Source organism: Anopheles moucheti, chromosome X (genome assembly GCF_943734755.1).
Source record: "Anopheles moucheti chromosome X, idAnoMoucSN_F20_07, whole genome shotgun sequence".
In the NCBI taxonomy this organism is placed as follows: Eukaryota; Metazoa; Arthropoda; class Insecta; order Diptera; family Culicidae; genus Anopheles; species Anopheles moucheti.
In genome coordinates this window covers 14,643,805-14,704,752 of record NC_069142.1, presented here as the reverse complement: position 1 = coordinate 14,704,752, position 60,948 = coordinate 14,643,805, and the positions used below count along the sequence as shown (strand labels likewise).

Genomic DNA, 60,948 nt, shown 5'->3' with positions numbered 1-60,948 from the left:
TACGATCACACGAAAACAAGACGAGACAAACTCATGACGGTTTGATGACGGTAATGATGATGCTGTTCCATTGGAATCAGTGTCCGAAAATGCATGTAAAATAGAGACTATTTATACCTTCATTAAATTCAGGAAACACTTTTTTGCTGAGGCCGAGGCTTCAACGAAACCAAAATACATACCGACCTTTAACTGCACCATCAATTTGGTGCATCTAGCGCAAATTCATGACGAAGACATACACAGCAGTGCATATTTCGCTTGACTCCATCATGGGTGCTTTTATAGCCCTATATTAGCCCCCAATTCAACACAGACGTAAAAGACAAATACATAACACATTAGAGATTCAAACACATACAATACGAGTTCGATTCTAAATATAGACAGTAAAATGATTGGGGGATGCATAGAAGAAAAAAAGAACTGGTAGGGAATGGTGGGAGAGGGGCAGGATGGAACCGAAAATTTTGTTTTTGGCAGCGTTGCCAATTTTTTGGCTACTGCAAATGTCAAAACCTGCCTTAGCCATCGTTATTCGGGCGCCCGACGGTACCAATTTCGGGCGCCCTGCGGGAGCAATTTCGGGCGCCCTTTCGTGTGACGTTTGGAGCTTGGGTATTTAGACAGACGGCCGGGGATCTGTCACAACATGACAGTACTACCACCTCCCGATGTTTGTGCTGTAGTGATCTTTGATTCCATTCGACAGTTGGACACTGGAGAGTAACAACGTGTTTTTCGCCAACTACTGTTTAAAAAGTCGGTTAAAAAGCGATAGTGAGCAGCGTGGTGGAAGTTTAAAGGGAATAACCCCCCGTAAATAAAACAAACAGGTGATACAAAAGACAGTGATAAAATCGGATAGTGTATAGAAGCAAAGTGGATATGGGGGTCGTGGACCCCGGAGGGGGTGTCCCCCTCAAAAACTATTTCGAGGTACTAGAGGACCTTGGCGAACCGAGGAGAAAAGTGGGAAGAAAAAATCGGAACACGATGGCAATCGTGAGCGAAGCCGCAGACGATTCGCTGTTTCTCGTAATGGAGTCGACAACGGAGGAACGAGACCTAAGCAGGTGCAACCCATTTCTGGTGCAGAAAATCTTCACCAACGCCATTGGTAGCAACCCAGAGTCCGTAAGTAGACTGAGAGGAGGGAAACTCCTTATCAAGGTAAGGAACGAAACCCAGGCCAGAAAGTTGAAAAGCGTGAAAACGATACCAGATAGGGTAGGGGCAATAACGGTAAAAGTGCAAGAACACCCGACGCTGAACATAACTAAGGGGGTCATAAGGAGCCCTGACCTAATGCACCTAACGGAAAGTGAAGTTCTTGCCGGCTTAACTGGTCAAAAAGTTACGGAAGTCGTAATCATGAAAATGAAAAAAGACAAAGAGCTGATAAATACCAAGACAGCCATCATTTCGTTCAAATCGACACACCTGCCCAGATCAATTGATTTTGGATGGTATCCAATCAGAGTAGACCCGTACATCCCAAGACCCATGAGATGCACAACGTGTCTAAAAATTGGTCATACAAAAAAATGGTGCAGAGGAGAAAAAATTTGTGGGAACTGTAGTAAACCGATGCATGAAGAAGAATGCACGGAAACTAAATGTGTATCATGCGAGGGTGATCATCCTACGCTCAATAAAGACTGTCCAGTTTTCAAGGACGAAATGGAGATCCAAAAGATAAAAACTTTAAGCAGAGTATCATACGCAGAAGCTAGAAGAATTAGACGGAGCCAATGCCCTACGATTCCCAGAAACTATACAACAAAAGAAACATCATACGCACGCACGACAAAACCAACGCAACCCGAGACTAGTCTCGCACACAACGAAACACACATAAGTACAGAAAAAAAGACCAAACTAAACGAAATAAACACTAAGCAAACAGACAAGAACACTAAACCAACAGAAATACAAAAAACCAACACACAACAAAATACTACAGAAATCACATTGAACACTAACACAACGAACGAGACAAGCACAGACTCCATCCAAAGCCTCTCCGAACATGATGGCGATACAGCCACTCAGGCGGACAGCGCAGATGAGATGATACTATCAGAAAACGAAAATACAGACAAAGATCCAACCATGACCATAAACGGAAAAAAAATACCAATAAGCAAGCTAACTAAAGAACAACTAACGAACATCATACTATAGTAGTGTTTATTTGTAGCCATGGCTCAGATAAAACTGCTACAGTCAAACATTCAGAGCTTACCAAAGAACAAAGATGAACTAACCTACATTCTCAACCAAAATGGATGTGATATAGCCTGCCTTCAGGAAACTTGGCTGAAGGTGGAAGAATCATTCAAAATAATAGATTTTAATATAATTAGAAAGGACAGACATGACGGGTACGGTGGCAGCGCTATACTCGTAAGAAAAAACATTAAATTTGAAACAATAAAAGTGCACGAGGATAGCAATATGATACAAACAACTGCCATAAAAATACCGTCAACGGGTCTGGTCATCACCAGCACGTACGTTGCTCCCAGAACGGATCACAGCCACTTTGTTAATATATACAAACAACTCCTCACAAACACGTCCAAAGGGAAGTTTAGGATACTAACAGGTGATTTCAACTCGCACCATACATATAATAAACGATGATGGCTTTGCTTAGTGAAAAGTGTATCTGGTTTATTATAAAGCGAACCGGAAAAAGAGTACATGTAACAAAACACGCAGATAGGATTGCCAACCTATCTTTACAAAAGATATCAGTTCCCAATTAACGTTGTGTCAAAGTGACACAAGACTACAGGGGTTGTATACTCTAACACCCCCGCTCAACCGCTGCAACTTGCTAATCCAATGGCTAGACAATTTCTTTTAAATGCTGCGATCGGTAGACCCTTAGTCATCATATCTGCCTGTTGGTTCGTCGTTGGAATATATTTAAGGATGATTTGCTTTTCCTTCACTAAATCTTTTAGGAAGAATAATTTCACGTCAATGTGCTTCAATCTTCCGAACCCTCTGGAGTCTTCGACGATGCTAATCGTTGATTGATTATCTTCAAAATAAGTCACAGGAAAATCCACCTTACATCCAAAATCGCGAAACAAACGCGACATCCACAATCCGTGACGAACAGCAACACACAAAGCAGCTAGTTCAGCTTCCGTCGAAGACAGTGCTACAGTTTGCTGTTTCCTAGTGATCCACGCCACAGTTGATCCAAACGTTTTGAAAACGCTTCCGCTCACTGACCGTCTATCGTTGGGGTCATTAGCCCAGTCTGCATCCGAATATACCTCCAGAGGTTTTCCTCCACCTCGGCGATATATAAGACCCACATTTAATGATCCTTGTACATAGCGTAGAATTCTCTTCAAATGTGACCAATGCTCATCCGTCGGACAACTCTGAAATTGGCTGTAGAAGTTCACTGCAGCAGCCAAATCAGGCCTTGTTGTCTGAGCTGCATACATCAGACAACCTATCAACTCACGATAAGGTTGCGTAGTACGGTTTTCTTCTTTGCCTTTAGACAGTTTCAGCCGATTCTCAATTGGTGTGGAACAGGGCTTGCATGTCTCCATTTTGAACCGGTGCAAGACATCTTGAAGATAATGCTGCTGATGAATCTGCATCACGCCTTCTTCTCTGTTGTAGCTGACATTCATTCCGAGGAAACATTTGATTTCACCAATATCACTCATTTCGAACTCATTCGCCAGACATTTCTTCAAGTCTAGTACAACTTCCAACGTTGAACCAGCAATCACGAGGTCATCTACGTACAAAACGATGATAACGATATCGTTCTTCGTTGTCTGCGTATAAAGACACTGATCATTTAGGCTTCGTCTGAAACCTAAACGCCCACGGATGAAAGTATCGAAACGATCGTTCCATGCTTTAGAAGCCTGCTTTAAACCATATAGAGATTTTCGTAATCGACACACTAGATCTCCATCCTTCTGGAACCCCTCAGGTTGCATCATATAAAGTTCTTCTTGAATTTTACCATTCAAGAAAGCTGTACGAACATCCATTTGATGTATCACCATTTTCTTTTCGTTTGCAATCGCCAAAACCATGCGAAGTGTGTCTAGTCTAGCAACCGGTGAATAAGTTTCATTATAATCGAAACCATACTTTTGGCTAAAACCTCTAGCCACTAAACGGGCTTTGTAACGACAAGGCTTGCCATCAATACCTCTTTTTATAGCAAACACCCATTTGCATGTAATAGGTTTCCGACCTTCGGGTAGTTTCACCAACTCCCAGGTTTCATTCTTCTTCAGAGATTGGATTTCTTCATCCACAGCGATCTTCCATTTGGACCAGTCTTCGCGTTTACGAGCCTCAGCTAATGAATTCGGCAGATTTTCCACATAGTTAGTAGCACTCAACGCGTATGTTGCATACTGCATGTCATAGTCTTTATGCCAGATGGGAGGATTTCGCTTCCGTTTTGAAAATTCACCTTCAGAAACTGCTTCAACTTCAGCATCAGAGTTAGGAGCCGTATCATATTCTCCTTCTGATTCGTTGCCTTGTTCGGAGTCCCCCGTTTTAATTTGCAGTTCTCTCTCAGTTGAGCCTGGTGATGAACTATCGTCAACTACCTCTGATTCATTGCCCAATTCATTCTCAACTGATCCTTGTGCTGAACCGTCGTCAATCACTTTCGTTGAGAAGAAATCATCAGCCCATATCTTTTTCACTGTTGTGGTAGTGATTTGAGAGTCTTCCAAGAATATTACATCACGTGCATGAACTATTTTACATTTTTGCGGATTCCAAACAAGATAACCATTCGCGGTGTAGCCAACAAATATTCCTTTCCAAGCTTTCGCATCCAACTTCATACGTTGCTCCTTTGGAATATGTGTGTATACTTGACATCCAAATGTTCTCAGCTTCGCTACGTTGGGTTTCTTGCCTTCCCATCGTTCGTACGGAGTCTCGTTGCTATCGATAGCACTCGTGGGGCTGCGGTTGAGAAGAAACGCTGCCGTCTGGACGGCTTGCCCCCAAAACCGCTTGTCGATTCCAGAATCCTGCAACATGGTACGAGCTTTATCAGTTAAGGTGCGGTTCATCCTTTCACTTACCCCGTTCTGTTGAGGTGTATGTGGAGTCGTCCATTCTGCCATGATGCCTTTCTGCTTTAGGAAGACGTCGAACTGCTTACTGCGATATTCACCGCCATTGTCACATCGCAAACGGCTGATCCGCTTACCAAATTTTGCAGTGACTGCAGCTTCATAGTCACGAAAATAGTTGTATACCTCATCCTTACTGTTCATCAGAAACACCATGCAAAAATGACTCCAATCATCGATGAAAGTGACGAAGTACCTAGCACCACTCATACCAACAGGAGTTACCGGACCACATACATCCGAATGTATTAGTTCTAACACTCGCGACGACCTTTTCTCTTTACGCGATGGATATGGGTTTCGAGTTTGTTTTCCCACCAAACAAGACTCACAAACAATACTATCTTTGTCCGAATGACTGATATTAATCCCAGTAACCATGTTGTTCCGAACCAATTTTTCAATACTGCGCGTATTCAGATGACCAAGTCTCTTATGCCATATCTCCAAATCTTTGGGCACTCTACCTGTCGTTAACATTGAGTTTTCATTTCGCCGTTGGTAACAAAAATCTAGCTGGTATAATTTTCCGATACGTGTTCCACATGCTACGATTTCATCGCCACGATGAATTTCAACGGTCCCATTTTTGTATACCACTGTCATTCCGGCTTCATCCACTCGCATGACCGAGAACAAGTTGCATCGCAAATCTGGCACGTATAGAACATTATTTACAAAACAGTTAATTTTCTTCCCGTACACATTGCTCACAACGTTGACTGTTCCGGAAAATTCTGCTCTAATCGTTACATCATCTTTGGCGATGGCAATATCTATGGGATGCTTTAAACGTGTCAAATTTAGGAAAAATGTTTTATCGTTTACTAAATGTTCCGAGCAACCAGAATCAATGAACCATTCCATACTGTTAAATGATTCCGCTTTCACACCGACAAAGCTTACGCTTGCTTTGCTCATATGAGCCTTCGATGTGTTAGTGACACTTTTTCTTTTGCTAGGGCACTCATTCAGCTTATGTCCCTCCATTTTGCAGCCAAAACACTTAACCTTATTTTTCTGATTTGGTTTTCGAGGTTGCTTTTCACTGGAAAATGCCGCTTCACTTTTCGGCAAGGACAGGTCCACACATTTCCTTTTCGTTTCCTCATCCAGCAACCTACACTTAACGAATTCCAGATTTAGAATTTCCGATGGTAGCGATTCGATGGTTGTTACTACGGTCGAATATGAGGATTCGACTGAAATCATCAAGTAGCATACTACGTCGAGTTCATCCAACGTGGCACCGGTAGCTCTATAGTCCCGCACTAAACGGTCAAGTTTCAAGAAATGTTCCTGTAGCGTCCCACAATTGAAACGTAGAAACACTAACTGCCGCTTCAGGTGCATTCTGCTTGCAATACTGTGCCTCTCAAAAACACGTTTCAAGGCGTCCCACACGTCCTTCGGTGTGTTTTTATCCTGCACATATTCGAGCTGCGAATCGTGTATCCGTGATATCAATAGCGACTTGCAACGCCGATCCTTTTTGGCACGTGCTTCACGGTTCAGCTTCTTCACCTTCGCTATCGTCTCACTATCTCCTGTCTCGTCCTTCAGCGCCTCCAATCCATCCGCATCAGTGTTAACACACTCCAAGAGCTCATGCTCCTCCAGGAGAATTGTCATCCTATACTTCCATGCGGTATAGTTTGAGCCATCGAACAACGGGAGAAAATGACGATCGTTTTTCTCAGTAAGAAGCTCCATCACGATAATAAGCGATGAGTGATCGATACAAGAAACAATATTCACTAATTTTCACTGCCCTTTGATCGCCAACGTATCTGGGCCCATAACCTAATAAACGATGATGGCTTTGCTTAGTGAAAAGTGTATCTGGTTTATTATAAAGCGAACCGGAAAAAGAGTACATGTAACAAAACACGCAGATAGGATTGCCAACCTATCTTTACAAAAGATATCAGTTCCCAATTAACGTTGTGTCAAAGTGACACAAGACTACAGGGGTTGTATACTCTAACAACATACTGGGGTGACCATCATACGGACAAAAGAGGAAAAATACTGTTGGAAGAAACCAACGAAAGTAACGCGACAATTTTATTCAATACTGAATATACATACATATCGACTGACCCAAACAAAAGAGACTCTGCCATAGACCTAACCATCCCGTCATGCAACCTATTAGGCAAAATTCAAAGAGAAATTTTAGATAAGCATATCGGAAATAGTCAGCACAAAATAATTTTAACGAAGGTCCAGCTCTGCACCCCTCGCACTTTAAAAAAAGTACCAGTCCTCGGAAGAATTTACAAAAGAATTCACGAAATGGATCATAATAATTTAGATATTACCACAGCCACCAAAACCATAAAAAATATCATAAAGAACAACCAAAGGGTGGATAAATATCAGGCAAAAGAATGGTGGACAGAAGAGTTGGAATGCTTATGGAGGAAAAAGAATGAAGCAAGGAAAACATTCAACCAAACTAAAACAATAGAAAGCCAGATAGAGTTCAAAAAACACCTTGCGAAGTTCAAATACACTAAAAAACTGTGCAAAAGAGCTAACTGGGAAAATCACTTGGAGGAAATTGATGCCCAAACGTCTCCACACAAACTGTGGAAACTGGTTAAAAAATGCAACAATTCGGAAAGTCCCAAAGAAGATAACATCGTCCACAAATCCAAAGAGCAGGCAAGTAAGTTCCTCAAATTGAACTTTAGCTCACCAAACAAACATCACGCCATTCAAACGATCAATGCGAGGGTTGACTACGACCTGATAAACAACAGGGATTGGCACCGTATTCTAAAAAAGAAGAAGAACACAGCACCAGGGGTGGACGGAATTGTAGTGTTCTAGATTAACACGGTGTTTCCGCTTGGTGGTCTCAACACGACTAACTCTTTATTCGTCTTTCGTCCTCGTTCCCCAGCTTACAAATTCGGGTAACCATACTGCAGTTCCCAGTTAACAAATCAAGGTTGCTATACTACATTCACTTTTCCCTTTTATATATTTCCTTTTCCTGTTTAGCTCTATCCTATGCAGAAGGCTCATACAAAATCTTTTAAATGTGATGGCTTTTGAACAGTCCTTTTAGGTCTAACTGAATGCTGGTCTTATGCCTCAGGTGTGCAATCGGGTCGTCTCTTGCTTGATGTGCCCGCGGATTCTAATCCCTTATTTATTCCCAATGTATCACTTTCTGATACGGAAGATGAAGAACTGTTCCTGTTAACCGGTATTTTTAATAAATGGGAAACATGTCGCCGGTACTTATTTCCTGATCCTTTGCAAGCCACTATTACGTCACCTCCCTTCCTTTTTATAACCTTAAATACTTTGGGCCCAAAATTTGCAGATAACTTGTTTGCTTTAAAAGTTCTCTTTACTAGTACCTCATCGCCTACCATTTTAGGGTTCATTTTCGCGTTTCTACAATTGTCGGCATATATCTTTCCTTTGATCTTTGCTTGTCTATCTCGGTCCGCCGTTTCTTCATCTGCTATTATCGGTTGCAAAATAGATGGAAGTTTGTCCCGAATATTATAGCCAAACATCATCTCGGATGGGGTTCTCTTTGTTGTTGAGTGTGGCGATGACCGATACATCAACAAGTAACTGTTTAAATCTTCTACCCAATCCGATTTGGTAGATTGGCTAATAATCAGTCTCTTTAATAATGAACGATTTTGTCTTTCGACTTCGCCATTCTGCTGCGGCCAATAGGGCGTTGTGCTGATCAGTGTTATGTTATTAGTAGCACAAAATTGTCGAAATTCTTCGCTGGAAAACTGCGGACCATTATCTGCCGTGATAGATAATGGCAATCCAAAACGTGCAAAAATGGAATTTAACCGCTTTATAGTTTCACTGGAGTCAATAACTTTCATGATATCTACCTCTATATATCGGCTAAAATAGTCAACTACTACAAGCAGCTTCTAACGTATTGTTCGACTTGCATCTCGAGTTTTGGGTCGGCATTATTCATTTTGCCGGGTCGATAAACTACTTTTGCCTTGTAAGATTGTAACCGTACAACCCATCGCTCAATCCTAGCACAAGGCTTTGATTTAGGTCCAAAAATAAATTCCAATGGTTTATGATCAGTTATAAGTTCGAAAGAACGCCCATACAAATAATAATGGAAGCGTTCTACCGCCCATACCAAGGCTAAGGCCTCCTTTTCAATCTGTGCATAGCGCTTTTCCACCTCGGACAAACTTTTACTAGCACACGCTATAATCCTTGGACTAGTCTCATTGATTTGCATTAAAACAGCGCCTAAGCCAATCGGGCTAGCATCTGCCACTAGCTGTATTCGGTCCGAGACATTAAAATATCCTAAAGTCGTTGGGCTCATCATTACTGTTTTCAATTTTGCAAACGCGTTTTGTTGTGCGGCTTTCCACACAAAACCTTGACTCTGGACTTGTCTTAAAGGGTACGTTAAGGTAGCTAAGTCGGGAATAAATTTTCCTACGTATTTTACCAAACCCAAAAAAACTCCTTACTTTTTCTTTTGATTTTGGCTCCCGGAAATTTTGAATGGATTCTAGTTTGTCCGCATCTGGTTTGATCCCGTATTTTGATAAGACATGACCCAAGAATTTCATTTCTGAAACACCGTAAATACATTTTTTCCGCATTTAAATTAACGTTCCACTCCTCAAGTCGCTTCAAAACTTTTCCTAACCGTTTTTCGTGTTCTTCTTGATTCGATCCGTGTACTATAATATTATCGATAAAGTTTAAACAACCCTCGCAGCCGCTCAATATCTGTTCCATGATCTTCTGAAACAGCTCCGGTGCACAGTTTATCCCAAACATCAGTCTGGTATTACCCTAGACCGTTCTGATATCTTCACCTGAAGAAACGCATGTTTTACGTCGAGACGAGAGAAGACCTCCGCTTTGACCAGGTGTGGTAGAAAATCTTCAAATGTTGGCAATGGATAATTCTCTCCCTCTCTCTATTGCATCGTTAGCTCGTCGCATGTCGATACAGAGACGAACGTCATCGATGCCCTTCGGGACCACTACTACCGGTGAAATCCACTTGGCCGATCCATTTACAGGCTCAATAACTCCTTGCTCCATCAACTCATCCAACTTCTTATCCACTAGTTTTCCAGGGCAATTGGTATGCGTCGACAAGGCTGAGCAACGGGTACAGCATCCCGTTTTATCGGAATATCTAACTCCACATCCTTGATCGTGCCTAAAATGGTTTTTCCAGTTCCAAATGCATTTACTGAGATACTAATGTTTAATATACCCATGTGAATAGCAGTGTCGCGTCCTATAAGTACTTTCCCTTTCTCTTTTACCACATAGAAATCCGTTGTTGTACTTGCATTGCCCAGTCTCATTTCAGCGGTAAACACACCAACCACTTCTAGCGGTTGGCCTCCATATGCTTTGAAAGTTAAAGTCGTTTCTCGTCGCTGATTTGTCACCGTAATCTTCTTATTCTTCAAATGTTCCCAGTCGAGTTGGCTCATTAAATTATACTTCGATCCCGAGTCGATAACTGCGGATACAGGAATACCGCCAATCTCACAATGCACCTCACCGTTGCTATCTGGAGTCGTCAAGTGAAAAATATATTCGTTATTAGCCTGGACGTGTTGCACCATATCTCGCATATTTTTCATGTTATCCGTCTTGTTAAAGTTTTGCTTCTGTCGGCCGAACTTTTGAAAAACGTTTGTTTTCCTTTTCTCGTTGTTCTGTTGCTTGGTACGGCATTTGGTCGCGAAATGGTCCCTTCCGCCACACTTGTTGCAAATTTTGCCTTTCGCCGGACACCTATCTTCTTTCGCAAGATGCCCAAAATACCCGCATCGATGGCATTCGAGTTGTTTTGGCTCAATCCATCTGCCCCTCTTGTCAAACTGGGATGAGTCGATTTTATTTATCTCATCCACATGTTGTTTCTTTTCACCGCCGTTAGGAAACGCCTTTTCTTGACGGGCCACCGCTTCATGTATTTTTGAAATCTTGATTATTTCGTCCAGGTTGACATTCCCCTTTTTAAGCAGCTCGCGGCGCAACGAAACTGAATTACAGTTTTCGATAATTTGATCCTTAATGTTTTCGTCCATTTTGTCTCCAAAATCGCAAAGCTCAGCTTGTAGGCGCAATCTCATCGTGAAGGCATCGAAGCTTTCTTCAGCTCCTTGTTTCATTTGTCGCAGCATATGTCGTTCAAACGTGGAATTTTTCTTCGGTAAGAAAAAATCATTTAGTTTAGCTAGCGCTTCTTCATACGGAGACATATTTGGAGTATAACGCTCGATGTTTGCCAGCGGACCACGCATGTCAGATCCCGGTAATTCAGGCAACGTCTCATAAATTTGTTGTACACACGGACCCACAAAATGCAACAGCAGATCCTTCTTCCAGTTGTCATCATCAATACGGCATGCTCGAAACATAATTTCCAACGATTTGGTCCATTTCTGCCATTCTAGCCCACTGTTATCTGCTTTTGTGTCATAATTGAAAGGTTGGGGTGTCAGCCCGGGCAATCGAAACATTTCTGGAATGAAGTTAGTTAAAACTATAATCGTTATTTTCCTATCATCGGATTCAAGAACCATAATTGAATTTCTCCATTTTGTGTTTCATCATCATTTACACTTCACTACACACTAACACTAGTGTATTAATTTTGTCCGTGCCGATATTACTGTCGGAGACTTGTGCCCTTACCGAGAATTTCTTTTCTCTTCTTAGTGACGCTACTTCCCCGTTATACTTCTCACACGATTCTGCATTAAAGCAATCGGCATCACACTCTAACACTATTGTACTCAACGTGTTCATACCGGTCTTACTGTTCGAGGTTTGTTCCCTTTCCGAGAATTTCTTTTTTTTTCTCTTTTTTCAGAGCTACACTACTGTTATCCTTTGCACACAGTCTGCATTTAAGCAATAAGTTCTCCCGCCTTTTCGGCACGTCGCTGTATTGAAACACATTCCTTTTGTCTCAAGCTCCTAAGCAACTCACACGTTCACATTCGATAGCACACACGCTTGGTTTCTTCGGGACATTGTTCCTCGTATTCGTAAACTACTGCGTCAAAGCACAAATGTTAGCGTCGATACGAAAAGACTGTTCTCCAAATTCCTTTTTTCTGCGTTGAAGCAATCGGCTCAGCATTTAAGCTTATATTGTCATCTGCATTTAAGCAAGCCCATTTCCATTGTTTCTTGTATTCACAGCTTTGACGCTAATACGAATAGTTATGAAACTCACTGCGTTGAAGCAATCGGCTCAGCATTTAAGCTTATATTGTCATCTGCATTTAAGCAAGCCCATTTCCATTGTTTCTTGTATTCACAGCTTTGACGCTAATACGAATAGTTATGAAACTCACTGCATTTAAGCAAAAATCACTAGTTTGGCCATTTCCCAAAAAGCCGCCTTTTCTCACTACCAATACTTACAATGCACTACAATGCTTACCCATAGGATTCATTTCCTTTATCTTTTTTTCCGATTTTCTGGTGTTTCTCCTCGTCGCCAAATGTAGTGTTCTAGATTAACACGGTGTTTCCGCTTGGTGGTCTCAACACGACTAACTCTTTATTCGTCTTTCGTCCTCGTTCCCCAGCTTACAAATTCGGGTAACCATACTGCAGTTCCCAGTTAACAAATCAAGGTTGCTATACTACAGGAATAACATTCAACATGTGGAAAAACCTAAATGAAAAATGCACAGATGCGCTAGTAAAAGATATCAACACCATCTGGAAAAAGGGAAAAGTAACGAAAGCAATGAGAAGAACTAAGATTATAGCCATCCCGAAACCTGGTAAAGATCAAGAAGAGATAGGCAATTATAGACCCATTGCACTCCTTCCCACGCCACTAAAAATCATTAATACGGCGGTTCTTGAACAAGTCAACCAAACGGTAGAGAAGTACATGATTCTCCCAGAAACAACCTTTGGTTTCAGGAAGAACAAATCCACAACAAGCGCCATGAATGTGATAACGAACATGATCAAATGCAATAACAATAACAAAAAGATCACTGGGGTTATTTTTATCGATATAAAAAGTGCCTACAATGGGGTCTGCATTAAAAAATTGATTGAATCACTCAGGGCATGCTACCTACCGGAGGAAATAGTTGCCTGGATAGGCAACTACCTCAGAAGAAGAACAATCGAAATCGACACGAGCGAGGGAAAAATGACTAGGGTCATAACAAATGGGCTTCCACAAGGGGATGTATTATCACCCACGCTGTTTAATATTTTTACAAGAAACATTCACGAAATGAATGACACAAAAATTAGAATAATACAATATGCAGACGATATAGTTTTAGTGGAATCGGGGATATCTTGGAGACATGTTGAAGGTAAACTCCGCCGCTCGGTGAAAACACTGACAGAGAAAATTAAAGAACTGGAGTTGGAGATCAATGGGGACAAATGCTCGATGATGTGTTTCCCCAAGCCCGAGCCCAAAATACAGGTACAAATAGGGTCTACCAAAATTCCATTGAAGAACTCACATAAATTTCTCGGGATCACCATCGATCAAAAACTCAAATTTAATGAACACATAAAAAACATGGCACAAAAAGCAAACAACAGGCTGAACATAATGAAAATGATGTGCTCCAAGAGCAAAAATATAAATCCACAAAAGGCCATACAACTTCACAGGGCTCTAATAAGGGGCAGTGCGGAATACGGAATTTCTCTAAGTGGTAATGCGAACAAGGCGTCTTTCCAAGTGACGAAAAAGATACTAAATCAGTCGTTGAGGAAAGCAACAGGGTGCACAAGGACTACCCCATTAAACACCCTAATGGCTATATCCACCGAAGTGCCTTTAGAGATAAGAACACAGTACCTGATTAACAAAGAACTGACAAAAGAGTTTGCACACGCTTCGTTGACCCGTAGTTTAATATACAAACAATTAAGATCAAGATCCCGCACCAAACTAACAGCTCAAACCAAAGCATATATTAAGAATAAAGATATCTTCGACGCCCTAAACCATTACCATTTTAACGACGCAAAATGCAGCGATTTTAAAATGATTATAAATACCAGCATCAAAAACATGGCCATGTCCAAAGAAAACTCCAACTCAGATATGCTAAGACAATTGTCGATACAGACAATTAACGCTGACCATCAGAGTGTAAAAATATATACAGACGGGAGCATAAGAGACGAAAACTGTGGTATCGGAATAGTATTTATAATAAATTCCATAGAGGAGACAGCAGTGTCGTTCAAATTAGAAAAACCGGTATCCATATGCACGACGGAACTGGTAGCTATAGACAAAGCTTTGGAAATGGCACTGGAAAAAGGTTTAAAGAACCCAGTTATCTATACCGATAGTAAAGCGGCATGTATCATATTGGAGAAATCATTAGAAATCTTAACAGTTGATGAACTTGTAGGAAGGATCCTAAACAATGGGGAAAGGTTAGAAGCGAAAATTCAATGGATCCCCAGCCACGTGGGCGTCGAAGGAAACGAAAGAGCAGATGGTCTAGCCAAAGAAGGAACAAGCACGAGTCGAATCATAGACAATAAACTCAGACAAAAAGATGCGCTATGGATACTGAAGAAAAAAGCTGAAGAAGAGGCCAACAATTGGTATAAGGAAACGTGCGCTACCAAAGGAAAAAAATTTTATAAATATCAGGAACAGTTAACAAACAAACCATGGCACAACAACATGGACCTCGCAGCAAAGGATATTAAAACAATAAACAGACTTATAGCTGGACACGATTATGGCAACTATTGGCTCAGTGTAATGAGGATAATCCCGCAAGGCAACTGCGTAAACTGCGGTGTGCCAGACACAGCTACTCATAGAGTATTTTACTGCGCCAAGTTCTGCTTGGAACGAGCCAAACAGCCGACGATAAATGAAGAAAAATTTCGGGAAGGATGGAAAAAAAGAAATACAGGTATCATAAGCAATGTAGTTAGATTTATACAACAAAACAAAATATCCTTTTAAACCTCTAGTCAATTATTTATTTACTCTTTTAAACCGTGTAGTCAGTAACCGCTGGTAGATGAAAACATCGACATCCGGTCCGAGCAGGCCCGGAATAAGGCTAATCGAAAAGAACATACAGGAGGAAATGCCTGTACACCAGAAACCAGCACTGTAAACGTAAAGAACGTCAGATGGTGTTACCAAAAAACACCAAACAAGAGAAACAATCATCAGGAAGGGCATTAGCAAAAGGAAAAAAGGGCATATGGCCATTAGTTGCCGGCTCTTTAGAAAAAAGAGGTAGATTGAGACTACTCAATACTACGGAGTAACTAGGGAAGGCCCAGGAAGCTGGATTCCTCAGTCATACCGGAGAATTACCTCGCAGAGAAGAAGAAGAAGAAGAAGAAGATCTTTGATTCCAGTGGAGAAAGCGTCCTGCTTTTGGGTAAAAATAAATCGCAACTACTATGGATAATGTACATGTTACGGTGCCGAGAGTGATACTTTTGCTGAGTGGAAAGCGGAAATGTGGCAAAGACTTCCTAGCGGATGCGCTGCTAAAGAGGTACGAGAACATCCGATTGATCATCGCATTCATTCCTAGGTTGTGACTTTAGGTATCACTTCATCTTTTAGGCTCGGTACGCAAGAAGCACAAATTATACGGATCTCAGAACCAATCAAACGGCACTGGGCTGACTGGAAGGGTTTGAACTTAAGCGAGTTGCTGGGTGACGGTGCGTACAAAGAGCGATACCGCAAAGAGATGATCGAGTGGAGCGATGCACGTCGGCAGGAAGACTACGGTGTGTTTTGTCGAGCGGCCTGTACCACAATCGACCGCAGCATCTGCATCGTGAGTGACGTACGGCGAAAGACGGATGTGCGCTTCTTCCAGGAAACGTACGGCTCGGAACGGATACGTGCGGTGCGGATCGAGGCGAGCGAAGCGGTGCGTGCTGGACGGGGGTGGCAATTTCAACAGGGAATAGATGACGTACAATCGGAGTGCGATCTGGACAATTACAGTTCGTGGGATCTGCTGTTGACGAATGAGCATGCGAATGATGTTGATGGACTGTTGGCAACTCTGCAGCGCTTGGTGGAGAACAAATAGCAAATGATTCACGGAAAACAGAATATGATTCACGGAAAAAGAGCACTGGCAAAGCAAACCAACAACGTAAAATATGCACAGGGAACACACTTTAAGCGTAAAACTAAGTTTCTATTTATTTCGACATTGATAGCTGTTATTGGGAGTGGTTGGGTTCTTAAGAGTAGAATTTAAAACTAATCTTTAATGGAAATGCTAATATATACGAAATTATTCGCTCGGCAGACCACGGTAAAACAGTTTCATCTTTTTTTACATTAAAATAATCTTAAGGTTTATATTGGTTTAAGCCTTCCCAAAACAGGGACATTATTACATTAACATTTTGAACTTGCAGCAATATTGAACAAAATTGTTTCGCCATATCCACGGTCAAAGATCTCATATAAACCTCATATAAACTTTGGCATCTAAATATTGTGTATATGGAAATGACGCAAATATTCAAACGTGCTGATTTGCCTACATTAGAAGATATACGACTTGGTCGTATATTACATGAACATAGAAACAGAAAAAAAACTATCTTTTTGAGACGGAACATTAAGAACATTAACAATAGCTCATTCGATCTTTAAGTCTGCAGTTATAAACTGTGTTCATATGGTAAACATACAAAGGGTGAACCTCTAGGGGGTGGTAAAGGGGGGTGAAGTTCTAGGACACCTCTAAACAGAAGCACAGAAGAAATAGAAACATATGGGTTCTACTTGCCGAGTGTTTATCTTTCAAGAGTTCACAAGTTTAATCAAAATTAATTCTCAGATTGCCTAGGCTCGGAAACGGAACCGCACTGCAGCTGACTGAAAAAGTTCGATCGAACCACGTAGGAGGTGGAACCATGGAAAACAGTGCTGAACAAAGTGCACAGGTTTGTCAGTCTGGCATGGCCATCGACGAGGATGCTGAGAAAGCGGAACTGGAAGCGTTTGTGGCCAGCCTACAGGAACGATACCAGCTAAAGGTACAAGAGCGCCAACGAAACCAAGCACCGGAACGACCAGCTGAGGAGGATTTCTTCCGCTATGATTCGAGTCTGAAGAAGAACACGGCGTTTGTGAAGCGATTAAAACAGTTCACTGCCCAACAGCTGCCGTCGCTAACGCAGGATGTTTCTGGATTGAATCTGACGAAATATATCTCGGAAGTAAGTGCAGCACTCGTGGAAGCGAAGCTAAAAATGAGCGACATTGGTGCGGTGTTAAAGCTTTGCAATCATCTGCATCGGCACTATGCCGACTTTGCGCCGACGCTGTTCGAAAATTGGCAGAAGCTGCTGCTGATTAAACCTGGCGAGAAAGTGGCCAACCCGAGCAAGATGCGCGTCGATCTGCGGTTCTATGCGGAGTTGATCAGTATGGGCATCTTTTCTAACAAGACGGGTCTGCCACTGCTAGGTGCATGCCTGACTGGGTTAATTACACAGGATAAAGAAGAGCACGTAAATCTATCAATTGTGCTATCTTTCTGTAAGCACTGCGGTGATGAGTACGCTGGTTTGGTACCTACACGGATGACTGAGCTGACAAAGAAGTATGGCGTTACAATGCCAGTGTCACCGCTGCTATCACCGGATCGGCAAAACAATTTACGTAATTTGTTGCGCGATTATTACCAATCGCTAGCCGAACACCTGCGATCGGAACATCGGCAGGTGCAGCTGGCAGAGAAATCGCGGCGCAAGATGCTGCAGTCAAAAGGCGAAGTGACGTCAGAGAAGCGTGAGCAATTGGCTCAGCTGCAGGCATCGTATGAAAAGCTGCACGCATCGACCAGCACGTTGGCAGATCTGCTTGGGGAAGCTATGCCACAGTTGGAGGAACTGCAAGAAACGGGACCATTGGTCGAAGGGTCCGTACTTGATGGTCGGGCCGGCGAGGAGATGCAGTTTGGCAACTTGGATCCGTGGCGCGACGAGGAAACGAAATCGTTCTATGTTGATTTGCCTGATTTGCGCCAATTTCTTCCAAATTACTGCGATAAAAAGCAATCAGGTGGAGAAGGAGACAATCCGCAGCAGCAGCAACAGCTGCATGACCAACAGCAGCAGGATGACGACGAGGACAACGAGGATACGGGTGATTTAGTTCCAAACATATTGGCCGGTCCACCCGTCACGGAGGAAACGCTTGACTCGGATATGCCGGAGTTGGATGGAGATCTCAGTTTTTCAGAGTCCACATCGTCACTGCATGACGAAGAAGATGCCGGAGTTACCGTGGATCCTGAAGCGGCTGAGGAAGAATCGTTGAAAAATGGAGCGAATTCCGGTAGTCTGGCTGGTGGTGGTGGTAACGGCACACCAAGCAATCACGGCAACCGGCGCTATTTCGAGCAATTCGTACAAAACCTTCAAAACTGCGTCAACCGTGAGCTAATAGACAATGCAGCGATCGATTTCTTGCTAAATCTGAATACGAAAAGCAAGCGAAAGCGATTAGTGAAGGTACTATTTGGAGTGCAGCGTACCAGGCTGGATCTATTACCAATGTACGCGCGATTTGTCGCTATCATCGACCTAGTATCGCCCGATGTGGCTCATGAGTTGTGCCAGATGTTGAAAATTGATTTCAAATATCATCTGAAGAAAAAGGATCAAATCAACATAGAAACGAAGATCAAGGTAGTCCGTTACATCGGAGAGTTGGTAAAGTTCGGCATTTACAAGAAACTGGAGGCGTTGTACTGTTTACGATGTTTGCTGCACAGTTTCCAGCACCATCACGTTGAGATGACATGTGCGTTCCTCGAAGTGTGTGGTGTTTATCTCTACAACTGCTCGGATAGTCGTATGCGTACAAACGCATTTCTTGAGCAAATGATGCGATTGAAGATGAACACCACGATGCAGGATCGGTATGTGCAACAGGTGGAGAATGTCTACTATCTGGTAAAGCGACCGGAAGGTTTGAAGGTAGCTCGAAAGGAACGGCCACTTATCCATGTATACATCCGGCAACTGATCTTTAAAGAGCTGGACAAAGCGAACGTGGATAAAATGATACAGCTGTTGCGTCGCTTAAATTGGGACGATGTGGGAACGTTCAACTACGCCGTCCGTTGCTTGTCTCGTGCGTATAACATCCGTTATCATCTGATTCGCAGTCTGGCCGACTTACTAGCCGGTTTAAATTCTTATCAGGAACGAGCCGTAATCCATGTGATCGATACGGTGCTCGAGGATATACGGGCAGGATTGGAAATACACGACAATAAGCTAGCACAACGGCGTGTAGCAATGGTAAAGTACTTGGGTGAACTGTACAACTACCAGCTGGTCGACTCGGATAACATTCTCAACACGCTGTACTCGATCATTTCGTTCGGTATTATCCTTTCGCATGATGGGCCACCTTCGGTTGTCGATCCGCCCGAGTCCTTGTTCCGGTTGAAGCTGGTATGTGTGCTGTTGGATACATGCGGGCAGTACTTCACCACGGGTGAGAATCGTCGCCGGTTGGACTATTTCCTCGTATTTTTCCAACAGTACTACTGGTACAAGAAATCCCATCCGTATTTTGCGGGCAGTAGTGTTGGTGGTGTTGGAGCTGCAAATAATGACGAAAAATTAGTCCCGGGCGCTGTGCCGAACGTGAAAGATTTGTTCCCGATACTTATGGATCACATGTACCGTGAGTGTTTGAAGAGTTTGAGACCAAAATTGAAACTTTATGCCAGTTTTGAGCAGGCGAAGGAAGCGGTGAATTCGTTGCGCCAGAAAATTTTCCCGGGCGAGGAGTTGGAGCGAGCGAATCAGGATCTGGAGCAGCCTAATGAACAGCATAGCATGCGAACGATAAGTGATGCACCGGAGTCATCCGATCATGAAGATTCGTTGCAATCGGACGATTGCACATCCGATGCGGGCGACGACATTTCCGAGGGATATGGTTCGAAGCGTCCGAACGGTAAGCGGCACACGGTGGACGATGAGGACGACGATACGCCTTCGCCTCCTATGGAAGGTGCGGACCAGGAGCTTGAGGGATACGATGAGGACGACGAGGAAGATGATAACGAAGAGGATCCCGAATATTATGATGATGATCGGGAGGGCGAGCTGGAAGTGGTGTCGGAACCACCACCACAGAAGCAACCAGAAGATCTTGAATTTGAGAGGGAGTTCGAACGGATGGCATCCGAGTACTGTCAGCAACGTGCGAAGGACTCAGCCAAAGTGAATCCCAAGAATGTACCGATCCCAATCACATTTCGCAATGAGACGAAGAAAACCTACGATCAGCTTCAGGTAATTCAAAAGCTTTTTAGGTACTTTTCAATAGTAATTGTAAATTTGATGGCTATGAAATTATACTAATAATTTTAGGAACCTACGAACGTTAAATCAGACACCGTACCGTTCGCGCTGATGATACGTGGAAAGGGCAAGCAGCAACTATACAAAACGTTCGAAGCACCGGAAGATAGTTCGCTTGCACAGTACATTCGCGAACAGGAACGGAAGTTACAGGAGGAAAAGGATAGTGTCAAACGGCTGACGTTAAATATCTCTGAACGCCTCGAAGAAGAGGACTACCAGGAGTCGCTGAATCAACCGTCACGTACCTCGGATCCGTTGCGAATGCGACCACTGAAACCGGCAAAGTTTAAACATCCAAAGGGTGTACCGGACATCGATGCCATTTTTCATTGATGGATGGATTTATGTAACAGTGGTTTTGAGATAATAAAACAACGCATGCGCCTATCGCCACAAGCGCTGCAAATGATATTTCAACGGCCTTAGAAAACACCACAACCGCAGCAGGGATACTTCAATGCAATCACATGATATTACAATGGCAGCACAGCTAACAACACCAGTACGATCCGTCGGATCGTACTTGGTTCATACCATCGTACTGATGTTGTGGTAAGTTGCGCTACCATTTTGATATCATGTGCTTGCATTGAAGTATGTCCAATAAAATTTCCTAACATAGTTTTCAGAACACTTCTGTTTTATGGCGTTACACTTGAAGTTTTGGTCTGCCATTAGTGGCTTTTTTACTTTTATTTATCTGAAGTATGATAGCTAGACTTCTGTATACGTAGAAATGATTCAAATGAGATTATCTCTAAAGAATGCAGTGTTGTGCTATTGATCGAATAGAATTTTCAAAATTTTGACAAAACATGCTTGTATATCGTTCATTGATGATTTGAAGAGCTCATTTGTTTTCATTGATAAAATAGATAGCTTTAGCCCTGGGATATTCAATATTTCTTTTGCATAAGAGAGAAATACATCACATTAAATGCACCTCAAATGCTTTTAAAATACGAAAACAATAAGAACAAGCTAGTTACAGTGAAAAAAATAGTTTAATGAGTTCTATTAATTTGAGAAAAAATGAATCTTCCAACTAAAACTTAACTATCTTTATAATTTCCAATTAGTTCAAGCGTACATAATTATAACGCTTTTTGTGTATCTAAATAATATTTATAACCTCATTCCAAAACTTGAAGCGAGATTTTAATCGCTAACCATATCGATTCGATCGTCTACGATGTTTGCACTTGGCATGTTGATTTATAAACAAGTGTACGGTTCGAATCGATGATTTATCTTACTTAATTTGCATCCTTAACCGGAACATCTCAAAAACGTACATCAGTTCAATTTTAACGATAGTACTGACTGGTGGATTGGCTCCAGTGGTTCGACGATATTGAGGATGATGTAGACGGCTGCACTTGTTGCTGCTGCGGAGATGATGTCTGATGTGCGTAAGGTGAGTAGCTGGCGCGCGACAAATGCTGATTCGGAGCTAAAAACAGATATGCAAAATGTGAGTAAACACCGTAAAACATCATTAACTATACTGTACCTACCAGGATGGTTTGTATTGTACGAGCTAGAGCTACCGTAATTATAGTAACTATCGCCCATCTCGGACTGGCGCATCATTCCTGACCGTGGAGAACTGTGCTGTTCACTGGAGTTCTTACGCAATGCAACCCCACCGGCGTTTACCTTTTCAGACACTAGCTTACTCATCGGCGAGAGTGCCATCGGCTGAATCGGGACGGTTTGTTGTGGGGACGGAATAACCAGCGGTTGTATCGTTGACTGTGCCGGTGGGGCCGGATTTGTCACGTGTCGGTGATTAATGTGTGCCTGTAGATCTCGTTGGGAAAGGTACGTCCGCCGACAGCCAGTATTCCCATACCGTGTCCCACCATGTGTACACATAAATACCGTACCGAGGCGCGTTTGTTCCACCCGTACAACCTTCTCGTTGCAGCGTGGACACACCTTGAATGTGTCGGAGCGTGCACACCGAAGACAAAATACATGCTTGCACGGTATCATTCGACCGTAGATAAGTATTGGATTGTCGCACTGATCGCAGCAGTAGATCATTGGGTTTAGCACCTTCTCCCCGATAAGATTCACCTTGTGGTTCCAGCTCAGACGTAACATCGGTTCCGGTGGACCACGGCTTATTGTCGTAAAGGTGGGTGCTTCCAGCTGGGAAATGTCTGCTTCCATGTCGATAATAAGCGGAGCACTACCGGGCGCCGGTAGAATGCTCGTCAATGGTTCCGGGTTCGGCTCGGCAGGCGGGTCTTGTGCAATCGGCACAATCGCCGCTGGTTCTTTGATAGCGACTGATTGCTGCTTTTCTGGTAATACGACTTCCTTTTCCGGTTCGGGTGATGCGACTTCTTCTTCTTCGTCGGAAGAGATTACTCGTGTTGCTTTCTTTCCACGTCCACGGCCACGACCGCGACCGCGCCCTCTAGTGCCTCTGGTCTTTCCACGCCCTCGGCCCGACTTTTTCGTACTACAGTCGTCTGAGTCCATGGTGCTGTACGACGGTGTAATAATGGGTGTAATGAATAAGCGAACTATGTTAGACGCAGATGGAAAAGTTGTACAGTAACTATACTTACAAAACCAAGATATAATTCGGCTATATTATTTCTTCGTTGATGGAATTAATCGTTTTTCTCCTTAAATTCACTCTTTCCCTACAAATAGGCACTTTCCTTCGGCAGCGAAAGGAATTTTGCGTCTTTGTTTAGATATATTCCATTGATTTGTTTTCGGTTGCTTTGTTTATAGTGTCAACGTGATTACTGTCGAGGGACATTGTAAACTGTCAAATTTGACAGTTTATGCGTGGGTTACATTTGTGCATTTGTAAGTACCGTTTTCAAAATGGATCTGCAATGTTGGTGTAATTTTACAGCAATTAGCAAATAGAGCACGTGTTTATTAATGTTATTCGGCCAAAGACATGGATATTGATTGTGTGCAATAAACCATACTAGGCATAAGATTATTTCAATCATACACTCATTTTATCTGAGAAATAGGATAACACTGCCTACAGTTTTGATATCTTACCGTTAATTTGAAAATATTTAACCTCCACGTGTTGTAAGTGCATCTAGAAATCAGTTCTACGAGTGTAATGTTAAATTAGAAACATTAGTTATACTGCTGGTTGAACATATTTACTACTATACCTTGCTTATATTAAACAGACAACCCACAGTACACAGTATAATTTATTCTAATTCTAACCTGTTATCCAATTCTGGACATTCTACTGTCGAATAATGAACAACTGATTTTGCGTCATACTGCGAAAGGTATTATGTTTGATATACTGTCGACATTGTGCTATCCCTTACCGAGGTATACCGAACAGGTGATGTAAATCCCAACCCTTGCGCCTTAAGCCTTCGCTTTAGACACACAATCACTAGTCCTATAATGATCCCAAGACCGACTACAATGCCCACCGAAAGAAGCGACAGGAAGATGGCACCAGGTCGTAGGAAGGCGGGCTTCTCGTAGCCCGGATTGTTTGGTCCATCGTGCATTGGTTGATCGCACACCTCGATGTGGGTTAGATCGGACAGGTGTAGTGATGTTAGTATGTAAGGCGTTTCGCAACGTGTTTCATCCTCCTCATCGTAGTCTGGCAGATTGGAAAATTGTACGCTATTCAGTACCCGCTGAAGGGCACAGTCACAGTGCCATGGATTTTCGCTCAGTAGCAGTACCTCCAGAGCACCTTTGAAAGCATTCTCGTCTAGCTGCTCAGTCGTACCGTCCTCTAGCGGTGTATGCAGGTGTTTAAGATTTGATTGTGATAGATCCAGCTGAATAAGAGGAAGAGTGGAAAACTCACGCAGGGTGAAGTAGGATATAGCGGCTTATGAATGGTGGATGAGACATACCTCTTTCAGGGAAGATATGTGTTGCAATACGGTCAAGTCAAACACTTCTAGCGCCGAGTTGTTACGTCCAGTGAATGTTTGTAGTAGTTTAACGTTTTGAAATGACTCAATTTCGATGGTATGCAGTACTGACATACTGCTGACGTTTAACTGAACTAATTGTTCCAGTGCTAGAAGCAGAGGTTATTTTGAAAGAAACATGATTAATTACAACAATGTGCTCAGGAAAGGAACCGTTCCGTTCACTCACGTTGAGCAAAGTTCAGCACTTCAATTGGGTTTTCGGCAAGGTTTAGAAGGTGCAGCGATATCAACTGATACACTGCCTGCGGTATCGCTGTGAAAAAGTTGCCTTGAATGTGGAGCTCCCTGAGCGCGTGCATTTCCGCAAACACCGTCTCGTCGATATCTGTCAGCGTGGCGTACGATAAATCCAGGCGCTCCAAATTAACCATCTGTGCTAGCGCTCTTGCTGTGCTGCCCGTTACCTGCCCGAGTGGATTCCGGGCGAGCGATAGATGGCGCAAGCTAACTATATGCTTAAATGCATCGTCCTGGAGTTGCGTTATCACGTTCGCTGCAAGGTGCAGTTCATCCAACAGCAATGGTATGCTGCTGTCTGCCGTATTGTATTGTCCACGGAAGACATCACTGCTGAGCGCATCACCGGACAGCTGGTTGAAGCTGAGATCGACGCGCAAAATATTGGCCGTATCTATAAACAGACCACCGGCCAAACTTACCAAACCGCACCGGCGACAGCTAAAGACCAACGTCGTGTTGGTGGCAGGAAGCTGCTGCAGCTTTGTAATGTTATTACCGGACAGCGACAAGACAATCTCCCGCTCCGGGTCGGTGGTATCGAACCGTTCCGGCCAGCTGCCGATCATGTGCTGAATATTTTTTCGCGAGCAGTCGAGCAAATCGTAACTCAGCACGCTGGCCGTCTGATTGGCGATCACGCATGTGCACCTGTCACAAATCGATACCCCATCTTCGTAGGGTTCGGGCGCTCCCACTGCAAAAATCACCAACAACACTAGTATCTGCAGAGGTAAACAGACTTGTAAGGTGCTTGGATCAGCGGTAATGAATAGAAGTAGGTGTCGGTCTTACGGTACTCCGTATACTCATTGTTTCTCCAGTGCGAACAAACCAATACTACAACTTCACTGCAGTTGGGTCTTGTGTTCAAACTTAGACAGAACATACCTTACACCTCTTTAATTTCATACCTGCTTGAGCCATCCGATCTGTTATCTGGTACAATGCATTATCTTATCTTGGTTGATTAGTTTGTCATCGACAGCACTGCGCTGGGTGTGGTGGTGGTAGTTAGTTGCGTGTTCATGCTTATCTAAAGTCATGAAGCAAGGCATTTGCTATTCATTTTTTGTTAACAAGCATCGGTGGAATTTGTAATTAATTTTGGGCTGTCATATAAAGACTTTAGTCATCTGGCGTATACCAGTAAAGCAGCTTTAGAAGCTAGTCAATATATCGTGCAAACGCGTTATCTTAGTGAAGGTTAACCATTTATCGATACATAGAAATAAGATAACGAACTGTTGCTGATGTTTGTCACATTGTGGATGTATATTTTCAAAACAAAATTTTATGTGCATCGCGTTTATGAAGTGATGATGTCTGATTCAACTTTGCCTTCATGGCGCATGCTTACAAAATCCCCCCATGCAAAAAAGGGATTTACGTATGACTGTCAGTTTTTTACACGCCTCCAGGCTGATAGGCTTGAAAGATAGCATACCGAGTACGAAGTAACGAACTACCGATAGCGCAAACTTGGACTACATAATGTCCACGTTCGGATCGGAGTATTCCTCAAACCCGCTACAGTTGGGCACCCCCGAATAGTAGTGGTCTACAGCGGTCACTTCAAGCTGCAAACCATTCGTACACTCGATGCGGAACCCATTGAGGACGTCCAGCTGACGCTGGTTTTTATAGGTGTACGTCTCGAACTTACTGCCGTTGATGGCAAACTTAAACTCTTGCTCCGCCAGCCCGATAGCCAACTTAAACTGCTGATCGATAATGAAAGGAAATCCACCAGATCGCTCCTCTTGTCGGAAGCTAAGGCAAAAGAGAGAATTAAACGCTTAGAAGGAGCTCGCGAGGCGCATCAGAAAAATGCAGCCATACTCACTCGAGTGCTTCGGATGCGTGCGAGTTCCGGACGACCACGTAGTACGGATCGAAGCGTGGATTAAAGTGTAGCGCTTGCTTTTTGCTCCCGTTCTCGTTAAACTTCAGGATGAAGCCACCGCGGGGATTCCCAAACGGGATCGCAGTCACGATGATGATGTGGCCTTAAAGTGTAAAAGTGGCTGCTAATGTACAGCAGGCAGGAGACAGTTTTGCGTAAGCCAACAGTGGCTGGGCATACCTGGGAGGAATGGTTTGGGCACATCGTTGGAAAAGTAGTATGCACTATCCTCGATCTGCAGTGCCGGAAATGGGAATGGGAACGACTGTCGATGGTCCACGCACAGTACTTGATGGACGTCTTTCGTTATTGTGATGGCTTTCATTTCAGCCAACGGGCCTTTGATCGGGAACGAGCAAACATGGCTGCCCTCGAATGCGATGTGGAACTGCTGGTCTCCGACGAGAATGTACACGGTGAACACGTTCCCTGGTGGATGTGGTTGAAATGTTGGGAATTGCATTAATATCACCTGCAGCACACGTACGCCACACAGAGCGTCGCACCGGGTTTAATCCTTTGCAGCTCTTTCGACGACGGATCACAGTGTTGTTCGGGTTGTTGCCACTGTCCACCCAACCGGGCATTACGCACTATCCGTTGATCTTCGTACCGTATGGACAGGTGCAACAATGCGTCCGCATCGTTTGACTTGTCTGCTTGAAACCCAATATCGACTCTGTTAGAACAAACACCAAAGTGAATGAAAAGAAGGGCTCTATAAGAGAATGGAGCTCACAGGTTATAAGAGCCTCTACCTTTCAGCGTCATCGATGGATTTGGTCCGTATATGGAAAATGTGCCCGGTGGCCACTGGGCAGCTTAAGGTTCCGGCGAACGTCGTCAGCATGGTTGGTACGCGTTGATGAATGTACTGTGCCGGGCAGTAATAGCGGTGAGTAACTGATTTGCTGCTAATATTCCACCTTCTGCCGAAGATCGTCTTATCACTGCCGACAGTTATCTGTAGCATGATAGATGGCGTACACCAACACGGGCTCCACATCAGGTAAAAGGTAAAACGCATACACTATTATCCTAATCTATTCCTCAACGGTATGTAAGCACGGGTTTGATAATATCGATTGATATGAAGTTGATACATTTCCAAGCGCTTTTAAAACTTGCAGCTCATAGGTAAGATAAAACTTGTTTTTTGGTAAACTGTAAGAAGAGATTTGTCTCGCTATGATGTCTCACCTTACGCTATTAATAAACTCACCTTACAACAGTATGTAAATGGCATTTGTTTTACTCCATAATGTGATATGTCTGTAATGTGGTTGTACGGCATTCTGCCTTCAATTTAAACGATACCTAACCTCGCTGACTTGTGATGTATGTTGTTTACCGACGTTGCCTCATGACCGTTTCAAGGTGAAACTATTCCTGGCCATCAGTTCTTTACGTTTCCCTCCCTTAACTCGATCCCATCGTCAATGGACGCTACGATGCGGGTTTACAATGCGACACTCTGGATACGACTAGAGCTTAAGCTGAAGCCAAAAAGTAAAGCAAACAAAGGTGCTGGTAGTATGTCCGGTACGGATAACCATTGGAGCATTCACGGTGGCAATAAGGTGCTAATACTGTGGGTATTTCGCATCATCAACGGATCAAAACCGGCAGAAACGATGAGCAAGGAAGAGGTAAGCATCATTAACCACGTTTTTAGAGGTTCCAGATTAATTAGACTTTATATATATATAAGGAATTCTCCAAGCACACGGAAATGATCGCCAAGCATACTATCCCGCACGAGTCAGGGCTCGGTTGGCAGCAGATCGATCTGACCAATGCCGTCCGGCAATGGCACGGCGAAAAGCGTAACGACAGTCTCAAGCTGTTCGTGGATTGCTCCGGCTGCGGCAACAAGATCCGTGTGCACATCTTCGAGCATGCGGCCAACCATCACCAGCTGCACCATTTCGCGCGCATCGGTCTGTACAGCAGCCGTAAGCAGAAGCCGCTGGTGATGATGAATGGGGCACCGCGTTCGATGATGAAGGTAAAGCATCCCAAAAGCCAGGAACGGAAGGCGAAGTATGGCGAGGGCACGGATGACGACTACAACCGGCCGCATCTGTTCGTGAGTCTGGACACGACGCAGGTCCGTCGGTTGCGTCGCCGCGCACTCGACTGCACCGGTGCTCCGAACGAGCAGTGCTGCAAGCAGAAGTTTTACGTCGACTTTAAGGCACTTAAGTGGGACGATTGGATTATAAGACCGCACGGCTACTACGCGAACTACTGCAAAGGTAGTTGCCATCTGGTGGACAAGTTTAGCACCGAGTATCATTACGTGATCGATCAGTACCGTCGGCAGGGTAATGTTGGTGGGCGAGGATTGGGCAAGATGCACCACAAATCGGGCGGGGGTGGTGCGGGTGCTGCTGGTGCGGCAGGATTGGCCGGTATACATCAATGCTGCGCGCCGGTAAAGTACTCACCGATGTCGCTTATATTTTACGGTCCCGATGGGCGCATCATCAAGCAGGATTTGGCAAAGATGATCGTGGAGGAGTGTGGTTGTCCGTGAACTTATGGGTAAAAACGTACGTACATATACGAAATTTGCTGTTAATTTGCAATAAGGGATGCTTAATAAAATTTCTACACGTTATTCGAAAGATAAATTGAAGTTGTGGTCATACATTCTGAAACTTTGCAATCGTTACATCTAGGATTGCTTTTTGTATTCTTTCCAGGTAGTACAAAAAAGAGATGACATATTTAGTGACGATTTCTACTAACAGCTTTCTAAAGATGCTGATGATGAATTCCAGGTTCAAACTAATTTCAAAAAGGCAGACGTCAGCAACATTAACGTGGTCAAATAACAAGGATATTACATAACTAAATTTAATTGTTACATGGTTTTTTGTTAATGTTTTTGTACTTGTATCAAACAGTGTACAGTGTATTTGTATCAAACAGAGTAAATAGTATAAACCAAACCTAGACCAAAAGGATACACACGATTCAGTTAGCACGTAGCACGAGTTGCAGTTGAAATTTGAATTTTTTCCACGAGCGTGTAAACGTTGCTTCAGCAAACGATAAAGTGCTGGACCCGTACTAATAAACGGACAGCCCAGTGTGTCAGCAAACAATACCAACACACACAACGGTATGACCGTATGACTGCAACAGTCAAGTATTGTTTCTTTTATTTAATGTGTTGATTATGTACAACACAATCTGGGGGTTAGTTTAGTGCATATGGGGAAGAGTTTTTCCTGGTTAGGAACGTACGGGAAAAACGATAGTAACGTTAATTAAAAATCTCTCTCATGTAGTTCTAACAGTGCAACGTTCGTAAATCGTGTGACAATGCGTACGGGGTAGTTCTGTGCATTGTAAAACAAAAGCAGTACGGGCCTGCAGAAGGGTTGATGGTGATTCACAGCAGTGCAACAGCAGTTAGCAGCAACAATAACAAAAGCGTATCCATTTTGCCTTCGCTCAACTGTCGATCGCGTACGCCCATCAACGCACCGCAAGTCAACCCATTTCAGTCATGGAAAAGGTGGAAGAAATTAAGTACAAAGTGCTAGAACTGATCAACAAAAAGGTTTGTATGTCTGTATGTGTAGGTGGTGATCAGCTGGATAACAACTTTCACCACCGGAATGCAAGATTCTTTGGAATGTTGAATGACAATTCGTTTACATGCTACTACTGCTCTTTTACCGTTTTTAGAAAGAGGTAAAGATTCCAAAGATGGGCTTCACGGATTATTATGTGCACCAGCAGCAGGTTGCCCGCGTAGCCGCAACGCCTGTTCCGGGTGGGCACGCGAAAGCTTCTATCCAAAACGTTCCTACAGCAGCGGTTAGTGGTATGCCACAGTATGACTGGGCGGAGGAGATATCTGGCCGAACGGGTGAACCGGATGAGCAGGCTGCCTCGGACCAGGAAGTGTTGGAATCGACCGAAGCAATCTACTTCGACGGTGGTAGCAATACCGGCCTGCACGAGTTGCGCAAACTGTCTGAATCTGGTCAGCTGCTCGACTGTGGTTCGATCGAACAGTCGATGGTTGTGTTGCGGCGTCAGCATCGTGTTATCTCGAAAAAGGTCCTACAGCTGATTTTGGAACAGCGAGCGGCCTGCGATGATGAGTTCCAGCGCATCCGCGAAACGGAGCGACTGTTGCGGGACACTATTGGAATGTGTCGAACCGCGCGGCTTAAGCTGGACACCTCGAAGCTGCTGCTTACCACGACCAATCTCGAGATATTGGCGGCGTACAAGAAGCGCCAGACTCTGGTCAATCTGTTGCGCACGCTAAACGCACTGAAAAGCATGCGATCCATCGATCAGCGTCTGCAGCGAAGGCTTACCGATGCGGATTACGGTGGTGCGATTGCAATACTGCTCGAAAATAAGAACCTGTCGCAGCGGTTTCACCAATACCGGTGCGTGGAGTCACTTTCGCACAAGCTGCAGGATACACTGCTACTGACGGAGGTGCAGCTAGAGAGTGTGCTGGGCGAGATGCCGTCCGAGTTCGAACCGGCCCGTTACCAGAAGCTGCAGGAAGCGTACCAACTGCTCGGCAAGCAGCTGATCGCGATGGATCAGCTGCACATGAACTTTGTCTCATCCGTACATACGGCCGCGTTTACCGTGCTCCGTCAGCACATGGAGGTTAGCGTGGAGGAGAGCAAAAAGCTTACCTACGAGCAGATGTGCGAGTGTGTGCCGATGGACCGTTACGTCCACTGCTTGACCGCGCTTTGCCGCGCATTCTGGAAGATATTGGTGTCTTACCATCAGATACGCTGCTGGCACCAGAATCGGTGCCTGTGCGAAAAGGCACCCGCTGCTGAGGGCGACATATCACCGGATCGTTCGTCGGCCAAGTTTCAGCAAGAGTACATCCGCCAGAAGCTTGAAAGCGGACAGTTTCGGCTGTGGAATGACATCCAGGCGAAGGTTTGCGTGTTTATCGGCACCGGTAGGCTGTACGCACTGAAGTACGATCAGTTCGTGCAGATATTGGCTATTGTGCAGCGACTGAAAAAGGTGGGGGGAGAATTCTGCGAAAGCCGATCGGAAAAATTGCTCGGAGCGATGCAGCGCCAAAGCATGGAGTTTTTCCAGCGATACCATGCGTCCTGTCTGGAGGAGATTGGGCTATTCTTTGACCATGAGGTGTGGGTACCGATCGGTAGCTTTCACGATGTGACACAGTTGCAGGAGTATCGGAACTTTCGGCATGCACTCGCACGTACGGCTGGTAGTACATTGGCTGCCGCTCGCAGTAGCCCGGCAGGAACGGAGCTGCTTCCGGACAGTGCCTCATCGTTGCACTCGCAGGACGAAAGCTCACTGTACGGTTCCTGCGGGTACTTTTTACGTTTCACCGAGAAAAGCTCCCCATTCGATGGTGGGTTCGACAGTACGATGTTGGAGGAGGATATACTGGCCGGGATTGCGGACGAATCGTCCTACTACTGCTCGGAGGACAGTAGCGATAACAATGAGCAACAGTCGGCAGGTTCACCGGGATCCCCTAGACATAGTGGGAAATCGCAACCTGCGCAATCTCCACTGACTCCGCCCGCTCCACCGATCGTCGTGGTTAACACCTCCCTGACCGTGTTGCGCTGCATTGGACGGTATCTGTACTTTTGCAAGTTACTTCACCCAATCACGCCCCATATCGTGCGCTCGATGGCGGAGCTAATCGACTACTATATGTACTCCGTACATGACCTCTTTTCGGCCGATTTGCCGGTGCCGCGCGATAACTTGTCTAGTGCGCGACTACGGACGGCGATGCAGCGCATCCAGGCGGAGCTGCTACCGAAGTTGCGCCGTGTGTGGCCCCTGTCCGATGAGATGGTACGTCCAGATCTTACCGATCCCGACACACTGTACGGACTGCAGAAGCGTATCGTGGCGTCCGAGAGTTGTATCACACTTGTCGCCCAGTTCCGTCAGATGGAGAGCTATCTGGGGGGTTTGCTCGGTGGAATGATGACAACCGTACCGCCGAGTAGTGAAGAAGATGGTTGGACGCAGGCAGCATTGCGCGAATATCTCGTACGCACCACCGAGTACGTGCCGGATGTACGGAAGCCTATCTTTATGTGCTCGACCGCACGCGTTATCGATCTGCAGGCGGTATTGAACGCGATGGCCAAGGTGAAATGGGACGTGAACCATGTGAACGTGCAACACTCACCATACATCGATACCATCAATCGAGTAAGTATTCAAAGCTGTACCAAAGCTACATGAGCCTGGACTAGTTTTGCTCACCCTTTCTTCTATCTGCAGGGTATACAGTACTTTGCCATGAAGTTGGAAGAACAAACCTCCACTGTGGTGCTGCCGCAAGATGTACTGTGGGATAGCTTTGTGCATGTGCTGACGCATCTGCTCGTTGAAGGGTAATGTACTGATCCAAGAATTCAACAAATAATTTTCAAGAAACGCAAAATCCCAAATTTCCTAGACATTCTGGACCAAACATTCTCCAAAGATTCCTATAATATTTTCTGACCCGATCGGAAAAAATCACAGAACTTCAATTCGGTGAACTATGTTAGTTATATTCTGTAACATCTCAAACAGATTCTCGAACGCCAAAAAGTGCTCGGCAGGTGGAAGGGCGTTGATGCAGCTGGACTTTACCCATTTCTGGTCCCTACTGGAGATTGTCTCGGGCGGCAAACATCCGGAGCATCGGGCGTACGTGGAGCAGTACGTGAAGGCGTACTATCTGCCGAAGGATCTGCTCGAACAGTGGCTGCTTGAACCGCACGGCTACTCGCCGAAGCATTTGGTTGGGTTGGTACAGTGTGCGTGTAGCAGCGATAAGAAAACTCGTCAACGGCTGCTTGCTCTCGTCGAGTCGAGCAGCAATCCCATCAACGCTGCGACCATCCCCACCACTAATTCATCCCCAGCCCAGCAGCAACCGTCCGGGGATTGTTCGACGCTGGGCGATGGACCGAAGAAGGATGCCTGAATTAAGCCCTGCTATTCGGTATCTGTTTTATCGCTCTGTTTTGTTTCGTTACGTTTCCCTCCATTAGGTGTAGTGCTTTATGTTTGATTATTCTTATATATGTTTAATTAACCTCATTGGCCTGTCCTCGGGCCCTGACGTAACAATATCCCCAATCTGGGTTCTAATCTCGAAAAGTGTAAAGTCTTTCCCCTAGCCTCTTACAGCTATAGATAAATCAATCAGATCGCCCGGTAAGATTTAGGACTAGGGTTGGTCACCATCGACAAACCAGCTCTAGAAGAGCTAAAAAAGAAGTTGAAATCTCGAACAAAACCGCATGACCTGTATTAAAATTAATTTATATTTTCAATCTCAATTATTGCTCCTCTCTTTACTGTCCTCTCTTGTCTGTGTGTCTCTCTTTCCCATATGCAATATAACGTATGCTCATTGTTTGGTAGTTAGTTTGGTTTATGATTGTTATATGCTCAGTCGTTATTATCTTTAGAGCGGTTTCCGCTGTACGTATTCCGGTTCCGATGGAACGATAAGCTAATTACGAATCCCTAGCGGAAGGGAGGGAACCCATTATCATGCAGAAATATGGCTTCCTCCTTCGTTCCGTGTTTCCTATGTTCCCGGAACGCACTCTAGAGCGAATCTTATTTAAATGTAAGCTAACACCTGATGAAATAAAAAGACAACAGACCAGAAATGGTTGAAAACAGTGGTATATGAAAAGGCTAAAATCTGGTTGATTGCAGTGATTTGTACATAGAGGTTTTTTGTTCGTTAGATAAGTTTGTAATTTGAAGTGATAATTGTACTAGAAGCAGCTTCTAGTACAATTAGCTCGTGTGACCATTCACAGATTGGTATTTAGTATGGATGTATATATTCATGGTATCGCTGAGAACTTGATAATGGATTTCAACGAAGAGGAAATATATGTATAAAGGTCCGGTTTTAATTCTACCATGAAGCTCAGGCATTTGTAGCTAGCTTAAACATTTTTTTTATTATTATTCTCACACTCCATGTTAGGCAGTATCTGTCAGTATCTGATCAATTGACCTATGTCGAGCTGAAAAAAAAGCACACACAAAGCATTAGGGTGTAGTTTTGTTTGTCTTGTATGGTAGCTTTATATGTTCCTCTTTTTTTATGGATCGCGAATTCTTACTCGCGAATTGTGGGCAGTAAAGCCCGTACCACACCCAACTCGAAGGATGTTGGTACGTTGTTGGTTTTTTAAAGAGATGCAGTAAGTCCGGACATCGAGTCATTCGGTTAAGCTGAAGCTGTAATAACAGCTTTTACAACACAGCTAAGAAAACCTCATCAAAGCACACAAACCCTCCAAAGCAAACATCGGTTCTGCGGTGCTGTGTTTTAGTTGTACGGTGCGCATATAGGTGTTTTTATTTCTGGCTGATTTATGACCGCCCATAAGTCACTTGTAAAGATGTAGAACAACAGCAACAACACAAAAAAAAAAAATGAAAGGAACGAACGCTTCCAGCACATGGACATCGGGAGGTGATCCAAAGGTACTGGTGCGAAGCGTACGCGTCGAAATTATAATAATTAGATCAAAGCCGGTGATGGTCGGACATCGCCTTCCAAATAGACGGACAAGAGAGACAAACAACACGCAAAAAAAAACTACACAACATAAAACATCGTGGAAGTGGTTCCGTACTTTGACGAACCGTCTACACAAACAGAAAGGGGGTGAGGTTGTTCAGAATACATTCTAACCTTCTAAGAACACCTCAATCGACCTTAACAGGCTCTAGCTTGTAAGGTATGCCGATGCAGTTTGGAAGATTGTCTAGAAAAGCTGTCGAATACATATAATTTGAGTTTGGGTGTAAAATAGTCTTGGTAAGTTATGGAACTTTAACCAACAAGGGTGCGGTAGGTATTGCAGACCACCTCCAAGTACTTTGGTACAATAAGCTAGGAGAGATCATCATTCCAAGTTTTGACCCAATTGTATGTGGCTCATTGCATATGACTGTAATATTTTTTGCGGGATCCTTATATATTTACGTACCACATCTAATGATAACCACTTACTTCACATGTTATTGATCGTCCAGGCGATCATAAGTATTTCGAGGAGATCCTTCTTCCTGGGAAACGTAGTAGACATTGAAGCCTTACCTTGGGTTGGGGGACACTCAAAGCTCTGGTAATGAGAACACGCAAGCTCAGAAAGTCCAAACGGTTCTGTCTCGTCTAAGCTGAGGCATCTTTAATTATACTCAGCTTTATATTGAGGTTTTCACTCTCTTTGTTAAGCTATGTTTCGGGTAATGATTTCAGTACAATGCTGTATATTGTTTATGTTTGCGTTGGTCACTAGTTGAGTGCAATTGTGCATTCTTTCAGGGGTTTACCCTAATGTGAGTCACTGTCACTGTTTCCGGGTAATTGTTATTTTGCTAAAATCTGTTCTGTATCAAAATGCAACGTGTTTAGCAGATATGCTACATGATCATTCAGACTACATCGTTAATTCAACTCAATAATATACCTGGAATACCTTGAGTACGACTAAAGCAACCTCGTGAAGATAACATGCGTTTTGTCACCCGTCAGATCGCGAAATAAACACTCCATTAAACTTCACCTAATCTCAGCGTCGTAAAACCGATTACAAATCTGCTTTATACCACCCGGTATCAGCAAACCGCAGCGGTCCCGGTGTGGTCGCACCAGGTCGTAAATTAAGTTTTACACTCCCGTCCACCACATTCCGAAACGCAAGGGTTTTACGCACGCATGTCGCAGAATGGGGAAAAAACAACATAAATTAGGCACCAGAAAGGCCTGCGCCGGGAACGTTTGCGTGAATGCGATTCCGTTTTGTACTTTGCCGTACTCGTGGCACATGTCACAGCACGCACGGTACGGCGTTGATATTCATATTATGGATACGCGGGTGAGGCATGTGACGTCGGTAAGGATTGCGAATTGTGTTTTCTTTTCCACCGGTCAGCAAAAAAAAAGGGTTTCCGCCGCGCAATAGTGCGTGTGTACGCTTCGCGAGATATTTGCATGATCTTCTGGTGGTATTAAAACCGAGAAGCAAGACGTTCTGCGTAAAGCACTTCCTGCATCGGCTACTGTCACCGTGCACTGGCGGTGCGAACAAGTAGGAAATTTATAATCCATATACGCACCGGCGTTCGGGGGAATCGTAAAAATGGTGACCCGTCTTAATCCTCGGCCGCGTCGAAACGATTGTAATTAATGTGAGCAGCACAGTTTTGCATTAAAGACGTAGCCGATTTGCATGTGATACTAGCCAGGGGGTTGTGTAGAACGTTTTGCTCTATTTGTGGACTCCCGCCACAGCCAGAAGCTGCACCACTTAGCTGCCTACGCATATACCTTAAGTAAGTTTCTTGGCACCAGGCACAAATATGATGCGGGTGTCCTAAAAACCGTGCCCTTGCGAGATGACATTGCATCAGCATTTCGTACGAGACATTCATAGTTTACGACCTAAAGTACCCGGGGAATGTGGCTTCTAGGTATTATTTTGCTATGCAGAGATAATAGCAATGGTAGCAAGTAAGCTGTTCTATGCAATTGTGCCTAGCTTCTTATTGGAAGCGGCTACGTGAATCGTAACAGCTTAGCATCTTGAATGCACTATCTGACCCGTTTGATGGTGCGACGGAAAAATTTCCCCCTCCGGGTTACGATTGATTGGAAGCAATGTCCAGTACACCTCAACATTCCTTACGATCGATGCGCGCTCGAAACTTACCAGTCCGGTTAAATTCCTCACAACGTCACGCGTGATTCATTGGACGCTCATGTTAGCCGTTGTCTTCCGTATGATGTCCGCATGTGGACGAGATGCTCCAGCTCAATTTTTATGATTATTTGATTATTTGATGATGACGAGTCCCAACTCTTGTGCGAAACGAATTTGTCTCTATGATGTTTTAAAAGTTCTTAAACATCACTAGTTTATTATGATATCTGGAAGTTGCGGTGTCAGCGTCAGGGTCCTTAGCTTTAGACTATATTAATTTCCACAAGAGTTTCACTACATCCTGACATGAGTATGACCTGATTATGATTATTCTTACGCTCAAGTTGGTTCGTAGAAGTTCGTGAAGAATTAAGCAGATGAAAACCACAGTAAACAATAGAATGCTTCACTTTCATTCATTGCAGGAATGGATTAGCGGTTATAAAGATGGAGAACCAACTCCATACTCCTTATCCTTGTACACTGTAGAATAGTTCTTCATTGTTTTATAAACGCTATATGTTGTGATCCAACCTGGCCGAGCTGATTAGACCAGTTGCTCGCCGTTGACAGTCAAGCTGTCAACGTGTCGATGTATAGGTGAAGGATCAGCTCGGCAGGTCAATGGGCCCTACACCAAAAAAGGGAATGGCGCAAATCCGCTTGGTGCGATCGGTCGGTGTGCGCGCGCGAGTCTAATTTTATAAGTTATATTAAATATATGTAGTAACGTGTACTTTGTGTTATTCGAACGTTACTATTAAAACAATATCACGACCGAAACATAAAGGTGGCGACGAGGGAAACCTGAACTTTTTCTGTTTGTGACACATTTTACTGCGTGTGTGTGCTTGTGACAAACATTTTAATTTTGTAATAGTTTCGTGCATTGTGAAAAATTCCGCGGCCACCGACCAAAAAGCGTAAGATGAGCACCAACGAGAACGGTGCATCAGACGCGAGCGAGGAGGAAACACGTCGATCTTCACTGATCCGTTCCAGCGCTTTTGGCCCCTCTCATCTCTTCGCCCCTCCGCCAACGCAGAGCGTACCGTCAGCGCCATCGCAGCATCCCGGGACGCCGTCATTTCCACAAGCGGGATCAGCACCGAATCCCGAAACTGCTGCGCTTTACCAAATGTTGCAGTTAATGCAACAACAAATGACCCAGCAGCAGCAAATGATGGCACAAATGATGCAAATGCATACGACACAGCGTAACCCGGAATCCCAGCATCAGCAGCAGCCGCTTAGCCCGCAGCAGCCCGAGCTCATCATGGAAGCCTTGGCGCGCAGCCTTATAGAGTTTCGGTACGAGGCCGAATCCAACGTAACGTTTGAAGCATGGTATGCCCGTTACGAGGATTTATTTAAGCAGGACGCCTCCCGACTCGACGATGCGGCTAAAGTTCGCCTGCTACTAAGGAAGCTAGGAACGATGGAACACTCTCGCTATTCCAATTACATCCTGCCCCGTCTTCCGCGCGACGTGTCTTTCGAGGAAACAGTGTGTATCCTGAAGTCGCTGTTTGGATCCGCTGAATCCATCGTTAGCAAGCGTTACCAGTGTATGCAGCTAGCAAAAACGCGCTCGGAGGATATTCTAGCGTTCATTTGCCGCGTGAACCGTTCATGCGTCGATTTTCAGTTTTCATCGATGAACGAGGACCAGTTCAAGTGCTTGATATTAGTATGTGGGCTGAAGGATGAAACTGATGCAGAAATCCGCACAAGGCTTCTCGCGCGAGTGGAAGAGAGAAATGATGTCACGCTAGACGAACTAGCAGCCGAGTGTCGGCGTATAAAACATTTAAAAGGGGACAGCGTAATGATTGGTGCAAAATCAAGTGACCAAGTTCTGGCCGTTCATAGAGGATCTATGCAAACGAAGCCTTCACACCATCACAGAGCCACTGTGCAACAGCGAAAGCCTCCGCAACGAAAACCGAACGAACCAACGGTGTCGGGTAAACCATCTCGGCCGTGTTGGTTATGCGGTGACCTTCATTGGGTGAGAGACTGCACCTACGTTTCTCACAAGTGCAAAGAGTGCGGTAAATTCGGTCATCGTGACGGTTACTGCGGCGCGTCGAGGCGCAGTAGGAGACACGGAGCCTTTAGAAAGCGCGATCCGGTTGCTACACGTGTCGTGATGGTAAACGTGTGCAGAGTGAACGAACGGCGAAAGTTCATTTCGATAAGGATTTTCGGGAGAGACGTGCGGTTACAGCTAGATACGGCATCTGACATAACCGTAATTAGTCGTGCGTTATGGCAGTGTTTGGGTCAGCCGCCGTTAAACGCCGCAAGTGTCTGCGCAAAGACCGCATCTGGTGATGCACTACAGCTCGATGGGGAATTCGAAGCGGAAATCACGCTCGCTGGCAAAAGAATGAACGCTACAGTCCGGGTTGCTCCAGCCGACGTGAAGCTGTTCGGCGCCGATCTGATCGAGCTTTTCGATCTCGGTTCCATACCCATGGACGCGTTCTGCAGCGTGATAGGGTCCGAACCCTTTGTGAAGAAGCCCGAAACCGAATACGTCATCGCCAGCCTCGAACTAGAAAACGACGTAAGATCTGTTGTGGTAAAAGCAATCGACTCATTCCCTCTTAATTTCAGAGACGTTGAACAACACACACAGACTGATCCCCTACTGCGGAAGGTGCACAAATACGTTGTCGAGGGCTGGCCACGCAATGAATCATTCGGCACAGCGCTATCGGCATTTCACAACCGAAAGGACGCTCTCTCAACGGTAGGAAGCTGCATTCTTTTTAAAGAGAGAGTGGTCATCCCCGAAAAGCTGCGACTTCGATGCCTAGAACAACTCCACGCAGGGCATCCGGGAATCCAGCGTATGAAGGCGATAGCACGCAGCTACATTTATTGGCCTTCATTAGATGGGGATATAGCCGACCGCGTAGCCAGCTGTACACCCTGCATGGCAGCTGCTAAATCACCTCCCATCGCCGAGCCACAGTCTTGGCCGAAACCGTCGAAGCCATGGGAGCGTGTACATATAGACTACGCCGGGCCAATAGAGGGTCACTACTTTCTTATCGTCGTTGACGCACTATCCAAGTGGCCCGAAATCGTTAAGACGTCAACCACAACCGCCATGGCTACCATTTCAATTCTGCGAAATATTTTTGCACGTTTCGGTATGCCACGGAAGCTAGTCAGCGATAACGGGGCTCAATTCACCAGTGAAGCATTCAGCGATTTTTGTATCCACAATGGCATCGAACATGTTACCACGGCACCGTTTCATCCGCAGTCTAACGGACAGGCCGAACGATTCGTGGATACCTTCAAGCGCGCCCTACGTAAAATTCGAACGGATAGCGTTCCTCTCGAGGAAGCTCAGGAAACCTTCCTCTTATCCTATCGCTCGACACCGCATCCTGGCCTTGATGGGCGTACGCCGGCTGACATCATGTTCGGTCGAAACATTAGAACGTCTTTGGAGTTGCTACGCCCACCGTCATCGTTACAAACCGAACCTGCCCATCCGCAAGCCAAAGAACCGTATAACGGAAGACAATTTCGGTTAGGAGATCCTGTATTCGCCAAAATGTTCCACCGAAATACCTGGAAATGGATCGCCGGTAAGGTCTCCAAACGAATCGGCGACGTGATGTACGAAATCACGACGCATAACCGGCAGACACATCGACGCCACGTGAACCAGCTTCGCAGGCGTGTATGTGATGGCTCGTATCTCGACAGCCATCCCAGTGATCAATTGCCGTCGGACCTTCTAGACGAGAGTCCGCGAAACGCGAATGCACCGGCAAACCAACGAAGGGCTTCAATTGATGAAGTGCCCTTACCGCATTCACCGGGTACATCGCAACCTCACCGCCAGAAGCCATCAATTCGCCTGGATCCATCAATCCGCTTAGATTCATCAATCCGTCAAAAGCCTACGTCCGCGGTTACCAGTCAACCAGCGGTTCATTCGCCACGCCGGTCTTCTAGGCTTAGAAGACTTCCGCGTAGGCTCGACGCGTATCGGCTCTATTAAAGAGGGGGAGATGTTGTGATCCAACCTGGCCGAGCTGATTAGACCAGTTGCTCGCCGTTGACAGTCAAGCTGTCAACGTGTCGATGTATAGGTGAAGGATCAGCTCGGCAGGTCAATGGGCCCTACACCGAAAAAGGGAATGGCGCAAATCCGCTTGGTGCGATCGGTCGGTGTGCGCGCGCGAGTCTAATTTTATAAGTTATATTAAATATATGTAGTAACGTGTACTTTGTGTTATTCGAACGTTACTATTAAAACAATATCACGACCGAAACATAAAACTATAATTGTAGCTCATATGTCCAGACCGGAGATGGTTGGTGCTAGTCTAGCCCTTACAGCTCGATGTCTGCGATTGGCTGCACCTTATCGATGGCTCGTTCTTTCAGTGTACGGCGTCTAGCCAGACAACGGCCAGTGTAATCGTCGCGGCACGGAAGTAGTCGCGCCGTAGCGAAAGCTAAATGAATTGTCCAGCGAATCTCTGCGCAATCACACGCAGGCGTCTGTGGAACGAATTGCCGCCGGCGGTATCGAAGATCCCGCAGGGCAGGTACGTTGTCACCAACGTACTATCGATCATTTATTAATGTGCAAAAACCCCCATTTTGTGCAATCAGCGTCCAATTGCAGGGGTGTTCGACTTTTGCACTTCGGTCACCTCTGGTAAGATGTGGTAAGAAACAATCGCCACATTCACTCAACCTGGTCTGGGAAAACCCCTGCAATGGAATGGAACGACCTCCGCCCTGCCCAGCGGGTGGCCACTTATTACGGGTGCTGGGTGCGAGTGTGTGATTAAATATGCAAATAATGCGCGAAATAATGTTGTTACCACTGATTGTGGTCGCTTTAATTGATTAATTGGAACCAGGGTTGGCGCCTCTTCCCGGTGCACAGGATGAAGATTATGATGGCTGGTATGTCTTTTCGCACATTTCGTAAAGGGATGTCGAATTCATCATCAGCATGATGCGAGTGTGAGCGAAGCACGCTGAAGATTCAACCCTTGTTCTCCGCTCCGCGCGGTTCTGGGCACGGTATCCCTGGTAAACTGGTTTCCCTGGGACGTCTGATGCGGTGTGCAGTAAATGGGGATCATGTCCAAAAGTTGGCTGCCGATCAAGAACGTGCCAGCGCACTTGAAAGACTTCCACTGGTGTGAATGTGTTTGTGCGACCTTTTTTCTTTTTTAATTTGTTGCGTCTATTTGTTCCTGCCAGTCGATCAAATTGTGTCGAGTTCTGAGCATGGTTCCACCTTCGGGATCTCCTCAACCATTCCTGCGCATCAACGAAGGCTATCAATTTTGCTGGCTATTTTTAATACGCCGCCGCAGAAAAGGTCAACCGATACCATTCGGTGTAGTGAAGGAACTTCGTGCCACGCCTGAACGGTGCAAATTATCATAATTCAAAAAACCAGTGGTTGTATTGAGCGTCTGGCATACCGGAAAGACTATCCGTACACACTGGATGCTTGGCTGGCGGGTGTGTTTAATCCTAACCCGAACCTGGAACGGTGTACCACCCTTACCGGTGGGACCATTACCGGGTGGGGTAGAAGGTTTAAAAACAAACGCACGCTCAAAATGGATCCGCAAAGCACAATGCGCAAGAACATTAAAAAATAAAATAAATAACAGAAGCGTCCAGCAGAAGACGAACGAAACGAGCAAAGGAGGACCTTCCCCGGGAATGCTACCTGTTGTTAAACAGGTCTCAGAACCACTTTGTCTTTGGAGTGTGGCGATGCTAGCATATACTTGTAGCAAAACCAATTTTGATATAGAAAACCGGGACCGAGATAGATCGTTGTTAATATAAAAGGAAGCAAAAATAAAAAAAATACACACAAACGCCCGGATAGATGCACAGGAAAAAAAGTACGACGGACTTGGCCGTATAAGTCTTTCCGGGCCGCACGTTGATGGGGTTGTGTACCCCTGCACGCATTAAATACTGTTTGGACAGATCCTTTTAGACGTCACACGATCGGTGTTTCCGAATCAATGATCTGGAAGGAGCTGGCCGCTCCAACTCCATCATCCCTGGTTGACATTTGCGCAGTTAGAAGAGCAGAACGTAAAGCTCCCGCTCCGCTTCAGACAGCGACATATTACAATTTTTTGAAGCTCGCTCGAGTACAGTCTAGCTACGGTGCAAGATCCCTCCAGATGGCCAGATTGTGAAGTTGTGCATTTGTAGGATGAATATTGTTTTGTGTCGTTCATCAACCCGAGCACATTAAAACCGGACAGTACAGCAAACAGTGAGGAACCTTAATGGATGTATCGTGGGTACAGTTTATGAGTGCAATTGAGCATCGTAAGTTGTGGCATTTCGGCGGTGCCCATGGAGATGTATATGGCGCGTGCATCATCGAGGAAGAAGTGCATACGGTTTATCAACATTTTCGCACCCAGCAGGGGGTTCACAGCCGCCGCAGGTGGGAGAGCGTAGGCAATGCAAATGGCGGACGTTCAAAGACCACCGGCAACACACACAATTAGGTGTGGTGTGAAGCGGGTGAACGCAAGAACAAACGCACTGCAGTAGTTGAGACACTATTAGCGGTTGGCTGTGAGACCACACGCACCCGGAGTGCCCAGGCAACTTATCCTACGGTGAACGATTGCGAAGCGAATGGAATGGAGCAGTAACGTTTATTGAATTATCGAATTATCACCAATCGCATCGTGCATCCTGTCCAAAAGGCCCTACACGAGATGTCCGAAGGTATTGAACTCAGGTTGCGTTTCGTTCCCTCTTGGTTTATTCGTTCCACGACGCACCCGTGCATCCCGTGTCGTCAATTGATCATGCTAGATTAGCGAAACGTTCACTGAACTCGAGGATTGTCAATCAATGTTCGTGGTGAGGTTTTTTTTTGCAAACGGGCGCCACTTTGCCAGTAACCAGTTTTCGGTATGTCCTTGATCTTGAGCAACCACCATGGATGTCCTTCATCACCGATGCACGAGTTGCATCACGTTCAAGGGCACCGCTGAGAGGACATCGAGTGTTCCAAACATCTGCGAATAGTTAGAGTTCAACGTACCGACGCATAGTAACACAGTTTGACTTCACAGATGTAAACTTCAAACCAAAAACCAACAACTCCCTATAACGCCCTTGTGATCTTGAACTTCGAGCGCAACGCAATTCTCGCCGTTCGTCCCCGACAAGCTCAGCTGTGGCGCGAAGACATGTTTCGTCATAATTGATGCCGTTGGTACAGTGAAAGGATGTCGCCCTTACCTTGCCGTCTCCCTTCGGTTTGGAGGATGCTCGCAAAATTGGCGCTACACGGACGCGCAACAATGCAACAGCATCGGTTTCTTTTGTTTTGGTTTTAAGTTTGTCGTTTTGTGGTGATCCTGTCTCGCAGGTCCGCCTGGGCGCGGGTATTCCTGTTGGCGGAAGGGTTGGCATTTTGTAAGATGGAACTTCTTGGGGTATGGTTGCCATTTTCCAACCGTGTTACCCACCGCATCCACAGGGGTATTGGCCCACAGTAATAGGGCCATAACTGGTTGGTCTGGGGTGTTTGTGCGTTGAGGTATTCGCATCCTACAGGAATAGGACGACGCCCGGTAAGGCGGGTAAGATCGACGAATTCCTGCAGTACAGGCAGGATAAGGAAGTGGACAGCGCTTTGGAGAAGTTTGCCATGTTGAGAAGAAAGTGCTGATTGAGACTTCTGATAACTGAACTTTCCCACGGGTTCTCAAGCAGTGACCTAACCTCCCTAGTGCGTCTAGCAATACCTGGTTCCGAGTTGCATTCCATACCGTAAGGTAACGTCCCAAAGCTTTCCACGATTTGTCCTCTGTTCTGCAGAATCTGTTTCGCTGTCTAAAGAGACGGGTATCGATGGTTCCACTCTAGCGCTGGCGTTGTTCGCGCATATGCGTGTGTGTGCAAGTAAAGCGATCGATCGCACGCGAGCGCGATCAGCCGCGAAGAGCCGCGTGTGCTCGTACAACCGCGTATGTGTGGCGTGTGTGCGGTGTTGCGCTTTGCCAGTTACTCCCTCTCTCTTGCGCACACTCTTGCTCGGGTGCGCCTCCCGCTGTAGCTTCATCCTATTGCCCCCGTTCCGCATTCCTAGCAGCTTCCCACCCATGCCGGTGTGCGCGGACCTGCAGCGGACCTTCACCACCGTAGGAGCGGACCAGAACGAGAACTCGCGAACGAACAGACCTCTCCATTTGCTTCCACCAACACGCCTGCCTTGTACCTTGTACGCCCTCTGCCGGTGGCTGCCTGCGACGCCCAACCGCAAACAGCGAGACTCGCCAATAAGCGACAGGTGCGGTGGAGGTGGAGGTGGTGGTGGTGGCGGTGGCGGGCTGGGGTGGAGCCCGCTCAGCAGCAAACCAGCCAGCAACAGCAGCAGCAGCAGCAGCGAGAATGGAAACAAAATATGTATATCGTGCCAATTTAATTTCTGTTTCACTTAGCATTTGTCAGTGCTGAATCGTCCGCGCTGTAGAATAGATGCCTCGGGATCGCTCCGAGCCGCAGAGGAGTACTCGCGCCCGTTATCGCTAGTGCGGTGAGGTTCGGTTCATCTGCTGATACCGTATATCAGAGAGAAAGGTGTGTGCTTGCGTTAGGTGACCCGGGAACCGGAAAGTTTGCCCGGAAGCTGCTGCTGGCCGATCGGTACCCATTACGATTTTCTGGCTCCATCATCGGAAAGGAGGGACACTGCAATATATCGGGTGCCGCTACCAATCAACCGGAGCATTGTGGAGATATCGTGCGACGAAGCAGTCGCATGCTTTGTTACGTTCCTCTGCGACTGGAACAGATTTTTGGGAGCAAGTTAATCGAACCCCAATAGCTGGGTTGTGCGTTACTAGGATAGTCACGAAGCGCCATCTAGCGGAAAAGCACGGGTGTTGTAGGCACATCAATCAATCAACTCATTAGCGCGACGAGCTCAACCTTGGACAGGGCCTGGACTGTGCGTGATAGGGATTGTTGCTGGATATTTGCTGGATCGGTGTTGAAGTTCTGAGCAGAATGCAATATGGTTGGGCCCGTGTACTGTTCCGCCGTTAGGGTGATGCCTGGTGCCTGCCGGTCGAAGCAGCCAGAGGAGCGTCGATTGTCTCAGCAGCAGAAGCGAGTCGTGCTGTTGCTGTCGGTGGACCGCTTCCTTGCCTTTGCTTGCCCTGCTATCAAGAATGCGATGCATTAGGATTTGGTCGGAGTGTGCGCCAAAGCTGGCCGAAACAATCAGCGACAAACTGTAAACAGAACAGAGCATTGCGTTGACATTGTGATTCTTAAGGGAAGTTTTATCCTTTGCTTGTTCTCACCGTCTCAATTCATTGTGCATCCCCGGGAGGGACAGAAAATGTGCGTGTGTGTGTGCGGTTACTAAGAACGGTTCAATCCGCAATCCGGTTCTAGTATTCGAAACAGTGTTATCAGCAGTAGTAATTAGTTTCAGTTCTTTGCCGTACTTCCTCACCATCGAAAGGGAAGTAATTGGTGCCAACAGAAGGAAACATTGCGAGCAGCCACAAACGGAAGTCTTCTATTGTTTCGTATAGGTAGTCAAGCGAAGGCGGACGAAACACGGCTATAAACGTCAAGTTGGGGACCCACGCGTCCTCATCAGCTGGAACACACAGGCACATTGCGCGATCTCTCTTACTCTACTCGCCTTATTTCGCATGACGACAGGCACCGCCGGGAGGATGGAACAGATCGTTACCTCGATTGTCTGCTTTTTAATGGTAAGTTTTGCTGCAGAAACCTGACAACGGGTAGGATTTTCCACGATGGTAAAGTTGGGGCGAAACAGTTCCCTAAAATCCCCCAGAACGAGTACTAACCGTGGGAAACCACGGAATGGCAGAAGTGACTCAGTGCACGCAGTTTGACGCGACCAGCGTTATTCGCGGTCTTTCACAGTGTGTTCTGTGCCAAAAAAGGAGATAATTCTGTGGACGTCGTCAGAACGGATCGTTTTTTTGTCTTGGTACAATGGAAGTTTTGAACTTTCTCCTCTGACGGTTGCGCGGGTATTCGTAGGCAATGTTGCAACTGTGTTGCGCTGTGCGTTTTCTAGCGTTTTTGGTAAAACACGCCATCCGCTCGTGAACGGGGGCTTTTCTTTTTCCTGTGCGCCATTGACATCAATTAGTGGCCAGGGGCACTCGGAAGGAACAAGACGGCTAATGTCAGCGTGCGGTTTTGGGGCCCAGTACGCCAGAATGGCAATGTCCAGCCGTGCCCAGCGTGGCTTTGCCTGTGACAGCTGACAGGTTGACATGGTTCGAGGATGGGACACAGGGACCTTACGTCCGGTGCGATGCGATGAAGATCTAGCGCTAACCTTGCCCTAGACAACGGGCCACTGCCTGCCAGTTCCGATTGGTTCCGTACGAACGCGCACCGAGTCCTCGGAATGTTGTGCAAAAAAAAAAACGCGTTTGACGCGGTACATTCTTGCGCGCAACATCAGCGCACTCGTAATGCTATTGGGCATGCGTGTGAGTGGAGGGTGAAAGCATTATGCCGGTTGCATGCGCATTGCGATGCATGCAACCGTGTCTTAGCCGTGACCTTCTGCGGCTGGCCAGCTGTGCTGCGTTTACTGTTCCCACCGTATCCATAACTCTGCCAGCGCCAAAACATTTCAGATGGCCCTGGACACATTCCTGCGGTTAATAGATCATTAAAAAGGCCTTTTTTTCGTTTAATCATATCCCCTCAGCTAATCTTATTGCTCAATTTTCCAAATTCTCAAGAGATGTCTAAATCTGTATAGATGTCAGAAGTCAGAGATTTAGCTGTCAAGAGAATCATAAATCTGAAAGTAAAGTCTTTTCTGAGAGTTGCTATATCTATTTCCGTATCTGAGGCTCATTATCAACTAGCAGTCCTTCTATCGACATCGATGATATCGTCTGTAGCATCATTCTACAGCACGAAATTTAAATCGGCCAGGCAGTTAACTCCTCTAGCAGAGTTACGTGCGTCTTCACCCGTCACCAGCAGGGCGCCTGATAATGAAAGGTTCCTGTTACAATCGGTTCAGGCCGAGGATCCGAGTTAGGCCTTTTTTTTATTGATTGTGCGAATGTTAGGTTAGCTGTTGTTACCGCCACCGACTTAAGGTGTCCGCGCTCGGTAGTTCCTGCAGTCTTGTTGCTCGTTTCGTTTCGTCGGTTGGTGTTGGTCCGTTCAATTGGAGGTACTGGGTGCTGCCGCGCGAACTAATTAGTATTCAACCTTGATCTTATTTCCCCCCTCCCCCAACCCTTCCCCTCTCCTTCCCATCGCGTGCGGCAAAAAGGGAAACAAAAATGGTTCAATGGTGTCCCTCCCGAGAGGCGGTTCATTGATTTTTTGTTTTGGTTCTTGGAAGGAATTTTTGTTTTCGCGAGCAGTAGTACCTACGGTGGCGGAACGGAGAGCATTGTGAATAAGGGCGGGCACAGGTCGGTTCGGTTTTCACGCGAACCGCGCGGGTGGAGTGACTTTCACTTTTCCATTCCGCTTCGCCTGTAAGTGGGTATGTCGTTTTTTTTTCTTTTGAGTGTTTTTTTTTCTAAATTCGTAACACCACAAGTGTTGAAAATCCAGTTGAGTAGAACGAATGTGATGATCGCTTACCACAAGAATGAGCAGCATTATTGAATATCTGCGGGTACCTATTTGGGCGTTGGTTGGAGCCAAAACTTATGCGGTAGGCACTGGACGATCATGCTACAGGTACGTCATCCGTCAAGCTTGTAGGATCACGTGATCGATCAGTGATCACGTACATATGTCAGATATGACGAGGAAACAGTTACGGAGCCGATCAGCACCAGCAGTGTGACAATCGACAAAAAAGCAGCCCCCTGCTGAAAACCTGAATGGGAAGGGAACGCAAAGAACAAAAAAAAACTGGATCGATCCAAGCACTCCAAGTCAAGATTCTGGGTCTCCCCCCTCGTTCAGGGGTTGAGAGCGAGCGAGAGACACGTCTCTAGGTGGACGGGAAAGAGGTCCCGTCCTATTGGACCGCCGTAGCGCCGAATGCGCTGAATTAGAACGCAGAGGCGTGTTGCAGCCGATTGCTCTTTCTGGGCAAGTTTGCAAGTCCTCCCGATGGTCGGACCTGCCCCTGCTGCGACACAGGGTAGTACCGCTTCGGTTGTGAACTTGAAAGGAAATACAGGTTTATGTCCCGAGACTTCCATGGGTCGGTATCAGTTGTGACGGGCATCTGATTCGTCACCGAAATCACCGCACAGATTCCGCCTGCTGGACATACAATGCTTTCACTTCACATGCAATTTTAGAAGACAAAGATAGAGGCACAGAGTGATAGAATGGATCACGTAGAACAATTCGTGATGACATCAGTTTTATCTACCGGACGACGTAACCTGGTGACACGCGCCACCAGGTTAGGACCGTTTGGAACTGGCTAGGAAGTAAGGCAACCTGTCAAACGTCTTGTTTCCGTCATGATATATTGGTTCGGTGTACCTTCGGCCCCGAGGCTCGACCTGCTTCTAGATATGTGTCCGCATTACGTAACCGTGCAACTCCATCGAGGAGCCAACAGCACTACGCACACGGTCACCATTTCCATCACCATCGGAAGGTGCGTCAGAGCGTTGTAGCTAATTTGCAACCCCGGGAGCACCAAGTGATCTTGCTACCTTATCGCCTGAATCATTCGCGCAGTCCGAATGGCGCTTAAATGTGCGACGCACCCGAGAAGGACCCATCGCGGCAGGTGACGCGGGTTGCCGTAAAATGGAGCGATAATCACACTGCTGGCATCGGCACGAGTCGTGTGTTTCTCACGGTCCAACCGGCGAGAACACTCCCAAAATTCCTTATCCTTGCCGCCAAACAGGGAAGTTGTGGGGCAGAAATTGCAAACAGGAGCGTGAGGGCGCGAGCCGGATAGCAAAGGGAAGAATGAAAAGGCGAGATAAATTTTAGTTTTGCAAAAATGGTAATTAGTGCGGACGCCGGCTTGGTCCTCTGCTGCTATGGAGCCGATGAAGCAGTAGCTTGAGCTTCTTGCTGGGAATATTAATTCTACGCGATTAAAAGCGGCTCACCTGCAATACTTTCGATTTTACGCTCTTATTCTGAAGGTGATATTTTGGAATTGTTCTTTGTTACTTCTTGTTTGGCTACTGGTATTTTAATGACCCTGTTAATACTGTGCGCAGTAGTAGGCTGCAGACACCCATGACATTAGACTTAAAAAAAACCCATAAATAAAAAAATAAATAAAATAAAATTGACTCACACAAATTTACCATCGCTATTTGACGGATTGATCGACTTGTCAAGTACAGTTAAACTACTGCTAGTCTCCATTTGAAACTTTAAGATACTAGGACTTGAGGAATTTTGAGGTAAAATCGTGAAGACAACAGCGGACATCATGAACCATTCTTGTCCGATGTTCGCCATGTTTGTTTGTAGTTCGTTAGATTATCGCATTCCCGCTGGAATGCTCATCGGCAGTTACGTGCTGACGTGAAAGCACCTCACAGAATGCCACCTGCCGTAGAGCGCCATCACAAAGGTTTGCGACTTACCGCATTGGCACGCGTGGTACTCTCGCGTATCGTTTGGCATCGAGTGCAAGGCCTAACCGAAATGAGACCAGCGCGCATCGGATGCCTCCATGCCGGGGTTGAGTTACCGAAGAAATTAGGTTTCCCTGCTCAGAACTCCCCGCCCCCATTGGTGTGTTTTTGCGCCACCTGACATTGACAGACTTTCTGCTGCTGCCGACTTCTTGCGGCGTGTAGCCAAGCTGGCATACCGAAAGGGGTTGCAGTAATGCGATACTTTCCATTCGGACGTCGCCTAACGGAGTCAAAGTCACGCTCACGCTCAAGTACGCGCACTGCCTGATGTGACATTTCCATCGTCCCAGGAATCCCTAAAACTGGCTGGAATGTACGGTCTCCATGAGCTTGGACGCTGCCGCTCAGGCACTGTGTATCAAGGTGTGACGACGAGATGATTTAGGGTCACGATCCTGCTTTTTTGTTTTCCTGCTATCGGGATGCCGCACCCGAACTTTTAAAGTTTGACATGGTAAGACGCGTCTAATACGTCACAGTTTGCGAGGGATGATTTGCGTCATGATTAATGGAGTTCGGAGTGTTGAGTTTGAGCCTCAGACAATGCTCTGTCCTAAGTCATTGTCCAGCATTGGACTGTCTGTGAGTGTTTGACGCAATTCAGATCGTACGTTCGTGCTGGGTCCAGGGCAGAAAGAGATTCCATTTCCTGTGCCATGCTGGGCTATAATACCGTCCCTTCCTCTTCGATTCGCGTAACGGAGAAGGAAGTGTTTTGGACGTTTAATTGCGGTTCGGGCTATGTTGGATGACGCTACTGACCGTCGACACCCCCCCCCCCCCCCCCCCCCACCACCAGTTTGCCCGGATGTCAGTTCGCGTGAGGAATTCAGGTGGCAGCAAGCTGAATGTTTCGCCGACGCTGAGGTGATTAATGGCGTTGATGGCGACCGCACCAGCGCCCTGATACTTGGGTGCGGGAATGAGAGCCCTTGAAAGACGGCGCTTGCCGATGTTGTGAAACGCGCATCAATGGAACCGCGCGGTTGACGGTGTTGCGGTTTTGACCGGCCAAGACTCCGCTTCATTGATACGTATCCGGCAGGTTTTAGGCTTTCAGACAGTCGGACAACCGTTGCACGGGGATTTAACAGGCGACCAGCGCACTGTCAAACTTCTGGCCTGCCGCATGTCCAGCATGTGGTCCGGTTGTTGGCCAGTGTGCAAAAGCATTTCAGGGCCACGGAATTGGAGTCTGCAGCAGGGTTCCCACTCGACGCCCACGCGCCACATATGTGTGCGAGCGCTACCGTTACTGCTAATTATATTGCCCATTCATGCGAACTCGGCGCATGTGGTCGGAGGTCAAAAAAAAACAACTCAGCGGTGGGGGTTGCCCCTCCCCCGAAGCTTGCCTCAACCAAGAACCCCGTCTGCTCCCCCGGGTCGGGCAGGCAATCGGTGGTCACAACAGTACGAAGGCCATTGCAAAGGCCACGGTACGGTGTTGGTCCTGCGCCCTGGGACCCGAAACACTCCCGCTACACGATTGCGGTCTCGCTAACGGAAACCTGGACATTCGCGGTTGCACTTACAGCTTGGCATGAATCACTGCCCCGTTCGAGGCTGTCGAGGTCTTGCGTTGGGTAGTGTTTTTGTTGCGCATTGCACACACCCGGCGGCCCCTATTAATCATGACGCCGTGCCAGGTTCCGGGTTTAGAATCCGGGTGCAACCGCAGCCGAACCTTGTGCGCATGACCGCTGGAGAGACACGTTTCCCAAGTCGCAAGACCCCAATTGCAGGTCAGCCAGCGTATAACGGACGTCCGAAATGCTGCAAGCGCGAAGACGCGCACAAGTTTCTCCTTCCGTTCGTGCGGTTCCGAGGCGCTGGGCAGGCCGAAAGGAGCGTTTTTAGCGTGTGCCCCACGGTAACGACATTGAACGGCCTTGGATGGCCATGAAATTGGCTGTTGCGCGTTCGCCGCCGCTCTTTACAGCTGGGGATGGGTTTTTTTTTGCGGGTCGCTTCATTCGTTCCACTCGCATACGTGGATGAGCAGCTGGAAGGGAGAGATGAAGCGGTAGCAAGTAGGTGGAGGTAAGGATGGGTAAGTTTTTCCTTTCCTTTTGCCATTTGCGGCCGCGGGCGATTTACATCGGCGATCGGCGATTACTTCGATCCTTCTCGTTTTCGCGTCCTCCCACCCACCCCCCCTGGCCGTCCATCTTTTCTCGGGCTTTATTTGCTTCGTTTTGCTTCGCCTCCGTTCGTTCAACCGCGGTGTAGGCCGTTCTACTTTAGGCGTCCTCCCCATCACCGGCTTTTTTGTTGCCTTCTGCGGCGGCACGCCGGTGTTCTGCACCGTGTGGTCGGTGTGAACCGCTCTTTGTTTATACTGCTGCTGGACAGGATCACTCTATGGTTTGCTGCCCAAACCGAAAGGGATGCCCTGGACCGTGGGGTCGATGGTTGGTTCGCGTTTTAGAAGGCAAGTTATGTGCACTGCTGCTTACCGCCGCCGCCCAGCCGTGAGTTTCCCTTTTTTTTCCACGCGAGCATTGCGGCAGCGGTGCCCGATACTCGCGTTTGGAGCGTTACCATACGGAACGGAACATACGCGTACGAATAGAAGAAACAATAAACCAGCAGTAAAAACCTGAAACAACGCCCTGACCACTCCTCGCGATCGAGCGTCCGTGCGCGCTGGTGACTGCTTTGCCCAAGATGCCCCATCACTGCACCACTGTGTTCTGGGTTCGTTCGCCTTCTTGACGCTACTGCCGAACGCTGGACGGCACACGAAAGAATTAACACATACGCCGCAATCGTTCGGGGAAGATCAGAACCACAACTATCCAAAAACATAAAATACAACTCACCTCATCTCGTGCTTTCCTGTCAACGGTTTGGGCCGAAAATTCGGAAACCTTGAGCGGCTTGGACGAGTTTTATTACTCCGCGCAACATTATTAACCTTTTGCGGATGTCTCGTGCCCTGTGCTCGCGGGGAAGTAGTTAAAAGTTGACTAATTAGTTGCAAATGTCACTCGGTTTCTGTGTGCTGGAAGACGGGAAATAGTGTGCCAGCTAATGTGAGTGATGGCACCTCTCTGAATACGTGTGTTTTTGAGGTGGATAGAGGCGTTAGAGACGATACAGTACGCTTCACATCCTTCACTGGATAGGTATGAGTAAAGCAAGATCTTCCTTGCCTGAAGAAGTTTTTTTGGTAATTGTTAGTAATGACGATTTATAGCAGGGGTCGTCAAAGTGAGGCCCACGGATTTTATCCCGCACGACAGAAAATGTCCAAAGACCTTCCAATGAGCTGTTTTTAATGATTTAATCTGAAGCCTGCAGCTTCAAAATTGTTTCTACTCTATCTGGTCCTATTCGTGAAGGATGTAACGACCCCTGCTTTATAGGATATTCGAAATTGAAAGATGGAAGTTGACTAATTGAATAAAATCAAAGAATTCTTCTCTTGAGGTTTCAATGTCACGAAGGATGGTCTTTATTTGTTCAAAACTTTACATTGGCTAAGATTGAGTTAACATTTGACCAACCTTGATATGCTTCTTTCTCCTAGATTTTGGCCATCGTTCGCGTGGGCAGCGTTCCTGCACCGAGTGACATCATATCAGGGCGAGAGTTCCTATCGATACTCATGAAACCGGCCGGCGATGTAACGCCTGCCGCACCACAGCAACCCTCGCGCAACTTCCGTGGGTTGCGTAAGTTTCGGCATTTCTTCTTCGATCAGTCCAACACGGAGGATGATACGATACTGCCGATCGAGGCACTGTTCACATCCCAGGAGGACCTGGACCGGAGCAGTACGCGGTTCTACGGCTACAGGAGAGGTGGACAGCGGGCTGGTGGTAGCAGCAGTACGATACCGGTCACAACAGCCGTAGTTCCGGTGGAGTCTGTGAATGATACGGTCGATGCGGTCACGACCTCATCACCCTCGTGGTTCGTTGACGGCGAGCCAACGACGCCGCTGATGGAGACGAATGCAACCACTGGCGAGGGTACCGAGCTAACGACGCTAGAGGACATCACCACGGTTACCGTTGGGACGTTGCAGGATGAGGAGAAGGCAACGAGCGTGCCGATGGTAATGTCACCCAGCCGGTACGCCAAGCGTGCCAAAGCGATCCAGCAGCCGGTGGAGTATGCGAAGGTGGTATCTCCCGTGCGTCATTCGAATGCGCATCGGAGCGAGCTGTCAGTCGAGGAGCTGGGCCCGACGATCAGCAAGGAGGAAGAACCCGACTCGGCCAAGGGAGAATCGTCCTCGGTGGCGAAGTTGGTGGCACCACCGATCACATCCCAGCAGCGATATCGTACCCAGCGTAAGCAAGAGTCGAAAGGCGGGCCCTCCTTCCAGACGGTGAATTATCGTGACCGAAAACCGGCGGATGGTTTGGCATGGCGGGATATACACGGCGACACGCGGTTGGAGAGTGACCAGAAGGCGCAGTTAAAGTCAGCACGGGATAAAAGCATCCCGCAGATGTACTCGGAACCGGCACGGTTTTATTCCGAACCGGCACAGTTTTATTCCGAGCCCGCGAAGGTGTACTCGGAGCCGGCGAAGGTGTACGGTGAGCCGGAGAAGGTATATTCGGAACCTGCCCGGGTATATTCCGAACCCGCCAAGGTGTACTCCGAACCGGCGAAAATCTACTCCGAGCCCGCGAAAGTGTACTCGGAGCCGGCAAAGATCTACTCACAACCTTCAAGCTACTGGCAAACGGCGTATTCAGCACTTGATCCGACGACGATCGTCTCGACAACGGCGACCGCATCCACTACAGCGGAATCTACCACCTCGGAACCATATACACCTGCAACCTCCACCACGACTGTCGGATCGGTTCGGTTAGTTTTCAACGAGCTGGACAAAATCCCGTACGATCAGCTGAATGCACCGACGGTCGACGGGGAAGATGCTGGATCGATCCATAACGCGATTGGGAAGTTTGTGCCGAAGCAAAACCACGGGTTCGACAAGGCAGAGCAGCAGGGTGAGGCGCAAGATGACGGCTTTGCGGCTCAACCACCGGCCGGTCCCGTAGTGCAGACGTTGGCACCCGTACCGGGTTCGGGCGATGACTCGAAGGTAGGGTACGTTGTGGAAGGACGGAACTATCGGAAGTATCGCGTGGAGGAGAAGACCCCGGACGGTTTCATTGTCGGCGAGTACGGTGTACTGTCGCACAACGATGGCAATCTGCGTGGCGTCCGGTACACGGCTGATTCTGACATAAATCCGCGCCTTATCTACGATGCACTGCTGAAGTTTCTTTCCTTATGAAGCCTCACGCTCCCCAAAAGTGTGTGCAGTGCGTCTGAAGTCGAGTCATACGTAGCCAAATAAATACAACAAGAAGTCGTTGTAACTTAGTGCGCGAGGCATAAACAGTCATTCGGGCGCGTTGAGCTGATCTGAGCGGATGTTTACGGAGACATAATCACTATCAAAGTAGAACACATCGAAAGAAGGATGAAGAGATGAAGAGAGACATAAAGCGATAGAAAGAGAGAGAGAGAAATAGAGAGAGATAGAGGGAGAGAGAGAGAGAGAGAGAGAGAGAGAGAGAGAGAGATAGCAAACAAGTTATACGTAAGATAAACATGATATAGAGTTGGATGCTGTACATGCAGATGTAGTTGATGCCATATTCCTAACCAACTCGAAAGAAGCATCCGGGCAGTGGCGGTTCTGCTTTTAGTAGTTTAATATAATATGCACAAACAGATTTCCGACTTTAGCGAATTCCCATACGTTTCCGATGTCTACTTCTCCAATACTAACTACACTTCCTCAGGATATCCTTGATTCCAAGTTCTAAACTAAATATCTCGTTGAGGTATGTTATTAGCAGTGGAAAGTGGATGGCCAAATGCCGAGAGATTACTGACGAGCGACTAGAAAGTGCTCACAGTCAACTCGGCTGAACAGGTTTAAGACCAGATATCGATAGATAGTTGTATAATAGATAATCACTCCTCAGGCTCGTCAGTTTGCCATATGCTTCCGTTTCTTTACATTAAGTGTGTTAGGGCGTTACGTGGTGGAAGTAACTTGCCAAAAGAATTCTAGCAGTGCACCTCCCCGGTTGGTTTGGCAGCAATGCTAACGGGCGATTGAGATAGAGATGTACGGGGCCATCCCGACTGCGCTAAGGATGGGAGTCATGGTGATGGAAGTAACAGTCACTAGCGCGTGTAAAGCACAAATCTGTTTTGGTAGCCCTAACGCTCGCCAAGCGCTCCGGAGCACCATCCTTCATCCTTTACGTCACCCCTTTTATTGAATTAAAATGTGATAATAGTGTAGAGATATTTAACTTAACTTAACGTATTCTGGTAAGCCATTGCTTTCGTCACTTGCTGACCCTCCGGGAGCAGTTGAAAAAGTGCTGTAGTTTTGTTTTTTTTTGCTCAAGTCAGTTTTAGTGTTGCCCTTGCCTGTATTCCTCGTTGCGAGTGGATGTCTGAACGGAGAGTTGTAGCTCCAGAACGGAACCGATGGTAATAGTGCGAGTACGATGTTCGGGTTTGCCATATGGAACCGTGCAGTTGGCTCCTCTGAAGCAAGTTTTATCGTCTATATTTAATTGCAGCGAAGCAGCACTATTTAGGGTTATTGGGAGTTAACGGTTTGACACAGCGATAGATCGATTGTCAATCATGCTACCAGGGGATAGGTTAGATGTAATGGTTAAGTAGAATGCTAGGCCGTTAGGTAGATCGTGTTTGCTGAAGCAGCCTTTTGGTCAGGGTGAAGCAAATAGTTAAGCAGTGTGTAAGTGAAGCGGTATCTTGGCCTTGGGGGTGAGGATATAGTAAAAATGCTTCGAATAAACGAAGTAGTTAAAATTGTGGTTTTGCTTTCCAAGGGCCGTCAGGAACTCTTGATCAATCCTCTCTCTCCTCTCTCTCTCTCTCTCTCTCTCTCCCTCTCTTACACTCTCCAACTGTTTTTGGCTATATATTTTTGTTTTTGCTTCGACGTAACAACTGCATAACGTGTCTTCTCTTCCTGCCCAACCGGATGTAAACGCAACCAGAACCGAATCATTACTTTCGATAAGAATTGTGTAATAAATGTATTCCCTTTCCGCAGCAAAATACCCACCATCTTCGCTCACTGAATCAGGTTTCGATGGTATTGCCCGCTGGTAATTGGGCTGGGGCCGAGCGGCGTCCATTTCCGCGATTCTACCGTGAAGATATCACACCATATCGACATACACACCCCCTGGACATGATGGGTCCCACAAATATCATGTGGATAGCCGCCAGCGAACTAGCTCGTGAACCAATTCAGCGGGAGTTCGCTCTTTTTCCCCCACCGGGTCTGTGCCGGGCCTGGTGGTGAACGAAACCGTACGTTACGTCGTGGTAGCTAAAAATAGGTTTGAAAAATGGAATCTTGGGAACTAGTTGCGCATGTAAATCAGAACGAAGCAAACGACGGAGTGCGGGACAACACATGTGCATTCGCCGTTGCACTCTTGCAGTTTGTCTTGCAGTGTGACCGATGTGATAGATATGAATGCGTTCACTCCCTCCTGCAATGGACGAAGCTGACCGTATGCAAAACTAGCCGGACACGGTTGGAACGCTTTTGCATGGGAGCGTGCGTGGAGCAAGCGCGTGTGTCCTCTAACCTGTCTTTAGCCTCCGGTCGTGCGGTGTATTGTAGGCGTTGTCTCTGGGCAGGCAGTGCTAGCGGCTCTTTGTCAGCGTCCCGAGATGCAGATCCCGTGTAGCGGATATCCGAGGCGTTGGTAATGATGGATTATCAACCATCAGAATTTTGGTACCGGGCGCCTTGTCCGGTGTGGCCTTGGACGCCACCAGGAGGAAGGTTAAACCCGTACCCAGATCAGATCACCGCGCGCGAATGGGAGCGCCATGCGTTTTCCGGTCCGGGTGTTTACAGAACCTCTTTTGCTCACCGATGCCAACGCCCAAGATCTCCCGCAACTGCCATTGAGGTAATTAACTGAGATGGTTTATCGGTCTGCTAGGGGGGGGGGGGGGAGGTGTTCAAACTTTGAAGCGCCTAATAACGTTTGACCACCATTTTGAAAGGAGAAACTCCACCGGCCGGGGGGAATCTCTGATGGATTATTAATCATCGCCATTAATCTTACTGCTCGGCCGGCTCGTAACGAAGCGCAATTTATGGGTCGATCGCATAATCCGGCAGCGACGTTTCGGCTCATATTTCCAACGGCGAAGGCTAATGAAGTTATTGCAACTGCCCGGGACGTTGCAAGATGGGTCGCTTGCAGCGGACGACCAACAACCCCGAACGACACACTGGTGATTCAGCAGAGAGAACTAGATTTTATTGCCGATCAGTATCCGGATGCGGTTGCACATACCCTAGGATGTCCGTACGGTGCGATGTCCTTGAAGGCTGAGCAATCGTTGGAGTTTCCGGATCTCCCAACCGATGATCATCGACCTCAACCGCACCGTCCCGGCAGCGGTCACTAAAACAAAGGATCTCGGCAGACTGGTTCACTTCATTGCTGGGGAAATCATAATTCCCGCAGCATCCTTTCAACCAGTCAGATATTACCTTCAAGTGCAGTAGATAAGGGTTGCGTGCTGGTATGCCAATTCCGCGATAAATGTGGCTAGTTAACACACCATCAATGATGACAAATCGTTTTGACCCCCGAGGTATTCGTCTGTGCGGAGCTGAAGCACGCACCGTGTTTGTGTGTGTGTGTTTGGGTTGGGAAGTAGCGCGTGCCGTCCTCCTGACTGTCCGCGAGCTTCGCTTCCCATGGGCAGGGTGTGATCGAAGCATTTATCTTCCTTCGATAGTAATAAAACAAACCGAAACAGATAGCAAACATGGGCAGTTGACTGGTGTACGATGTCCGGATGATTTTCCGCTTGACAGATGAGGCACTGGACGGTACAATAGGAAGATTGCTATAAGAAGGTGAAATATGTAAGGAGGATAAATTCTGAAGATAGCGGGCAGATTACATTTACGCGTACGCAGTAAACGGATCGAAAGATAGAGGATCATTTTTATGTCTGAGTCGTCAAGTTAAGGTCTTGTCTCCATCGTTGAGCTTTAGGTATTCTTGTAGAATACTGTTGGCATTTACTGTTGGAATACTGTTAGATCAAACTTTTCGTTCACTGCTTTTTGTCCACATTGGAGTTGAAGTAGTTTTTATTTTTATATTACTATTTCTTCTTTATCGGCACAACAACCTCAAGGGGTCTAGAGGCCTCTCATTTTTGGCTTTCCGTCATTTTATTTATCCGTAGCTGGATAATCAGTCCTGCTTGGTCCGGATGGGTTTTTGGACCGGTCTTGTCGTTTCTACACCAATGTACCGTATAATTATATTGTATTGTACAATTGTATAAGATGTATTTAAGTTATAATTAATGTATTTCTTGAATAGTGACCAGCACGTTGTTGCATAAAAATATATTTTGTTGCGGGGTTTTAAGGTGGGTTTACAGTTTAAAATCTGACAGATGGCAGATGGTCAAAGCTATTTTCAAAGTTTCTTCAAGTAGTTTTTTTTGGAAATTAACCCCCCCCCCCACCCCCCTCTGTTTACTCGCATTAAATTCCGACCCGAACCCCCCACGTGTCGAAATCGATTCGAATAAGTTCCCACCTGACTCCCGGTCGGGACGGGAAATGAATCGTCTCTCGACTTCTGATCAGGAAGGACTCATTTTCCATGCTTCAAAAATCCAACATGATGAACAACTAACATGCGTTTATTAAGGATATCTTGCGTCTGAAGCTTAGAAGCTCTCCAAAGCTCTCCGTTAAAGTTACTTTGCGGGGAAAAACAACTTTAAGTCGTGTTTTACAGGAGCGTCAAACACATTTGGTTTCGCCCG

At 46.3% G+C, this 60,948-nt stretch overlaps 9 protein-coding genes across 9 annotated transcripts; 6 read left to right on the top strand and 3 right to left on the bottom strand.

Moving 5' to 3' along the window:
• Nucleotides 1-635: 635 nt before the first annotated feature.
• Nucleotides 636-16,474, top strand: LOC128306745 (phosphomevalonate kinase). Its single transcript, XM_053044343.1, has 3 exons — nucleotides 636-688; nucleotides 15,544-15,703; nucleotides 15,775-16,474. Exons 2-3 carry the CDS (start codon nucleotides 15,606-15,608, stop codon nucleotides 16,253-16,255), a joined length of 579 nt encoding a protein of 192 aa, XP_052900303.1. The 5' UTR covers nucleotides 636-688; nucleotides 15,544-15,605; the 3' UTR covers nucleotides 16,256-16,474.
• A 645-nt stretch (nucleotides 16,475-17,119) lies between these two features.
• Nucleotides 17,120-20,933, top strand: LOC128306438 (regulator of nonsense transcripts 2). Its single transcript, XM_053043959.1, has 2 exons — nucleotides 17,120-20,504; nucleotides 20,583-20,933. The coding sequence occupies exons 1-2, from the start codon at nucleotides 17,142-17,144 to the stop codon at nucleotides 20,907-20,909; spliced, it is 3,690 nt and encodes a 1,229-aa protein (XP_052899919.1). The 5' UTR covers nucleotides 17,120-17,141; the 3' UTR covers nucleotides 20,910-20,933.
• A 525-nt stretch (nucleotides 20,934-21,458) lies between these two features.
• Nucleotides 21,459-23,235, bottom strand: LOC128306439 (E3 ubiquitin-protein ligase Hakai). Its single transcript, XM_053043960.1, has 3 exons — nucleotides 23,159-23,235; nucleotides 22,094-23,073; nucleotides 21,459-22,029 (listed from the first exon to the last, which is right to left on the bottom strand). Exons 2-3 carry the CDS (start codon nucleotides 23,067-23,069, stop codon nucleotides 21,884-21,886), a joined length of 1,122 nt encoding a protein of 373 aa, XP_052899920.1. The 5' UTR covers nucleotides 23,070-23,073; nucleotides 23,159-23,235; the 3' UTR covers nucleotides 21,459-21,883.
• A 511-nt stretch (nucleotides 23,236-23,746) lies between these two features.
• On the bottom strand, nucleotides 23,747-25,591 carry LOC128306665 (carboxypeptidase N subunit 2). Its single transcript, XM_053044244.1, has 4 exons — nucleotides 25,588-25,591; nucleotides 24,708-25,520; nucleotides 24,458-24,627; nucleotides 23,747-24,379 (listed from the first exon to the last, which is right to left on the bottom strand). The coding sequence occupies exons 1-4, from the start codon at nucleotides 25,589-25,591 to the stop codon at nucleotides 23,867-23,869; spliced, it is 1,500 nt and encodes a 499-aa protein (XP_052900204.1). The 3' UTR covers nucleotides 23,747-23,866.
• Nucleotides 25,592-26,036: 445 nt separating this feature from the next.
• On the bottom strand, nucleotides 26,037-27,569 carry LOC128306512 (32 kDa beta-galactoside-binding lectin lec-3-like). Its single transcript, XM_053044044.1, has 5 exons — nucleotides 27,443-27,569; nucleotides 27,191-27,363; nucleotides 26,865-27,113; nucleotides 26,625-26,787; nucleotides 26,037-26,551 (listed from the first exon to the last, which is right to left on the bottom strand). Exons 1-5 carry the CDS (start codon nucleotides 27,532-27,534, stop codon nucleotides 26,266-26,268), a joined length of 963 nt encoding a protein of 320 aa, XP_052900004.1. The 5' UTR covers nucleotides 27,535-27,569; the 3' UTR covers nucleotides 26,037-26,265.
• LOC128306511 (inhibin beta chain) lies at nucleotides 27,078-29,269 on the top strand. The gene is made up of 2 exons (XM_053044043.1): nucleotides 27,078-28,333; nucleotides 28,396-29,269. The coding sequence occupies exons 1-2, from the start codon at nucleotides 28,124-28,126 to the stop codon at nucleotides 29,221-29,223; spliced, it is 1,038 nt and encodes a 345-aa protein (XP_052900003.1). The 5' UTR covers nucleotides 27,078-28,123; the 3' UTR covers nucleotides 29,224-29,269.
• A 676-nt stretch (nucleotides 29,270-29,945) lies between these two features.
• On the top strand, nucleotides 29,946-33,792 carry LOC128306783 (syndetin). Its single transcript, XM_053044395.1, has 4 exons — nucleotides 29,946-30,258; nucleotides 30,387-32,903; nucleotides 32,976-33,088; nucleotides 33,273-33,792. Exons 1-4 carry the CDS (start codon nucleotides 30,205-30,207, stop codon nucleotides 33,667-33,669), a joined length of 3,081 nt encoding a protein of 1,026 aa, XP_052900355.1. The 5' UTR covers nucleotides 29,946-30,204; the 3' UTR covers nucleotides 33,670-33,792.
• A 6,578-nt stretch (nucleotides 33,793-40,370) lies between these two features.
• LOC128306661 (uncharacterized protein K02A2.6-like) lies at nucleotides 40,371-41,410 on the top strand. The gene is made up of 2 exons (XM_053044238.1): nucleotides 40,371-41,037; nucleotides 41,298-41,410. Exons 1-2 carry the CDS (start codon nucleotides 40,371-40,373, stop codon nucleotides 41,408-41,410), a joined length of 780 nt encoding a protein of 259 aa, XP_052900198.1.
• Nucleotides 41,411-47,172: 5,762 nt separating this feature from the next.
• Nucleotides 47,173-57,012, top strand: LOC128307252 (uncharacterized). Its single transcript, XM_053045014.1, has 2 exons — nucleotides 47,173-47,211; nucleotides 54,626-57,012. The coding sequence occupies exons 1-2, from the start codon at nucleotides 47,173-47,175 to the stop codon at nucleotides 56,357-56,359; spliced, it is 1,773 nt and encodes a 590-aa protein (XP_052900974.1). The 3' UTR covers nucleotides 56,360-57,012.
• The last annotated feature ends 3,936 nt before the right edge of the window (nucleotides 57,013-60,948 follow it).

Bases quoted from the DNA above. Each gene is read 5' to 3' on its own strand.
- LOC128306745 (XM_053044343.1), top strand. From the start codon at position 15,606: ATGGATAATGTACATGTTACGGTGCCGAGAGTGATACTTTTGCTGAGT. The intron at 15,704-15,774 runs GTACGAGAACAT...TTCATCTTTTAG, and splicing joins GCGGATGCGCTGCTAAAGAG to GCTCGGTACGCAAGAAGCAC.
- LOC128306438 (XM_053043959.1), top strand. From the start codon at position 17,142: ATGGCCATCGACGAGGATGCTGAGAAAGCGGAACTGGAAGCGTTTGTG. The intron at 20,505-20,582 runs GTAATTCAAAAG...TAATAATTTTAG, and splicing joins AAACCTACGATCAGCTTCAG to GAACCTACGAACGTTAAATC.
- LOC128306439 (XM_053043960.1), bottom strand. From the start codon at position 23,069: ATGGACTCAGACGACTGTAGTACGAAAAAGTCGGGCCGAGGGCGTGGA. The intron at 22,030-22,093 runs GTAGGTACAGTA...ATCTGTTTTTAG, and splicing joins GTACAATACAAACCATCCTG to CTCCGAATCAGCATTTGTCG.
- LOC128306665 (XM_053044244.1), bottom strand. The intron at 24,628-24,707 runs GTGAGTGAACGG...CTCTGCTTCTAG, and splicing joins AGTGCTGAACTTTGCTCAAC to CACTGGAACAATTAGTTCAG. The intron at 24,380-24,457 runs GTATGTCTCATC...CCTCTTATTCAG, and splicing joins ACATATCTTCCCTGAAAGAG to CTGGATCTATCACAATCAAA.
- LOC128306512 (XM_053044044.1), bottom strand. From the start codon at position 27,534: ATGCTGACGACGTTCGCCGGAACCTTAAGCTGCCCAGTGGCCACCGGG. The intron at 27,364-27,442 runs GTAGAGGCTCTT...TTGTTCTAACAG, and splicing joins TCCATCGATGACGCTGAAAG to AGTCGATATTGGGTTTCAAG. The intron at 26,788-26,864 runs GTATGCCCAGCC...TTACACTTTAAG, and splicing joins GCCCAAACCATTCCTCCCAG to GCCACATCATCATCGTGACT.
- LOC128306511 (XM_053044043.1), top strand. From the start codon at position 28,124: ATGGACGCTACGATGCGGGTTTACAATGCGACACTCTGGATACGACTA. The intron at 28,334-28,395 runs GTAAGCATCATT...TATATATATAAG, and splicing joins AAACGATGAGCAAGGAAGAG to GAATTCTCCAAGCACACGGA.
- LOC128306783 (XM_053044395.1), top strand. From the start codon at position 30,205: ATGGAAAAGGTGGAAGAAATTAAGTACAAAGTGCTAGAACTGATCAAC. The intron at 32,904-32,975 runs GTAAGTATTCAA...TTCTATCTGCAG, and splicing joins ACATCGATACCATCAATCGA to GGTATACAGTACTTTGCCAT. The intron at 33,089-33,272 runs GTAATGTACTGA...CATCTCAAACAG, and splicing joins ACGCATCTGCTCGTTGAAGG to ATTCTCGAACGCCAAAAAGT.
- LOC128306661 (XM_053044238.1), top strand. From the start codon at position 40,371: ATGGCAGCTGCTAAATCACCTCCCATCGCCGAGCCACAGTCTTGGCCG. The intron at 41,038-41,297 runs GTAAGGTCTCCA...CCTCACCGCCAG, and splicing joins TACCTGGAAATGGATCGCCG to AAGCCATCAATTCGCCTGGA.
- LOC128307252 (XM_053045014.1), top strand. From the start codon at position 47,173: ATGGAACAGATCGTTACCTCGATTGTCTGCTTTTTAATG. The intron at 47,212-54,625 runs GTAAGTTTTGCT...TCTTTCTCCTAG, and splicing joins CGATTGTCTGCTTTTTAATG to ATTTTGGCCATCGTTCGCGT.